The 55,706-nt window shown below is 45.2% G+C and overlaps 1 protein-coding gene across 1 annotated transcript; it reads left to right on the top strand.

Annotated features, from left to right (window-relative positions):
• Positions 1-4,479: 4,479 nt before the first annotated feature.
• Positions 4,480-23,912, top strand: RIMKLB (ribosomal modification protein rimK like family member B). Its single transcript, XM_075257631.1, has 7 exons — positions 4,480-4,730; positions 9,186-9,257; positions 18,130-18,350; positions 22,220-22,450; positions 22,538-22,624; positions 22,731-22,934; positions 23,398-23,912. Exons 3-7 carry the CDS (start codon positions 18,179-18,181, stop codon positions 23,895-23,897), a joined length of 1,194 nt encoding a protein of 397 aa, XP_075113732.1. The 5' UTR covers positions 4,480-4,730; positions 9,186-9,257; positions 18,130-18,178; the 3' UTR covers positions 23,898-23,912.
• Positions 23,913-55,706: the final 31,794 nt, after the last annotated feature.

Genomic DNA, 55,706 nt, shown 5'->3' with positions numbered 1-55,706 from the left:
AATCTACTTTCCTTGACCGCATGATCATGCGGGCAGCATCTGGCGGCAAGCACATGGACCCATTATAGTCTATGGGGTCCGATGTGCTTTCAGCTGGCACACCGCTTGCAGTTAGCGTCTTCGGTATTCCGTTCTAGGGGTCCCCGTGACGGAATACCAACGTAGATGTGAACCATCAAGAGGGTCCAAAAGGGTTCACATGGTCCATTGCAACCCTGTGAAGAGTTAAAGTGTCTTGTTTTGTAACCTTAGTGGTGGTCCAGGAGACCCCAGGTCTGGTAAAATCTAAGTGTGAAAGTTCTATTCCTGCTTCTTATTCCTTCCTTTACTCATTGGCCATCTCATACTCTATTTTCCTACTATTTCTTGTCTTGCCACTTGGGAACTAGAGACCAAAACTAAGGAACTGTTCACGATAACATGGATCTATAAAGTGTTTTTTTTTTTTCCTTACCTGCACTTGTGGAATTGCACCAGGGTGTGTCTGTCCAAACCTTATAGGGGCCAGTCTGCTGCAACTCCATTGTTTTATAGAGAAAACTGCAGAGGATTATGGGAAATGTCTATGGTATAAAAGACAGGAAGCTGGGGTGTGGTGGTGGAATAGACATGGTGGATAGAAGGTAGGATTATAATAGTGTGAGGTTGAAGGGGGTTTTTTTTGGGCTGTATACAATGTGTAAATTTTTTAAAGATTATCTTTGGGGTCAAAAATTGGACTTTCTTCTTGAAGTCTGATTGTTTTTGGAAAAATCCCATACTTTAGAAATCCTCAGTTCTGTGACCTATATATAGTCATACCTACAACATAGCTCAATAGACCTGCACCGTTATAATTGCCCTAGGTTCACGTTATCCGGGCTGATCGGCCTTAGAATGACATTTCTTTTTGGCAGACTGACAGGTTTTATAGACTCCGGGGTAGAAATATCAAAGTCGTTATTTGTGGGGAGGAAAAAGAGATATTTAGGTTTACACAACCAGAGGGCAATGGGTTCATCTGCTTGGCGTGAACCCAACGCCCTTCAACATTCCTGCCCTAAGGTAACACCTTCTACTATTCTATGGACTGTATACAACCAAGTAGCAAAACGTACTAAAAATAAAGCAGTCAGCGTACTCTCATTTCCTTACTCACATTTCCTTCGAGGCCCTACTTTGACTCCGGGAGACATTGCAGCGGGTCCTGATGGAGTCCAGGTCAATAGGTGACGTTCCTCCGATTCTGGCTGAGTTACAATTTTTCCGCTGTGGAATTGGTTCTGTCAGTTTTGGCTCCCAATATGCTAAATAGACTCTTGACGGTCAGGTAGGTGTCAGAAGCGTCAATGGTGCCGATACTTGTTCTCTGAGTGGGATCCGTGCTAAAAATTTTGTAAAATCCTGACTGTGTGAATGGAACCTAAGCAGCTTCTATAACAGCAACATTATAGCGTATGTGTAGTGGTTTTAGGTCAGGTATGTTAATGGAGGCTGTAGTTTGGCACTGACTGGTCACACAGTAGAAGATGATGGGTGCAGGCTGGTACATATAGTGGTTTTAGGTCCGGTACCTCATTGGGGGCCATAGTTTGCCACTGACTGGTCGCACAGTAGAAGACGATGGGTGCGGGCTGGTACGTATAGTGGTTTTAGGTCCGGTATTACATTGGGGGCTGTAGTTTGGCACTGACTGGTCGCACAGTAGAAGACGATGGGTGCGGGCTGGTACGTATAGTGGTTTTAGGTCCGGTATTACATTGGGGGCTGTAGTTTGGCACTGACTGGTCGCACAGTAGAAGACGATGGGTGCGGGCTGGTACGTGTAGTGGTTTTAGCTCCGGTATCACATTGTGGGGGGCGGCTACGGTTTGGCACTGACTGGTCTCACAATAGAAGACGATGGGTGCAGGCTGGTAGTGTAGTGGTTTTAGGTCCGGTACCTCATTGGGGGGCTGTAGTTTGGCACTGACTGGACGCACAGTAGAAGACGATGGGTGCAGGCTTGTAGTGTAGTGGTTTTAGGTCAGGTATCTCATTGGGGGGCTGTAGTTTGGCACTGACTGGTCGCACAGTAGAAGATGATGGGTGTGGTATGCTACGTGTAGTGGTTTTAGGTCCGGTATTACATTGGGGGCCATAGTTTGGCACTGACTGGTCACACAGTAGAAGATGATGGGTGCGGGCTGGTACATGTAGTGGTTTTACGTCAGGTATCTCATAGGGGGCTGTAGTTTGGCATTGACTGGTCACACAGTAGAAGATGATGGGTGCAGGCTGGTAGTGTAGTGGTTTTAGGTCCGGTATCACATTGGGAGGCTACGGTTTGGCACTGACTGGTCGCACAGCAGAAGGCGATGGGTGCAGGCTGGTACGTGTAGTGGTTTTAGGTCCGGTATTACATTGGGGGCCATAGTTTGGCACTGACTGGTTGCACAGCAGAAGGCGATGGGTGCGGGCTGGTACATGTAGTGGTTTTCGGTCTGGTACCTCATTGGGGGCTGTAGTTTGGCACTGACTGGTCACACAGTAGTAGACGATGAGTGCGGGCTGGTACGTGTAGTGGTTTTAGGTCCGGTATTACATTGGGGGCTGTAGTTTGGCACTGACTGGTTGCACAGTAGAAGACGATGGGTACGGGCTGGTACGTGTAGTGGTTTTAGGTCCGGTATTACATTGGGGGCCATAGTTTGGCACTGACTGGTTGCACAGCAGAAGGCGATGGGTGCAGGCTGGTACATGTAGTGGTTTTCGGTCTGGTACCTCATTGGGGGCTGTAGTTTGGCACTGACTGGTCACACAGTAGTAGACGATGAGTGCGGGCTGGTACGTGTAGTGGTTTTAGGTCCGGTATTACATTGGGGGCTGTAGTTTGGCACTGACTGGTCGCACAGTAGAAGATGATGGGTGCGGGCTGGTACGTGTAGTGGTTTTAGGTCCGGTATTACATTGGGGGCTGTAGTTTGGCACTGACTGGTCGCACAGTAGAAGACGATGGGTACGGGCTGGTACGTATAGTGGTTTTCGGTCCGGTACCTCATTGGGGGCCGTAGTTTGGCACTGACTGGTCGCACAGTAGAAGATGATGGGTGCGGGCTGGTACGTGTAGTGGTTTTAGGTCCGGTATTACATTGGGGGCTGTAGTTTGGCACTGACTGGTCACACAGTAGTAGACGATGAGTGCGGGCTGGTACGTGTAGTGGTTTTAGGTCCGGTATTACATTGGGGGCTGTAGTTTGGCACTGACTGGTCGCACAGTAGAAGATGATGGGTGCGGTCTGGTACGTGTAGTGGTTTTAGGTCCGGTATTACATTGGGGGCTGTAGTTTGGCACTGACTGGTCACACAGTAGTAGACGATGAGTGCGGGCTGGTACGTGTAGTGGTTTTAGGTCCGGTATTACATTGGGTGCTGTAGTTTGGCACTGACTGGTTGCACAGTAGAAGACGATGGGTACGGGCTGGTACGTGTAGTGGTTTTAGGTCCGGTATTACATTGGGGGCCATAGTTTGGCACTGACTGGTTGCACAGCAGAAGGCGATGGGTGCGGGCTGGTACATGTAGTGGTTTTCGGTCTGGTACCTCATTGGGGGCTGCAGTTTGGCACTGACTGGTCACACAGTAGTAGACGATGAGTGCGGGCTGGTACGTGTAGTGGTTTTAGGTCCGGTATTACATTGGGGGCTGTAGTTTGGCACTGACTGGTCACACAGTAGTAGACGATGAGTGCGGGCTGGTACGTGTAGTGGTTTTAGGTCCGGTATTACATTGGGGGCTGTAGTTTGGCACTGACTGGTCGCACAGTAGAAGACGATGGGTGCGGGCTGGTACGTGTAGTGGTTTTAGGTCCGGTACCTCATTGGGGGCCATAGTTTGGCACTGACTGGTTGCACAGCAGAAGGCGATGGGTGCGGGCTGGTACATGTAGTGGTTTTCGGTCCGGTACCTCATTGGGGGCTGTAGTTTGGCACTGGTCGCACAGTAGAAGACGATGGGTGTGGGCTGGTACCTCATTGGGGGCTGTAGTTTGGCACTGACTGGTCGCACAGTACCCCTGGCCTCAGGTTACCACACAGAGGCGCTGCTGAGCCCCTGACTATATCACCAGTATATTTTTATACCTATTTTCCTGTCACAATCCATCAGGTTTCCTCAGTCTCGTCTTCCCGCCCACCGCGCTGCTTTTCTATACGGGGAGGCCCCTGCTGACGTCGTCGGAAACCCCTGGAGGTGTACGGAGAAGATGCGGAGAACGTAGAGCGGCACGATGCGCTCTGGCCCCGCCTCTCCTTCAGCTCGGGTCCAATCAGCGCTCGCTATGCTGCCGCACCCTCCGTCACTCACGTCCCCCCCTCCCCCGCGTCCCAGCCCTGGTCTTCTTTTCTCCTCCTTTCCCGCCATCAGGTTCTAGCCAATGGGCGGCGCCCCGCTTAGCGCTCCACCAATCAGGCGTCGGCGGCTGTTGTAGGTGGGTGTGGCTGAGGGCTGCAGCGTGCTGTCTCTCAGTCGGTGTGAGTGAGGTGAGCAGTGCGGACGTGTCTGTGCGGAGCTGCGGCGTCTGTTCGGGGGATCTCTGTCATCTCGTCCTAGCTGCTCCGGCGGCGCGGGTGTCCGCCCGTATCCCAGCCCGCCAAGGCGGAGGCTCTTCCGGTACTCGCCAGCAGACGCCGTCGCCGTGCGTAGCCGAGCCGCTCCTTTGTGTTGCCGCATTGTGCTCATCCCCCCTCAGACATAACAAAGACGACGGCTGTGTGAGTATATGGCGGGGGGACGGAGAGGAGGGGGAGACGGGATGGAGGGCTCTGTAATGTGCTAGCGTTGTAGTGAGGGGCGGGGGAGGCGATGCTGACGGATGGGAGACGCTTACACGCGGTATCGTGGCGATATCGGCCGATGTGGTGACGATGATACGATTGGAGAGGTGGTGCGGGGGGAGGCGTTGTCATTGGGGTGTCTCAGATGATAAATGATGGGGTGGGGGTAGCTTTTTCCCTCCCCCCGCCTTTGTGTGCGGGTTGGGGGGTATTTAAAGGGTAATATGGTGGAGGGGCAGGGCTGAGTGGAGATGCAGCTGGTGTGGAGGGGTGTAAGGTTAGTACATACAGGGACTGGTGGTGGGCCCTAGAGATTGGGGGGTCTGGTAATGGGCACCTCATAGGGGCACGCTGGTGCTGATGTGGCGGTAGAGGTGACAGGGCGTCAGCTGGTATTTTTAGGGTCTCTCCTATGTAGGGGGCAGGATGATGCAGAGGTGATGGTGGCATTTTGTGGAGAGGAGGGGCCATCTAGGTGGGTATGATGTGCAGGGGCACAATGGGGGGTGGGTTACATGTGTGGATGAGAGCACTGACTGGCATGATAGCAGCGACTGAGCACATAAGGAGTTGTGGCGTCTTGTACAGATGGTTGGCGCGGTGCCATGTGTGATGCCAGACGGTGTAGTGTCATAATATGGTGTCGTGCACTCTTACCCAGACTGTGCACGGGTGTAATATGGTCCTGTGCACCCCTATATGTGCTATGTATGATGTCTGACTGTATACGGGTGTAATATGGTCCTGTGCACCCCTATATGTGCTATGTATGATGTCTGACTGTATACGGGTGTAATATGGTCCTGTGCACCCCTATATGTGCCATGTATGATGTCTGACTGTATACGGGTGTAATATGGTCCTGTGCACCCCTATATGTGCCATGTATGATGTCTGACTGTATACGGGTGTAATATGGTCCTGTGCACCCCTATATGTGCCATGTATGATGTCTGACAGTATACGGGTGTAATATGGTCCTGTGCACCCCTATATGTGCCATGTATGATGCTTGATTGTATATGGGTGTAATATGGTTGTGTGCACCCCTATATGTGCCATGTATGATGCCTGATTGTATATGGGTGTAATATGGTCCTGTGCACCCCTATATGTGCCATGTATGATGTCTGACAGTATACGGGTGTAATATGGTCCTGTGCACCCCTATATGTGCCATGTATGATGCTTGATTGTATATGGGTGTAATATGGTTGTGTGCACCCCTATATGTGCCATGTATGATGTCTGACAGTATACGGGTGTAATATGGTCCTGTGCACCCCTATATGTGCCACGTATGACGCCATGCTGTATACTGGTGTGACATCCTCCTATGCACTCCTATATGTGCCATGTATGATGCCTGACTGTATACGGGTGTAATATGGTCCTTTGCACCCCTATATGTGCCATGTATGACTGCAGACTGTACACAGGTGTAATATGGTTGTGTGCACCCCTATATGTGCCATGTATGATGTCTGACTCTATACAGGTGTAATATGGTCCTGTGTGCCCCTATATGTGCCATGTATGACTGCAGACTATACACCGGTGTAATATGGTCCTGTGTGCCCTTACATGTGCCATGCATGATTCCAGACTGTATACAGGTGTAAGTGGTCCTGTGCACTCCCATATGTGCCACGTATGATGCCACACTGTATACAGGTGTGACATGCTCCTATGCACCCCTATATGTGCCATGTATGATTGCAGACTGTACACAGGTGTAATATGGTCCTGTGCACCCCTGGATGTGCCATGTATGGAGGTGTAATATGGTCCTGTGTTTTAGGGACATGTGCCATACATGATTCCAGATAGTGCAGACATACAATGTCCTTCGTGCACAGTTGCATGGGCTGTATATGATGCCAGACTGTTCACAGGTGTAATACGGTCCTGGGCACCCCTATATGGGCCATATATAGTATCGGGCCAGACACAGTTGTAATACGGTCCTGGGCACCCCTCTATGGGCCATATATAGTATCGGGCCATACACAGGTGTAATACGGTCCTGGGCACCCCTATATGGGCCATATATAGTATCGGGCCATACACAGGTGTAATACGGTCCTGGGCACCCCTATATGGGCCATATATAGTATCGGGCCATACACAGGTGTAATACGGTCCTGGGCACCCCTCTATGGGCCATATATAGTATTGGGCCATACACAGGTGTAATACGGTCCTGGGCACCCCTATATGGGCCATATATAGTATCGGGCCATACACAGGTGTAATACGGTCCTGGGCACCCCTCTATGGGCCATATATAGTATTGGGCCATACACAGGTGTAATACGGTCCTGGGCACCCCTATATGGGCCATATATAGTATCGGGCCATACACAGGTGTAATACGGTCCTGGGCACCCCTATATGGGCCATATATAGTATCGGGCCATACACAGGTGTAATACGGCCCTGGGCACCCCTATATGGGCCATATATAGTATCGGGCCAGACACAGGTGTAATACGGTCCTGGGCACCCCTATATGGGCCATATATAGTATTGGGCCATACACAGGTGTAATACGGTCCTGGGCACCCCTATATGGGCCATATATAGTATCAGGCCAGACACAGGTGTAATATGGTCCTGGGCACCCCTATATCGGCCATATATAGTATCGGGCCAGACACAGGTGTAATATGGTCCTGGGCACCCCTATATGGGCCATATATAGTATCGGGCCAGACACAGGTGTAATACGGTCCTGGGCACCCCTCTATGGGCCATATATAGTATTGGGCCATACACAGGTGTAATACGGTCCTGGGCTCCTTTGCATGGACTAGATATACTTAGATGGTTATAATTTGAGTGCCCTGTGTGCTGACCCCTGTATGTGGCAGAAGTTATGCAGATATGCCACCCCCTTCCTCCCGGTTGGTTGTTGCCCGGGGTAGAATACATGGTATATGACTGGCATTTGAGGAGTGGTATGCCATATGGACGGTATGAGGGCATGTGTATGTGGTATGTTCCGTGTCAGTGTGATAATATGAATGACATGCGAGTGGCTCAGTATTGTGGTGCGATAAGGAGCAGGCAGGGCATGCTGGGAATTGTAGTTTTTCCACAGCTAGAGCGTTAGCTTGATGTCTGGAGGGGGATGGTGGGCATTGCAGGAAGGTTTAAGGCTAGCTGGTGGTGAGGGAAGAAGATGGGCCATACCACTCTTAGTGTGCGGTTCCTCTTCTAAATCACCAGGGGGCGACTCTACACAGTTGGTCACATGTGGCTTATAACTCTACATTTTTGTGGTTTAGAGCTCCTGCCTAGATTTTGGCACCTGTAGCCACTCTGACCTCACTTTGGCTCCTGCCTGAGAGTTGTCGCGGTGTTGCAGGTGAGGCCGTGTTTACCTGGATCTGCCGCAGTCTCGCGGTATTCCGTGTCTGCCACCTGGTTTTCTGTCACGAGACCTACCACGTCTGCAACGTCAAGGCCAGAAATCGGCACTGTGTATTTCCATGGATGGCAGACCAGTCAGAATATCCTCTGTGCTGCTGTGCCAGTGACTTGGTCGTACACGCTGCCAGCACTGTACATAGAGATTCCAAACTGAAAAATGAAGGGTTAAAGAAACATATTGCTTATCCTTAAGAGTCAGGTTGCATAAGCGGTGTACAAGAGCAGTGCCCGGATATTTTCATCTGCTCCTTACTGTTTGCCCCTACAGGGGGTCACTTGGGCAGCAGATGGCACCCTGAAGATCCCTACTTGCATGCCCTAGTTTAATGTAGATGCTAGAAATGAGTTAGGCGCCGCTTATCTCCAGTGGCAGGCTCAGCCCAGTTCACTTGGATGGGTCTAGACTGTTGCTGTACCATGTGATCAATGAACGTGACATCATCGGTAGAGGGAAGAAGACGCCGCCTCTTTAACAAACTGACCCGGACCCCCTTTCCCGATCACTTCCAACCTACCCTAAAATTGGAATGTCGGCATACATAGTACCCCAATACTAGGTGCACTTTATGCACCTGTGACCCTCCATATGTAAAGACTACAAGTCTCAGCATGCCGTGACCTCCTTCAGTGTGTGCAGAGAGCATCTTGAAGGTTATGTGTAAATAAGGAGCTGATCCGTGTCTTCTCAGATGTCCATGAGCATAATCTTGACATTTTGAGGAGACACAATATGCGCCTGGCGAATCTGCGCTGGAGCCAGTAACAGTCTGGAGATAAGCGGAGGCAGATAAGAGGCGGCCGCTCTGGTGATGAGCAGCGGGGTGTAAATATTTGGTGTTTGTTGGATTAATGATATATTGTATCTCTACTTGTACCGTGTTATATACAATGTGTCACATTCACAGCCCTGTGTCCTATATGTAGCCGGATTGTAATGGCCTCCTTCTTTCTCTATAGGCGCCATCGCTGCTTCTCTGAAAGATCTGCATAAAGACTCTGCGAACAACCCACCTCCGGCCGCAGCTCCCGGTAAGTGTCCTCCGCCCTATCGTCCTGTGTCCAATCTGCCTTATATAAGCTCTGCGTATGTGCGATCTCCTGGGAGAGGGCGATCTGTACTCCGCTTATCGCTTTCTCACAGGCAGTCGCGGCTGAAGCAGCTGCCTGGGATTGAGCGGAACTAATAGACTCTCCGCTGACCTCCTCTTCGGCACAGACTTCTTTCTGATGGACCGTTCACTTAACGCTTTGGTTATCCTTTAGCTTGGCTTGAAGGGGTCGTACCGGATTAGACAAACATGGCTGACGGTTTACCCCCCGGAAATACACACCACGCTTGTCCATTGGTTGTATGGGATATTGAAGCGAATGGAGTGTTACCGCCATACCACATGCAACCTGTGGACGGGTATGGCGCTGTCTTTGAAACTAAGGAGCAATTTAAGTTTTTTCTATTAGTGCATTTGTGCAAGTGTGATCTCTCTCCTCGGATGGGTCACCACTTAAGTCCTGAGAACCCCTTTAAGCCGAGTATAACTGAAGACAGGTCTGCAGGCCTCAGATGAGTATGACGGTGTCTTACACGGCCTACACGCAGCAGCAGATGGCTTTCCTGTAGAGATGGTGGTGTGTGACGTGTGCGCAGGTAGTTTTGCATATCAGCGGTAAATCCTCTGGCTGTGGTCTCGTGCTCTGACTAGTATTTGCTTACCTCCAATATCCTAAGGCCTTTCTGCTATAACCGTACAGTGACGTGTTCTTTCCTTCCAGCTGTACCGTGTAGTGCTGCAGACTCTCATCAGAATACCCAGAAGAGTCCTGCCGGTGACTGACACAGCGCCTGCTGGGGGTTAGTAGGATGGGGCAAGTCCCTGTGACCCTGAGCCTCTGACATCTGCTGCCGATAAGGGGTGGCCTGAGGTTTGGGAAGGGAAGCAGTTGTTAGATGCTCTCACAGGGGTCATATCTGGAGAGATTTAGTGAATGAATCTCATATAAGAAACCTCAACCTCTTACATCCAGCGCCCACCTCAGGAGGCAGTGGAATTACACTTTACAGAGGACAATTTCCTTCCTGCGTTTATCTCTCCACCCCAGAAATGGAGTAGGGGTCGAATGAGAATTCTTGGCTTTTTTTAAATTTTTTATAGGGGTCAGCTCTTGTGACACTAAAACTCCGAGCATGCACACCGGCTCAGCTGTTCTCAAAGATCCCATAGAAGTGTCTGAAACATGATAGGAGTCGTAGTTTCACAATGGTTGGGGAGTCAGAGGTGGCCGACATCTGGTATAGATGATCAAAGCTGCCAGGGTTAGCCTAGGGGCATATATATGTGAGTGTGTGTGTGTGACGAAGTACAGCTCTGGAGTATAATACAGGTTGTAACTCAGGATCAGTACAGGATATGTAATGTATGTACACAGTGACTGTACCAGCAGAATAGTGAGCGCAGCTCTGGAGTATAATACAGGATAAGTAATGTAATGTATGTACACAGTGACTGCACCAGCAGAATAGTGAGCGCAGCTCTGGGGTATAACACAGGATAAGTAATGTAATGTATGTACACAGTGACTGTACCAGCACAATAGTGAGCGCAGCTCTGGAGTATAATACAGGATAAGTAATGTAATGTATGTACACAGTGACTGTACCAGCAGAATAGTGAGCGCAGCTCTGGAGTATAATACAGGATAAGTAATGTAATGTATGTACACAGTGACTGCACCAGCAGAATAGTGAGCGCAGCTCTGGAGTATAATACAGGATAAGTAATGTAATGTATGTACACAGTGACTGTACCAGCACAATAGTGAGCGCAGCTCTGGAGTATAACACAGGATAAGTAATGTAATATATGTACACAGTGACTGCACCAGCAGAATAGTGAGCGCAGCTCTGGAGTATAATACAGGATAAGTAATGTAATGTATGTACAAAGTGACTGTACCAGCAGAATAGTGAGTGCAGCTCTGGAGTATAATACAGGATAAGTAATGTAATGTATGTACACAGTGACTGTACCAGCAGAATAGTGAGCGCAGCTCTGGAGTATAATACAGGATAAGTAATGTAATGTATGTACACAGTGACTGCACCAGCAGAATAGTGAGCGCAGCTCTGAAGGATAAAACAGGGATTTCTATAGAATACAAGTGTATATATAGATCTGAATCGTTCTTTATTACAGCGTTTGTTATACGCAGTATATTTGCAGTATATTGTGCTTTGCAGAGGATCATAAAGGCAGATTGTGGCCATTATTGGGTGTATTTGGGTGGGTGGGGGTCTCTGTCCAATATGAACACCTTTTGTTCAGCCATTGAGCGCTCGGCTTCATGAGCAGGATGTCATGTGACGGCAGAGGATTCATTGTAGATGTTGTAATGGTCTGTGTAGTAAATACTGGGTGTAATCTTATTGCCTTGTAATTCAGGTTCATTGATGTGTGCGACGCTTTGTGTAGTTTTTTTTTTCAGTAACACTTCCCTATGTCGCCTCGGGCTCAGAGGTGTGTCCTTGTATAAAGCACTGACACATCACTTGGTGGTTTGCCTGAGCTGACACACTAATGTGACTTCCTGACAGTCCACACAGGAGCGCTGCAGTGAACACATGGTGGTGTGAGATCCGGTAATCTGAGTGCATGTGATGGCGGTGTCTTAGGGCAGCCTCTGTAGACTGCAGCCTTGTCTTATTGTACCTTGTTAACTCTTATTGATGTCTGCACTAAGCCTTCATACTTCTGACCTGTTATATGCTTCCTGAACATGAGTAGAATCCAAGAATATGCAGTGGAGACTGACGCACATGGAAAACCTCTAACAATTTTAGGCTGTTGAGCTGTTTTGCTCCTTTGGTAGAGTTGGGTGACGATACCAGTGAACGCTGTGGTTATATAGTCTCCGTTCTTGAGTGTCATTGTTCAATGACGTTACATGTCAGCTAAGAAACCATTACATAAGCGGCCATAATTGCAGTCTGGACCTCATGTTGGGGCCGGGGGCTACATTCCATCCCAGTAGAAGGGGGGGGGGGGGGCGCCTTGTATGTGGCTCCTATCCACACCACGGTGTTGGCGGCTTTGCTGATCTATTTCCTGCTGACTTGCACATGTTTTTCAGATTTGATGCTAAACTTAGGCGGTCGGTGCCTTAATATTCCATTAGAGCGGCGTCCTGTTCCTCTCTTCGCTTCGCTCTCTTGTTGGATTATTTTTGTACCCCCTCTGTAGGTGGATGGCGAGCCACTCCGAGACCCTGCCGGTCAATGGAAATGCCATTCTGCCCATAGACAAATACTGCAGGGGGCTCGCAGGGGGAACAGGAAACCAAGAATTCCTCTAGCAGGGCCTGGGCCCCCCCCCCAGGTTTTCAGCACTTGACCTTTTTTAGGCTTGGAATGACTGATAACAGGAAGCAATAGCTCTCATTTTAAAGGGACACCAAACGTTAAAAAAAAAATGCACAAATATATTCTAGCACTTTCCTCCACTTTCCTAGGCTGTCCCATGTCTTCCTCCTCGCTGTCTTATGTCTGACTGCAGCAGGTTATTGAACGACTTGCAAAATGTGGAAATAGTCTTGGTTTTTTTTTTTCTTATGCCAGATGGCTGATCCCTCCGCCCGCAGTAGCGTGCCCTTTAACATGTGGCCTTCCTTCCTATGTACATCTCATGACTTGTGGGATGGAAGAAGTTTGTCCTATATACCGTAGCTGAGCAATTCAGGATTAAAAAAAACCCGCTGCTGCTTTTTTCCAGAAACTGCTCCACTCCCGTCTGCAGGTCGTATGTGGTATTGCATCTCGTTCTCAATCACTTTAACAGGGCTGAGCTGCAGTCCCAAATACAAGCCATGGACAGGTGTGGCACTGTTTGTAGATGACGGCAACCAGGTTTCTTCATGAAGGGGCCATTTATGGTCTGATCAATACTGAGGACCTTTCTGTTATCAACATCAGATCGGTCGGGGTCCGACACATGGACCCTCCACCCATTAGTGGAAGTGGCTGCCAGAAGCCGTATATAAGGTATACAGCCAAGAGTAGCGCTGCTCCTATTCAAGTAGGATCAGGGCTGCAGTTCCTGTGATATTGCTACTGTACGGTGCTCTGTATACTATATACATTGCAGTAATGACATCACTATAACATACAGAGCTCTGTATACTATATGTACTGCTGTAATCACATCACTATATTGTATGGAGCTCTGTATACTATATACACTACAGTAATGACATCACTATAATGTACAGAACTCTGTATACTATATACACTGCAGTAATGACATCACCATATTGTATGGAGCTCTGTATACTATATACACTGCAGTAATGACATCACTATAATGTAGAGAGCTCTGTATACTATATATACTGCTGTAATCACATCACTATATTGTACAGAGCTCTGTATACTATATACACTGCAGTAATGACATTACTATATTGTACAGAGCTCTGTATACTATATACACTGCAGTAATGATATCACCATATTGTATGGAGCTCTGTATACTATATACACTGCAGTGACATCACTATAACGTACAGAGCTCTGTATACTATATACACTGCAGTAATGACATCACTATAATGTAGAGAGCTCTGTATACTATATACACTGCAGTAATGACATCACTATATTGTACAGAGCTCTGTATACTATATACACTGCAGTAATGACATCACTATAATGTACAGAGCTCTGTATACTATATATACTGCTGTAATCACATCACTATATTGTATGGAGCTCTGTATACTATATACACTGCAGTAATGACCTCACTATAATGTACAGAGCTCTGTATACTATATACACTGCAGTAATGACATCACTATAACGTACAGAGCTCTGTATACTATATATACTGCTGTAATCACATCACTATATTGTATGGAGCTCTGTATACTATATACACTGCAGTAATGACATCACTATAATGTACAGAACTCTGTATACTATATACACTGCAGTAATGACATCACTATAACGTACAGAGCTCTGTATACTATATACACTGCAGTGACATCACTATAATGTACAGAGCTCTGTATACTATATACACTGCAGTAATGACATCACTATAACGTACAGAGCTCTGTATACTATATACACTGCAGTGACATCACTATAACGTACAGAGCTGTGTATACTATATACACTGCAGTGACATCACTATAACGTACAGAGCTGTGTATACTATATACACTGCAGTGACATCACTATAATGTACAGAGCTCTGTATACTATATACACTGCAGTGACATCACTATAACGTACAGAGCTCTGTATACTATATACACTGCAGTGACATCACTATAACGTACAGAGCTCTGTATACTATATACACTGCAGTGACATCACTATAACGTACAGAGCTCTGTATACTATGCACACTAGTGGTAGTGTCTTGAACTGCAGTCCAGACGTGTACACCCAATCCTATGGATAGCAGAGCTGTCTGTTCTTCTTGGGCAGCTCCTTTTTGGCGGTCTTGCTCATCAGTCTCTGTCTAATGTATATAGCAGTTATAGGAACAGGGCACTTTGGAGGATGGAGCTCAGATCCTGCAAACCTTAGAAGGACGCCTCCCCTGGTGTTCATATGACATTGGGGGTCTCTGCAGCGGGGTCCTCCAGTGAGGTGGTCACATTGAGCCCCGTCCTGTAATATAGGGCTTGTCTATACTCGGACTAGTCTTGTGAATGCTGGAAATGTCATCAGACAATGTGTTACCATGTTCCATTAATTTTAGCGAGTGATGGCGCCTCCTACAGGTCTCACTGTGAACAAGGCAGATGTGCAATGGCAGTGAAACCGGGGCCTAGATGTGACTGCTGGAGGTTATAGGGGTCCTAGTGTGTACCGCTAGACCCAGCATATCACCCGCAGATGGCTAGGTTAGAGTCCCATGAACTAATCTGTGTATGGCTGCCTCTGTCTGAGATTTTGCTGTCTGTATGTGAACGGGTCCATTGCCATAGCTCCAATAGGTAAGTGGCCACGTCCTCATTGCTCCAAAAAGCTCACTGATTAAAAAAAAACAAAAAACCTCTGTGCAATGGAGGCAGCCATGCCTTAGGGGGAAATACATTGGATTCATGTGACCCGATCTGTTTGCAGGGGTCCTGCTGACTGACACACACCCTTTATACTGTCATTGGACACGTGCAGTACTTGCTTTTCCCCTGTAGGGGCCGCTGCAGGGAATATGTCTAGCTGCCTCTTTACCTGGTCATATGGTTGTCTTGGGGTCTGGAGAGTATTCCCTCCCCCTAAGGGGGTGCAATTAGCCTATCTGTGATTTCTGTGAGCCCAGACTGCAAAATGGACGGGTATAGGACCCGCCCTGAGTATTACCCCCAGCTCCCTGCTGTATACGGGGCCCCTGATATTACACAGGTGCATATACGGCCATAGAGATGGATGGGTCAGCCTGTGTATAAGTTATCTGATAACACAATATGTGCAACGTTACAAACTTCACATATAGATGTTCACTCTAAATATCTTTCCTGGTCCGTCACTTGGGTCCAAGGAAGGTGCTACAGTCTAATAGCGGCAGTATATGTAGTGCATCTATATGGGACTGACTACAGCGCCATGACAAGGGGGGTGACTCTGCAGTGTCTATACAATCTGTGTGACCCCCTATAACCCCCTGGAGCATACGCCTGCCGATGTCTAGCCCCTTATCCTGCTCTATGGCCGTAGCTCTCTCCATTGCCGCCTTATTGTCCGAGCCCTGCTTGTCCGTCTCTCACTGGCACACCCTGTCCGCATCGCTGCAAAAACCCCTTTGGCTGGTTTTGTGCTGCAGCTTCCAGTAGAGCCGGTGACGTCGCTGTTCTCCGGTATCCGGCGTGTGGCACGACTGACCCTTTAATTCCAAATGCGGCACAAAGTCCTGCTGCATGTAGTCGCGTGTAGGATTAGAAGCCGCCATAGGTGTAGGTGTAACAGCGTGTAGTCTGCCTGTCTGCGTAGGAACGGCAAGGAGCTAACATATGGTGTGGGAGGGGGCTGGGTTGCAAGGGGTTAAAGTAAAGTATCCGGCCCGGTGGGCGAGACTCCTCGCTAGTGCAGACAACATGGACGATTGTTACAGGTTTAACCACTTAGTAAAGGGTCAACACTGCGCACATTAACCCCTTCTGTTCAGTTTTTCCTTGCCTTGGCCGTTGAGACACAGAAAGGGGCCGACTGTAGTGTCTCCCCCTTTGTATGAGGAGATGTGCCATCGGATAGCAAATCTCTGCCCCCTCCCCGTATACTGAGCTGAGACATCTGATTAATGGTGCACCCTGCGCCCAGAGGGTGGTTAGAGCCGTGTCTTGCAGTGGGGTGGGGCGTCTCTGAGTATTTGGGCAGGAGGGGGGTTGGATTGAGCTTTTCTCCCCTGCATTTCTTTTGTGCAGTGCTCTCCAGGTTGCAGAATGGATGGGGGGAGGGCGGCATGTGGCTGCTTCTAACATTACACAGAGTCTATTGTCTGCCGCCTGCGTCTCTGCAGCTGGGGGGGGGGGGGGGATGTGGAGCTTAGCTGCGTCAGCAATGCCAGCCTGCGTCGCAAGGAGGGTGGCGCTGAGTGCCCAGTAAAGTTAATAAGCTTCCCTTCTCCCAAAAAAGATGGACGCGGAGTCTTTGTGCCCCTCACGGTGGTGATTAACACATGAGACGCCGGGAACACGTGACTTGTCAGCCTGTATTGTGTGTTGTGTGCCATATGGTTGGTGCTTTGTCATCCGCCTAAAAGGTTCTCTTTTCTCCAGTATAATTGTGGTAATTACACGGCGCGGTGCGACACAGTACAGCCCTGAGGATGACACTGATGGGGAGGAGGCGGCCATATTTTATGTGCTGCAGATAGGGACTCGCTCCTTTGTCGTGCAGTAGTCTGGGCTCGGCAGTGCTGCTGGGTACGTGATGTAAGACTGTCAGGTTTATACACGTGCTAGGTTCATTTTACTACTGGGTGTCAGGTGTCTGTAAAATAGAGTCCGAGAGACCCTATTGACTATAACGGGGTCTGTTCTCTTAAACTGAAAAGGTTTGGGCTTGCAGAATTTTTTTTATCTTACGATTGGTACTCTGACCCTGCAACGGACTCCATGCATGTGGCGGTATGCTCAAAACAGCTATAGGCCTGCGTGCCAACCTTGGACCCACAACACAGATAAGAATAGGATCAATTCCCTATCTCACCCCCCCCTACAGTCCTATAGAGACGGCCGTAGCGGTCAATGAGTCTGTATATTGTAAGTACAGACCCCTCTATCCATAGCTAATCTAATGCACGAGCTAGGGATCCGGCATCCCCCATCGGGAGGCCCCAATATGCATTAGGTTGTCCGATCCTGCCAGTATGGCCGCCTGTAGGCATGCGTTAAGTAGATGTGCGTAGCTTTACTGACTTATTTCTGTTGGAGTCGTCTTGTAAGTCACATGAAGTTGTAGGCCTGAGCCTGGGGGTGTGCTTGGGTGCACAAATGGGCAGGTTGGTTTTCAGTGGGTCACCAGGATCTCCAAATCTGCAGGAGGAGTTAATATCGGGCCTTGTTGTCAGTCATTCAGACTTCTTAGGGGTCGACTATTCTTAAAGGTAAATTGACTTTGGCTTTAGTTGTGACTTGTACACAGAAGATCTAGGGAAGCCCGAGAGCCTTCAGCGGTGACCTCTGGGCACAAGCGGGGATTATATGGAGCCGGATGTCAGGGTGTACAAGTCACGACTGGCCTAGTGTACTTCCTTCAGCTGTAATTGCTGCTCAAACCTGTAGGCAAGAGCAAGGCCCTAAATCATTGGGGGAGGGGGAGGCACCACACGTATTCTCTGCCCATGTTCGTCTATGGCCCGTGTTTTCAATGAACGTCTCCCATTTTGTATTCCAGATCACTTACTCAGGGTGCGCGTCCGTCTCTACCCTCTAGGCCTGTGAAAATGTGCAGCTCCAATGGCCGCCTCTGGTTTCTGACTGATCGAAGGATAAAGGACGACTACCCGCAGCAGGAGATCCACCGAGCCCTCAAGACAAAATGTTGCGAAGAAGACCTCGATTATCGGTACTTGCTCATGGATGAGGTGGTCCTGACCATCGAGCAAGGAAACCTAGGTAAGTTATCCTATACCTGTTAGTAGGTGACAGTATTCTCCAGGGTATTGCCCTTAATCCTGGGATAGGTGGTTATAGGGATTGTACTGGATTAGAAAAACATGGCTGCTTTGTTCTAAAACACAGCGCCACGCTTGTCCGTAGGTTGTGTGCAGTATTGCAGCTCAAGCCAATTCTCTTGACTGGGCCTCAGCTGCAGTACTGCCTACAGCCCAGGGTCAGGTAGAGGGTTGGTTTTGGTAATAAGCTCTGTTTTTCTACCCCTGAGATCGGATCTGTCCCATGTTCAGTTTGTGTAGTTCCTGGGATCTGACCCAATGTATGTAGTAAGTGCGAGCGTGCCATTGTCCATGGTGGCTCTAAGAGGGAGAACCTGCCGCACTGGGCTTACGTGGGGTATTGTCCGGTGACTTAGCCATAGGATCGGTCATCCATTAGGGCTTCTTGGGATCTGTAGTGGCCTTTACTTCATGGGGTTTGCAGCTCAGTCTCATTCGAATGAATGTGCTTAAGCTTCAATACCAAGCTTGGCCACTATACATTGTATGGCGCTGTACTTAATTTAGTGTGAAGACGCTGCAACGCTCTCCTGAACACCGCAACCTCTACACACATTGGTACGCAAATACCGCCATACTGAACTCAAATGCAACATGCAGTGACCAAACGTCAGCCCAAAGTCAGCGAATAGGTCTGCCATGCAACTTCCAATGAAGGCTTATGGCGCTGACGGGCCGGCCCTGGTATGTGAACAACCAGTCAGCACGTCCCGTTCCAACACTGTCACATTACCTGCTTCCCTGATATTTTGTATTGCGGTGACTTATTCACCTTCTGACTTGCGGCTGTTTTTGGTCATGAGTCCAGCTGTCTGAGCAGGTTTTGGTGCAATAATACCGCCATGTTACAACAGTCTTAAAGTAATTGCCGCTCATGCAGTTGTGTCTCCGCTTCAGTAGCAGCACCCAGATGAGATCTTGGGTCGTTGTCTTCAGTCTGCCGCCATAAGGCTGGTTTATTGTGGTATTTTCCCACTTGGCAGTATATGCAATAGCAACATGGAAAATGCGGGGGGAGCGTCACGAGACCGATGAGTGCAGCAGCCCCCTCCTGCTCATGTAAACTTCCCAGCAGCTGATGTCGCAGGAAGGATCGCAGAGTCTTATTGTAGGTTGTCTTAAGTGCTGGGATGAGGCCATACTGCCATAATAAGGCCATGTGTTTATGGACCTGCCACATCCAGCCTTATGGAAGGGGTCGGGCAAGGTTTGTCGCTGTTTGTATTTCATACATTGGGTTCACTTCCATATTAACTGAGGCATGAAATGGGCACGTGGAAGGAGAAGCCGAGGTCACGCAGAGAACAGGGCGCTAGTGTGTACGTCTAGGTTATAGGGGTTTCCAGGTATAACTGATGACATCCTTGGCTTGTCTTGTAAAGTAGTGACACCCCCGCTTAGGATCCATCCTCTGGGGCCCCTGTTCATTCGGGTGGGGCCACACTGCAGTTCCCTGTACAGCGGATTGCCATGGGGCTACTGTGCATGGAAAATCTGGGGGCAACTAAGGTTAGTTTGGGTGGGTCCTTCACCCATGATAGTGGTGGCATAACCTGGAAACACACGACACGGAGAGGTGTTTCGGAGTTCAGCCCTTTTCTGGCAGAGTCCACCTTTACTGTGTACACACTTGAAAAAGGGGTTAACTCCTTCCATACCTCTCTTAGGGTCATATGTTTTTGGGGTCTATAATACTAATAATTGAAATTGGCTTTGTTTGGTTAGGCTGCTATTCGGTGACCTTATCCGATGACCCTCGTCCGTTCGTGATCAGATATTGAGATCCAGGGGGGTGTTGGTCTTTTCTTCAATTTTATGGAGCCAGTCATGTGTCCTAGTGTCAGAGTGAGAGTAATAAAGGGGACAGCGGGGGGTTAGGGGTATATTAGTAATGCTTAACCAGCACAGGAAGGGTATGGTGGTGCATTTCCCCTTTAAGGCGGCTCTTGGTGCAGAATGGTTCTGTTTTAGGGAATATTCACATGCTGGGGAGGAATTTGAGTCTTCCAAAACCTGCCCTGCGTAGCCTGAGCGAGAGAGCCCAGGACATGTATAGGATGAGGGCTCGGGGGCCACAGCGAGACTGAGCCGGGCTCCTCTGTAAAGTCTCACTGCAGTATGGAGCATTTTCGGGGGAGGCTTATGTGGATTCCATCATGTGAACATGCTCTTAGCAGCGTCAGCGTCGCCTCCTAGAACCTCTCGCTCCTCATTCGACATTCTGAGCACTTCCCTGTGTCTGCTTCCCTCGGCTCCTGCAATGCGGCAGTTGTAAGTGTAGAAGCCGGTCCGAGCCGCGTCTGTTCACACTCGGGCCTGTCCTCGTATCAGGAGAGATTAACAAAACTAAAACCTTCTCGCTGACCGGGTGCAGATGACATCAGCGCTGCGTGAGAGGCTCGTGTGGTGAAATGGGAAAGGTCACTGAGCCACAATGAGTGACCTCTAGGAATGGGGCTGGGGGGGCTTACGCTCGTTGCCCTCTCCTTTATGAAAGGTTGATGTTTTCCTGTTGCATTGCTGACCAAGCAGTCGCTTTCTGACTGCCTTTTCCATGAATGAGATAATATATATTGTCATGTGACATCCTCTGTAAACACGCACATGTCAGACCCCGGCGGCGGCGCATCCTGGATTCCTCAAAGAAGCAGTTTAGCAAATATTTATGGCGGTTTCTAACTCCATGGAGTCGCTGCCTGATGGTTAGGGTGGTCTGGGATTGGCTTCATCTTAAAGGGGGTGTCCTGCTTTACATTGATAGTCTAGACCAGGGGCAGGGAACCTTTGGCTCTCCAGCTGCTGTGAAACTACAACTCCCATCATGCTCCATTCACTTCCATGGGAGTTCCCAGAACAGCAGAGCCAGTATGCATGCTGGGAGTTGTAGTTTTGCAACAGCTGGAGAGCCGTACGTTCCCTAGCCCTGGTCTAGACAGATCACCCTATCCATATCTGATCAGTGGGCATCGGGCGCTGGTTCTCCTGCAGCAGTTTGCAGCACTTATCCTTAGAGGCCACGGCACTCACAAGAACCTCAACACCTTCCCTGTGCTGATCACATCCTGCTCATTGATACTATGGTATAGCAGCAGCTCAGTCATTCAAGTGAATGGGGCTTTGCTGAAATACCAAGTACTGTCGTCAATGTGCAAGTCCTGGAAAACCCTTTTGGGGTCCTCCTTGCTTAGGCTATCACTGTGCTGTATATAGTTTACCCTGCACGCCATATACATAGCAATAGCATCATCCTACATGCTTCATTACTATATTATGGATGGGCCACACACACGATATCCAGACACAACCTCACTGTGTCCTATTGGGTGTGTTGGATCTTAATGTGCCCGTACGGTTTTCCCATACATGATCTCTGGGATTTCCAGCCGTCCTTGTCGTCTCACCCCCCCCGTTAGTGGGTTATTACAGGGCACGCTAAGTTATTATGGTATGTTTACTATCGTCACTTCCCGACATACAAGTGTATCGTGGGAAATGTCTATTTGTGTCTTTCCCGACAACCTTTCCATGAAATCCAGACACAACTTTCTGGAGAGAGTCTCTGCCGCTGCAGGTTTAGTAGGTGACCTTTGGTATTGGTTCCTTTGCACACTGGTTTCCGGTCATGGGTATTCTTCCTTTTTTTTTGCAGGCTCGGCATCTTTTCCCTTGTGATTATTTATCATCGGGGGTCCCCTTTGTGATCCTGTTGACAGCGGTAGTTGCTTGTATCCCTTGCTGTGAAGGGGTTAATGTAACTTCGGTTCCTGATTGTACAGACCTATAGTAATGTGCTTTACTTTGTCATTTCAGGTCTCCGTGTGAACGGCGAGCTCATCACCTCCTACCCCCAGGTGGTCGTTGTCCGCGTGCCCACTCCATGGGTGCAAAGTGACAGCGATATCACTGTCCTCAGGCACTTGGAAAAGATGGGTTGTCGCCTGATGAACAGACCACAGGCCATTCTTAACTGCGTCAACAAGTTTTGGACCTTTCAGGAGCTTGCTGGTCATGGCGTGCCCCTGCCAGATACTTTTTCCTATGGTGAGCCCCCCCGACTTGTCTATAAAGGGAATTTTAATGACTTCTTATTGGTTTCCACTGTTGACATGAATGTGTTTATTTTCACAGGGGGTCACGAAAACTTCTCCAAAATGATCGATGAGGCCGAAGTCCTGGAATTTCCCATGGTGGTGAAGAACACCCGGGGACATAGAGGTGAGTATTGGCCAGCAGTTTGGCTCGGTCTGTGATGTCCCCTGTACTGTGCGTTACTGCAGCCTCGGCCTATACAAGGCTCACACCTATGCTTTATGTTTTGTAGGTAAGGCTGTGTTCTTAGCGCGGGACAAGCACCACCTGTCCGACCTGACTCATCTCATCCGGCACGAAGCCCCCTACCTGTTCCAGAAATACGTGGAGGAGTCCCATGGACGGGACGTGAGGGTCATTGTGGTCGGCGGACGTGTAATCGGCACTATGCTGCGGTGCTCTACCGATGGCCGAATGCAAAGCAACTGCTCTCTAGGTATACAAAAAATTGTCAAACTATTCATTTTTGTCACACTTGCTGCAGATCTTTGCATTGGTTTACAGTATATGAAAAGTGGATCCATTCTTGTCAATGTCTCCTCCGCCTACTGTGGTGTTGCGATCTCTGCTGAAGACTGACACTGGATTTCATGATTTTTAATGTAACTGGAGGGAATTCAGTGCCACAATCTGCAGGTCAAGCCGCCATTCCTGTATAGCATGGACCGTATTCCTCGCCAACCACAGATTTAATAACCCAAACCTTGTGGCCTTGTAGGTTCCTATGAGGATGCTAGTCTGGGTCCTTAGAATATCTTTTGGGCCTGGACTCTCCAATCATTGCACTGGGGCTTTGTGTATATTTAGGTTTGGAATGGGTCTACAGAAATATCTTTAATGGGTTGGTATTGACGGCCTCTTTAGTCCTAATCTTACACCCCTGCCTTCTTCTTATACAGGAGGCATCGGGATGATGTGCACGCTGAGCGAACAAGGCAAGCAACTCGCCATTCAAGTCTCCAACATCTTGGGAATGGATGTGTGTGGCATTGATTTGCTCACCAAAGAAGATGGCTCTTTTTGCGTCTGCGAAGCCAACGCCAACGTGGGATTCATCGCCTTCGACAAAGCCTGCAACATGGATGTAGCCTCCATGGTGGCCGATTACGCCCTATCGCTTCTGCCAAGTCGACTGACCAGAAGAATGTCCCTCCTTTCCGTCGTGTCCAGCGCCAGCGAGACGAGCGAGCCCGAGCTGCCTGGCGTTACCTCCAGCACGGGCGTTGACGTGCCCGCTCCTCTACTCCATCACCATGAAGCTGGAGACAGCATGAGCGCCAGCTCCAGCTCTGTGGACAGTGACCCCGACACTGCCACGGAGAGGGAGCTCCTCACCAAGAGTTCCATCTTTAACATGAACCAGCTTCTTGCCAGCGAAATCAAGCTTTTGGTGGAATAGAAAATTGGAAGGGGGAGGGGGTTGTGAAAAGTGGGTGGGCGGGGTCTTGGGCTGGGGGAGGGGGGGGTGGGATACATGGGAGGGAGGAGATCTAGCACGTGTAAATATTGTAGGGTCCATTACTGCTGGTGTTGGGGTATGGGATTTGGGAGGGTGGGGGTGGGTTCTACGCAGAATCCCTGTTGTAAATGAGGCTGCACCACTGAGCTATAAGTTGGGGAGTGGGGAAGGTAGTAGCTAGGAGATTTCTTCCGTATTACATTGGACGTGTGTGAAGGAGAAGTATACGCAGCATTTATTTTTGTATCTGATTTGCATCTTTCTTCCTAGGAGGCGCGCCATGTTGGCCTTCTGCCGTTATAGTCATGTGGCCGCTGCAAAGTTTTCTATGACCCATCTTCTTATCTTAAACTTCTCTCCCACCAATGAGCTAATAATGGTTCTCCTTACGGTCCTTGTATGGACCGCGCCTGTTGGGCTGGATGTAGTCGCCGGAGTGGGTAGCTGGCATGACTTGGCATATGTCTGTCCATCTCTTATCCCCAACTGGAGGCCGTCATTGCTCATTAGCACGAGGTGGTTTATAGGTGGTAAAGGTAGCCCTATACTTCACCTTTAGATGGCGTAGGTAAGGGAGCAGGGTCAGTTCACATGGCGGTTCAGACATGTTATGGGGCAGATTCCACTGTTTGCCCTCCGGGGTCCGTGTGCGCCCCGTCACCAGGGACACGGCGACCCGACTCTGCTTGACTTGCCTTACCCATCTTGTTCTTTGTAATACGGAACCGTGAAGGGGGCTTCTTCTGTTAAAGGGAATGGTCAGCATTGAGGCGTATGGGTCTGGTCACATCTGGGGGGGGATTGGGCGTTCCTCCTCCATATCGTCCTGCTGTCCTGGAGCCGGGGTGACTTCTATCTCCATCCTGTATCTTCCGCAGATTGCATGTGCATGAACAGGTATTCCCTCCAGCAACCTATGGGGCACGCGAGAACTACGAAGTGATATTCTTATTCCTAAGACGTCTTAAGATGTCCATGCTTTTAGTCTTACTTGGTCGCACCACTTTCTTTCTTATTTTTTTTTGTTTTAATAGAAGGTCTTAAGTAAAACCTAGCCAAGGTCCCCTTAAGTATCTGTATTTTCTCCTGTGGAGCCCTGAATATCGCTTGACCCGTGGCGGCCATCGCAGCTGCCTGCTTTCTCTTCCATCGTGCCTCATATCCTGCCACTCCCCTCTTATTTAGATCTACCTGTGGGACCCGTCTTGTCCCCGTGGTCGGCGGCCGTTACCCGGCTCCACCCGAAGGACGCCGATCTAGTCACCGGCCTTGTTCCAAAAATCTGAACCGCTCTGTAACGGCCGCCTCCACAACGGGAGCACGACTGCTCAATCTACAAAAACTGGCATAGGCCCCCAAATTTCCCCCCGCCCCATACTGTTCATTTTGGCACATTGTCCGGACGCCCCCTGTAAGATCTCCTATATATATATATATATATATATATATATGTATGCACAAACTATATGGTTTACTGTTATGCAACCCCTTTACTACTGGAATATTCTTGCAAGCGCATTGCCGACGGTCGCAGCTGCGCCTCTAGCAGTCAAGGGGTTTTGCTCCTTCCCCACTTTCCTTCGTTAACCCTGTCACGGCTGCGCTCCGGCAGCACATGGGTTAATAGCAGTGTTATGATACTGGTTTTTTTTTTTTTTTTTTATTGCATTTGGAAAGTGTACACTTTTTTTTTTTTTTTTAACCCAGGTTGCTGCTTTCATTTTTTATGTTGTGCTGGATGAAGGGTGTCCGTGGGATAAGGGAGCTTTATAGAATATTTTTTTTTTTTTTTTGTTTTGTAGGGCTTAACCCACATTGTACCGGTCTCCCTCTGGCTGCAGGGTTTTAAGGGTTAATAAACTGCCCCTCGCTCCTAGTCCCAGCAGGCTTTCCTTTTATTTTGGGTCCTATAGATACAAGCGACTTGGCTTTTTGTACGTTACAATGCCAAGTCTAATATGAGACTCATTAGACATGGGTCCTTTGAGTTAAGGGGGTTGTGCATAGGACGGGGCAAAACTTGCAGATTGGTAGGGGGTCCTAATCGAGGGGAGTCGCAACCCGGGCTGTACCGTCAAGAGGCCACAGCCAGATTCCTTCATCAATGGCCACCATGTTCAGACAAATACGGTGAAGATCCTCCGTTCCTAAGACAAACCGTACACCCGATAATAGAAGATCACAAATCATAGAATAACTTCTTACTCCATATCCTGACTCCGAGCGGTCCGACCCCTACAGATCTGCAAGCTTTACCTTGTTCCATCCTTTAAGTAAAACTGAATTGTTTTGCAGGTATTTTTCTATTCCAATGCCACATCTTCATGGTCTTGCATGAACACCCCCTTATGCATTAGGAAGATGCCTGTGACCTCCCATCCTATCTCCCTTTACAAGATGGCCGCAGACCCATAGAGAGATCTTGGCCCTAAAATTAACGCGCCACTCCTCCATTAGCATGCGGGTTTGGTTCAGCTCGACGTGCATATTAATGGCTTTGCCTACGGGAGGGGTCGGTGGTGCCCAGACAGACGTCTCTGCCGCATCTCATGAAGGGGGAGGACAATGGGACAATCGTGCGGGTTTTTTTTTTCCTGTGGGAAGCCTTTATTCCTATTCAGCCAGACCTAGGCATGGATCAGTATTGTCTTAAGGGGTGCGGGGCGGACAGACCTGCAGCCATAGCTTCTTACATTCCTACCTCCTTCCCTGTCCCTTTCTGGTCAGTAATTTCTCGAGCCCTTAGAAAAACATCCAGACACTACAGAGGGCAGCAGGGGCCTCTCCCTTGTCCCACTCCTTCATTGCAGTGCTATATTTTTCTTTTTTATATATATATATATATATATATGTTTGTTTTGGTTTTTGTTGTATTTTTTTTTTTTGAATTTTTATTTAAGCCAACAGCCAAAAAAAACAGTTAAATAAAAAGCTGGAATGTAATAAATTGTCAACTATGAAACCGTATTTCGCCTTTTTTGATTTCATGTGCTCTTAGGCTGTGGCTTTGTACTCTCGACGAATGGTCGGGAGAATATAAGGATAGGTTTTGGCTTCTGTCCCTGAATAAAGTATGTAAATGTATAAAACCAGAAGCCAATGGCAAGTATCAGACCGCTTCCTAATTGTGGCGGATCGCAAAGATGGTGCGAGAAAACTCCAGTTTGGGTGCATTAAATTTGTAGAAGTCATAGGGTACTGTGTGGTGGAAGATGCTATGGCGGAAGCTTCACGTCTTCGGGAGACTTGCTTGTGGCCTTTGGTCTTCTCAAGGAAGCTTTGATAGGAATGAATTGATGTATTCCCCCCGTCCAGCCTGAACTTAACCAGACACCTGAACTTCTATCATCTTGGTGGTCTGACACCCGGAGCCTTGCTCGCTTGTGGCTCTGTCCCATATCTATGGGGCACTGGGGCTACTTGGAGGCAGGGACTCCTTCCATCATAGTGTAATGGGTTCACATTGTTCAGAAGTGCTTTATATAGTCTATAGTTTCTGAACCAGATTTCCCTTGTCCATGGGGCCTGTTGGACCTTGTTCAGATGGCTTATCGACCAAATCGACCAGGTTGCACCTGTAAAGGATGTTTTTTCATGGTGTTTTCAGTCTGAGACCGCTGAACGGTCTCCTGGTCCGTCTCCGTCCTCGGAGATGGACTATAGTGAATAACCATGTGCGTTAGAGAGTCCGTTGTGCGCATGGACCAAAGAGGTGACTGTCTGAGGCCTTAGGCGGCAAGGTGGACTCTACAGGGTTCAAGTCAGCAGAACTTCTCATCGTATGGTGAACCCATAGTAGTCGGTTATTATATGGATGACAAAATTTCTGGGTGAGAAGACATCACTAACGTAATTTTACAATCCTAGGTACACATAATGGTGGCTTCTGGCTTTCTTAGTCATGGGGACACCCAGACAGAAGTGACTGTACATGGTGCATGACGTACAACATTGGTTTCATGGCGTTCTCCTCTTTCCCACAGCTAATAATCCTCTGACTCATTGGGGTCATCCGCCCGCTTCTAGATGTCGGCTCCATGCTGACGGTGGAACGGGCGATGCAAAACTTAGTCTTGCGGTGAGGTTCTCCTAGAAAGTGGAAGCTCCCAAGATGTTCTAAAGATTGTCCTTGAGAACCAAAGACCACATTCGAGGTCCTGAAGATGTGCTAGTTTGCTCCAATCTTGTGTAGGGGTTTTATTTTATTTTTCATGGCTCTCCACGTTTGCTGCCTAGATGTTTCTCCTCGCAGCTTCCTACGAGTAACGTGATATTATAAACGCTTTCTATAGGATGTCTCTACCCTTAAAGTCTTAACATTGTGTAGTCTCTTGACGCTGAACAATATGGGGTTAAGTTCTGTACAGAAGACTCTTGCGTGTGTTTTTTTTAATTTTATTTGATCCTTTCTAAATTTTAGCTTTTCTTGTGACTTTATAGTACCTTCCTGCCCATGTTCGTGGATGATGACGTTGCTGCTTTCCATCAGAAATCCTTATCCAATGGGGAAAAAAAACACGCACTGGTTGGAGTCGTAGCATTGTGTACAGAATCACAGCCATGTTGTATGGGTCTTGGAGAAATTTGACCAGAGGATGAGGAACCAGAAAAAAAACCGTGAGCAGTTAGCGTGGGGGCTCTTCAGATTCAGGACGCTGGAAACTGGAGCCAAACGGGCATAGACCTCACCGGAGAGGAAATGTATACATGTGATGTGACGGGGGAGGTGTATATAGACGTCCCGAGATGTGATTTGTGACTATCACTGATTGGGGTACCAGAAAGACATGGAAGGCTTTTTTTGCAGAGAGACGTTTACTTGTAATTGGTGCAGAGGAAATTATCGCTGCATAAATTATCAGTTCACGGCTCCGAGTGCTTAGTATTCATCTGCCGGGAGCCAGATTGGCGCGGTTATGCGTTCAGTCATGTCTGGTCTCTCACTCAGTGATCATCATGCTTCAAGGTGTTTAGGATTTGCATATGTATACCCTGTAAAGGTGACCTGTGCAAATCCTTACCGTAAACATGTCAGCAGATGGTATTGGTGGGGGTGGGCTGCGGAGATTCCCACCCATCTCTAGAACAATGGGGTTGTAGCATTTCAATGCCAATTATCCCGATTTGAAGAGAAGTGATTGAGCTTTTCTGAAGATCTGCAGGGGTCTCTGCATCTGGACTCCCACCGATGGGGTCTTCTGACATGTTTGCACAAAGGATGTCTATGGGATGCCCCACCAAATGGTTGTAGCCACCAAGACCATAATGAAGCTCCATTTCCAATGGTGGAAAGAGAACTTTCTCTGCACAATGACTTATTACGGCGGCACCGCGCCACAGGGGTCGGATGCTGTGTGACGTGTCGTTGTGTTGGCAGCGTTGGACACCAGTGTTGGGGAAGTGCTATTACATATGAATGCTTTATAAAGCTTGGGGTCTGTTCTATCGTAGTGGTGGCCACCAATGATCATGTGATTATACCGACGTCTGGCCATATTGTGTGATCATCGGCAGCCGCATGCGAACAGGGTTTCATCCTCTTGCAGCTACTGCTACGTTGAACAGGACCCTTCAAGTGTTTTGCCTCTCCCCGCTTCTGGTTTCCTGTTAATCTCTAATGAGTCCTCCCTAAATGAGTTTCATTATGTTTAGTCAGGTGTTAATAGTCTGTAAGCTCTAGTTCAGACTGGCAATATCTGCTCTTGTTTGGCCACTTTCTCCAGACCTGGGTACATGAAGCTCCACAAACCATTGTACGTTTGACGTACTCTTGGATATTTGGTCAAGTTGTGACCTTAATGTTTCCCTCTCCGAAACAAATTCAGGAAGTCTTAACAACTTTTCCAAAAAATTGGACTCTTGAAGGTTACATGGCAGTCAGCCATCTTGTAACAAGACCGTAAGCCTAAATACTGATCGTATTGTCAAGTAGTCTATAAGTCATGTGCACCAGACCTCCATTTACCTATTCGGGGGAGGTTTTAGATCCCTGTTCTCCTGATCATTGGGGTTCCCAGTTGTCAGACCCCTGGTGATCTGACTCCTACCCTGTAGGATGGGGTATAAGTTTCAGTAATGGTTGGATTGGTCAGACTAATAGATGATTTCTAACATGGGGAACCTCGCCATCAATGTTGTAATAGTTAAAAGGTCCGATGGCTAGATGTGGCCCTAACACGGCAACTCCCCAGGCCCTAAGATCCTTCTAGTGACCGTAGATTTTTTACAAGATAAATCGAAGACCAAATCCTGTTCTACCTATTGACCAGATCACCAGGTTGACCCCTCCTAATGTTGGGCTGAATATTTGTCATTAGACCACTAGTAGCCAACCTGATTGTTTCAAGACATTGTCCCGCAACGTAGCTCTTCTCCAAACGTGAAGTCAGCGAGTTGCAAAATTAAACCTCTTAACCACCGGGTAAGAAGGCCACGCAATAGCGGATATTTGCCACTTTGATCTTTGAGTTAATATAGAACATCTAAAGCCAGAAATTGATGGTAACAAGCCCTTGGTCTACAACTCATTCAATGCTGTCAACAAAACGGAACCTGTTTTTCCACTGTAATTCAGCCATTAGCCAGCCCTGTAGCGCTACACACATCCTCAATAATTTACTTAAACTTGGATGCTACTTTCCGAGACTACTTGGTCGTCTTTTGCCCACAGCTGAAGCCTGTGCTGACCCGGACAAGTCGGCATATGCCCCTTGGTAGTCATCAAGGGTATGGCAATGCCAAGGGGCTGTGGCAAGTTGTAGGATTTCCCATGCCGCATGCTGGATGGCTTATGGCCTTAGTGCTCAGTTGCCAGGGTCGGTATAGGCTTCGACTGTGACTTATTGGAACTTTCAGAAAAGTAAAGGTATTTAGGAAATGTTGTGGTATACGGGTGAGCTAAAGCTGAATTTTGCACTGTAAGAACGAGTGTCTCCGATATCTGTTGTCATTAGGACAGTCCCTTTCCCTACGGTCATTGTACTTATATTTTTGTGAGCACTCATAGCAGACATCTTGCTTTAGTCGTTAGATCTGTTACTGACAAAGACCACCACTACAGCCGAATCTGTTTAAACCATCAGAATTTGATGTTGCGTTGAGGTGAAATCTTTCCTTGTTTCTTCCAGTTGATGCAACTACTGCAGTAATGTTATTAGGGTTTTCCAACTAACACTTAACATAGTCAGGATAGGAAATCAGTGTATTACTAGGGGCTGACCAATGAGAAATCACAAAAACAGGGGTGTTTGAGTCCCCCGTGGTGAAGTCATCACCACCACCCCATTAACTCTTTTATGGGACTGACCACTGTCCTATAGAAGTGATAGCGACAAGTTACTCATACGCACTACTGCTCCGTTCACATAGATGGGAACCCCTGTATGATCGTAGGGGCTTCGTGCAGTTCGACAAACAGCGACTGGTTACTTCTCATGTCTATAGGCGATAAGTGTTGGTCGGAGAACCTTTTCGTATAACTACTTGCTCTGGTTTGCCCGGGTTTGATGAGACGTCTACATAATATGAAAGTTTAATCTTTATGCTTTTGTGAGTGGAAGTTACATGAAGACGACCCTACAGGACGGTCTGGGAAGCCATTGGGTGAGTTAAGGCACAATTACAGGGGGCCTTAACTCACCCGTTACCAACCATGACACGATGAATGAGTGATGGCTCAACCTGGGGTGAGGAGAATGACAGACACGTGTCCCACGATATAATGATTTGAAAGGACATTTGTGTTACCGGAAACCTCATTCTTTTTCAGTGTTACAAAGACTGAACCTTGTTGAAGGGTTTGTCAACTCAAAAAGTTGCACAAATAGTAAAAACAAACCCCAAAGCTTGCAGTTTTCAGGTCCCTCTGCTCCAGTGGTGGCGACCCGTTCAATGCTGCAACCAATACCTAATTACATTCTTATGACACTCTGTTCCTGTCTAGCCAATGACTGTCCTCTGAGGACAGTGACCTACTGCGTTGGTGGTCTTGAAGGGATCCTATCAGTCAGACAATTTTTTTGGAGGTACCACGTTGGAATAGCCTTAAAGGCTATTCTTCTCTTACCTTTCGGCGTCGTCTCTGCGCCGCTGTTCGCCTACAATCTCGGTTTTTCTCGGTATGTAAATTAGCTCTCACAACACTGGGGGCGGGCCCCAGCGCTCAGACAGCACTGTAGGTGTCCCCAATACTGCGAGAGAACTCTCTCCAGCGCCGCCTCCTCTTCTTCAGCAGTGTCATCTTCAGCCTCTTCTTTCGGCGGTGCTTGTAACTTCTAACGCCTTGGGCAGAGCAGACTGTGCATGCCCATAGGCCACGAGAACATGGCTGCTTGCACAGAATTGTAAGCGGCCATTTTCTTGTGGCCTGTGGGCATGCGCAACGAAAGGAGACAAATAGCCTTTCTTAAGGCTATTTTGACGTGGTACCCACAAAAAATCGCGAGAGTGATGGGATCCCTTTCACAGAATCGGACTGTCATATGACGACTTCCTCAAATTTGGGCACCTATGCTGACCCCTGGAGCGGATAGTGTAAAAAATGGTAACTTTTAACTTTCCCTTTTAGAATTCAAAAATTTCCAAATATCGGTAACATTTTGCACCAAACAACCTCTCTTAATGTAAACTCTACACTCCGAAAAGCAAAGGGTGAGGAATTGAAACAAACAAAGCTTTATTTAGATGCAGGAAGTTACATCTTTAGAATACCTTGGCAAACCTAGAGAAAGTAGAAATGTAAGTAATATCTCCTATTACTGCAGCAGTTTCTCGATTTTTATTTAAATTTTTTTTTTCCCGTTTTGTTATTAATGAAGGTCAATACCCCTTAAAGTGTTATGTTACTTCTGAAAGAACCAATGTACACTGGTCACATGGAATAAAAAAAAAAAAAAAGAACCCTCCGCTCGGGGGTAACCATGAATTGTATGGAGTCTAGTGTGATGTCACTTGGCGTGGATTGTAAACATGCGGTAGCGTAATACATTGTACTGTGTATATATGACTACTGATGGGTTACTTTCTAATCGTACCCACATATGAGAAACGATTTGTAATATCCTTTCAGCCTTCTGGCTCATACATTTTTGTTTTGTTTTTTATTAAAACATCTTGTGTTAAATGCAATGTACCTACAATAAACAGGTGAAAAAAAGATTTGGAGATGTCTGTTTTATTGTATGTAGACACCTTGCACCATAAGTCATAGTAGATGAAACAATCCTACTCATCCAGCTCGTGTGCTGGGCAAATAATTGGAGAATATTCAAAGATGTCAAGACTGGTGGAAGAGAACACTGTAGCCTTCGATATGTCATGTGCGTGACTTCCAAGAATGAAGATGAAGACTTGAAGGTCTTTATAAACCTACAAATGAAACGATGGGAATGTGGTAAGTTATGACCACAAGATTCATGACTTCATATGGCGGTTTTCTGAAGGATTTGTCACTCGTGGTTGGTTTGTGAACGTTGTCGGCTTCGAGCAATGATGATCTGTCTGCCACGATCTGAAGCCTTGTCTAGGTGCCCATTGATGGTACGGGACAGGTCAGCTTTTCATGCCTATTTTTGATGCGATTGTGTCTTGTCATTGAAAAGCATAGTCAACAGAAAGTGGTAGTCCTGTTATTTTTGGCTGACCAATGACCAGACTATTCCAACAAGGTCTATTTGACACCTACAACTTGGATGCAATGAATGGAACGGGCAGTACTCTCTCGTAGCTGTAATCTTAATCTATGGCCAACTTTATTCTGCAACTAGGTAGAACCACAGATGATGCCTTCTAGATTAGCTAAAGTTGAGACAAAAGATATGATTGTTCGGGTAGTTTTAGAAGCTCTTTAGGATCAGAAATTTTTGACATCCTTGAACTTTGGTGTTCTCGAAGACTTAGGAAAAAACTCACCGTTGGAGAAGGAAAACAAACAAGATCTTTCTGCAAATGACTCCAGAAACTCCACGTGTACTACAAATGACCAGACAGAAGTCCTCTTATTCCTGACCTAAGGGCCCCTTTGCACGGCGGAAGCGCTCGGCTCGCTCCCATTGAAGTGAATGGGAAGTGTTTAGAAGCGCTCGCGTGTACGGCTTGGAATGAGCCGAGCGCTTACGCTGTGTGAAGGGGCCCTAAGATGTCTTGGTTCAGTGGAAAATACAACTAGAAGAGTTGCGGGGAATGAAGATCACTTGAAACCAGATGGATTGACGCAACAAACCATCCAAAAGCTCTACAACCCAAACAGAAGCCGGAGCAGTCTGGCTCCTATTGCATTTACCAGAAGATTATATTTAACCCAACGCTGTACACCAATAAGGGCCTTTTTTTTTTTTTTTTTTTTTTTTTTTTTACGGCCCTGTTTTCACAAAATTCCAAAAAGGACATTCAGCTGGCTGAGGAGACGGAGAGTAATGGAAAATTCTCCTTTGGAAGCACTTGTCTGAAAATATTTGTGTTTATGGATGGTGCTCAACGTATTAACTCGTAATTCAGGTTATTTTTGTTCTTCATATTGTAGAACTACTGCAGACCATTAATGATTCTGTCCAATAGCCGATAACGCAGCAAAGCTGTTGTAGCTTCATCGTGAAATTTGGCTGAAGGAACTAACAATTGAGAAGAAGTCCTGCTAACAATTTATGAGGAAATGGTGTATGTAAACATGTTAGTACGGATAACCAAGCCCCATATCTATGGAATACAGATAACAAGTTCTGAGGAATTATTATATGGAAGGCTGTAAACAAAGAGAAGAGAACGTCACAAACGCGATAGTCCAGTCTAGCACAATGTGTTTCAGGGCCCGCTGTAAACTGGTTATGGGGTATTAACCGGATTCATGGAAATTCAACATGCCGGATGTCAATGGAAAGAAGAATCGACTGTTGTGGACCATATACATAAGGCTTCGAGAACACAACCACTTCATTTTTTCATTAGTGGAAAAATATCAGAGCACTCGATTTAAAGGGATCCTATCAGTCAGACACAATTTTGTTTGTAGGTACCACGTCGGAATAACCTTAAGAAAAGCTATTCGTCTCCTACCTTTCGTCGTCTTCTCCGTGCCGCCGTTCACACTATCCCGGTTTTTCTTGGAATGTAAATTAGCTCTCTCGTAGCACTGGGGGTGTGCCCCAGCGCTCAGACAGCACTGGGGGCGTCCACAATGCTGCAAGAGAACTCTCTCCAGCGCAGTCTCCTCTTCAGCAGCGTCATCTTCAGCCTCTTCTTCCGGCAATGGTTTGTAACTTCTAAGGCCTTGGGAAAAGCAGACTGCGCATGCCCACAGGCCATTAGAAAATGGCCGCTTGCACAGTATTGTAAGTGGCCACAGCTGGAAGAGGCTGAAGATGATGCTGCTGGAGAGAGTTCTCTCGCAGCATTGGGGCTGCCTCGAGTGCTGTCTGAGCACTGGGGCCCACCCCCAGTGCTGCGAAAGCTAATTTACATACCGAGAAAAACCAGGATTGTAGGCGATCGGCGGCGTGGAGAAGATGGCAAAAGGTAGGAGATGAATAGCTTTTCTTAAGGCTATTCCAACGTGGTACCTACAAAAAATTGTCTGGCTGATAGGATCCCTTTAACACTAGAGTTTCAGCTTTTTATTTTTTATTTTTTTTATTCGATTGGTGTGGCCATGAAAACCGGATGGTTATATAGACTTTGATAGTCTTAAGTGAAAACCTGGCAAGAATAGGGCATGCCTTACACAAAAAAGTGAACATAAGTGCATAGACTTGGATAGGTCCATGTTCAGTTTGTATTTTTTGGAGCGATATTGGCATTGTCAGGAGATGACTATCTAACGAGTAGGGCTAGATTTAGATAAGCTGGAGCAAGGGGTGTTTCGGCAGCTATTGGCTTCTTCCCCGCTTCAAAATATGCATATGGATCTTGACGAAATACACAGTCGCTGACTATTGAAGGCCTATACCTGCCTTCTATTGTAAGGTAGCGAATCTAATCGGCCCATCTAATCTTCAAGAGATCCACCAATCTGGATGCACAGACTGGAGATCCAAGGAACAAAACATCCAGCGCAGGAGGGATCCGTAAAACTTCTATCGTCCAGGTATTTCCATATCTGCAATCCATGCAGCAAAATAATTCTATATCTATGCTACTAGTGAGAAGTAGACCACTGCTACAATAAGAGATGACCTTGAAGTTATGGACAGGACTGGACAGCTTCTAGAAGGATGCTATATTCTATGCAGAACAAAACCCGAGCCATATGGTTGACACGGGGTTACATACGGACAGCGCTTCCTGCTGTGCTTGCTTTTAGACAGGACAAACATTACATCCACTTCCTCATCATGCCTAATAGGCCATGCAACAAAAAAATATGCCTGTCCTCTGTGCTACTTGGTTTGGTTGGAGTTTGTGGTTAGGGATTTGTATCAATAGGAGCGAAGGGTCTCCGTGGGTGATACAACTACAGAATGGCTTTCGTACATATTTTTTTAAAGCTTTCTCTGAAGGTCATGGGATTTGTTTGGAAAGACTCAATTAGTAACACCATATCGTAGCGGGAGCGAAGGTCAATGGAGCTGTGTTCTGTGGGGTCTTGAAATAGACACAATGGAAAACGCCTAGTTAATTCGTCCAGCTGAAAAATGCCAATTTCAGATAGGCTGAGCGTTTATAGGGCTATGGTATGATCCCCGATGTGGATCATACGCGTTTGTTGCCAGCCCAAAATTGGTTGCTTTTTAAGCTCTACCATGAGAGGTTACACCTAACTCTATGGACACCTTGGTTACATTCGGCTTCCTTAGGCTTGAATCTTTGCTAGGAATTGCTTGAAATTGGGCCAGGGGGTTTCACCCTATGGGTGTCTACTCTGTCTTATGAGACCTCACTCTTATTCTTGCACTAGAACTAATTTTGCATTGGTGCCCAGGAACTTTAAACTTAGCATCGGATCTGAGTGTTGCAGGCACATATCACTGGGTCGCATTCATGTTCTGCCAACAATTCATCTGATGCCAAGAAAACTTAAGCACCATAGATTTCCGGATCAAATTTACCCATGGTTACTTGTCAAGAAACCTTACTAGTAGGCAATGACTCTTATTAGATATCTTAATAAGAAATTAGTCTGTGGACATGGACCCTAGGATCACACTGCAAAGATGTAGACGCGCAATCCATAGGCAGTGATACACAGCTGCCGCCCGGTTATCTTTGCATAGTAATCTCCTCTGACCTAATCGGATCACACTTAATCTTCTTTCAGACGAATCCCGCCTTGACCAGCACTAAATATGAAGAATCAGACGTGTCTCATTGACTCATCGAGTAACTTTAATGTGTGGCCTGGTTCTTCGAGTCGTCTTATGGGCGAGGCCCTAGTGCCAGGGTTTACCGATCATCAGGTCATTATAGGATTAGTAGTTTCAAACCACTGGATGGCACAAGGATAATGATCACCAGTATTGTGCAATAGTCGCCAGTGTTTCCATGACCCTGGTGTATAAGGTGTGTCTAGGAAAACAATGCCTGTGACCTGTAGATGTAAGAAAGCAATAGTATGTTATTATTGGGATAATTGGTATGTAACAAACTCCATACTGTAACACAATGGAACTAACACAATTCTAAAGGTTATTACAGTATGGATATAGATATAATTACTATAATACTACCTCCTATGTACAAGAATATAACTACTATAATACTACCCCTATGTACAAGAATATAACTACTATAATACTGCTCCTATGTACAAGAATATAACTACTATAATACTACTCCTATGTACAAGAATATAACTACTATAATACTGATCCTATGTACAAGAATATAACTACTATAATACTACCCCTATGTACAAGAATATAACTACTGTAATACTGCTCCTATGTACAAGAATATAACTACTATAATACAACCTCCTATGTACAAGAATATAACTACTATAATACTACCTCCTATGTACAAGAATATAACTACTATAATACTACTACTATGTACAAGAATATAACTACTATAATACTACTCCTATGTACAAGAATATAACTACTATAATACTACCTCCTATGTACAAGAATATAACTACTATAATACTACTCCTATGTACAAGAATATAACTACTATAATACTACCTCCTATGTACAAGAATATAACTACTATAATACTACTCCTATGTACAAGAATATAACTACTATAATACTACCTCCTATATACAATAATATAACTACTATAATACTACTACTATGTACAAGAATATAACTACTATAATACTACTCCTATGTACAAGAATATAACTACTATAATACTACCCCTATGTACAAGAATATAACTACTATAATACTACCCCTATGTACAATAATATAACTACTATAATACTACTACTATGTACAAGAATATAACTACTATAATACTACTCCTATGTACAAGAATATAACTACTATAATACTACCTCCTATATACAATAATATAACTACTATAATACTACTACTATGTACAAGAATATAACTACTATAATACTACTCCTATGTACAAGAATATAACTACCATAATACTACCTCCTATGTACAAGAATATAACTACTGTAATACTACCTCCTATGTACAAGAATATAACTACTATAATACTACTCCTATGTACAAGAATATAACTACTATAATACTACCTCTATGTACAAGAATATAACTACTATAATACTGCTCCTATGTACAAGAATATAACTACTATAATACTACTCCTATGTACAAGAATATAACTACTATAATACTGCTCCTATGTACAAGAATATAACTACTATAATACTATGATGTATAACATGCAGATGGACATAGACATGCACATGGTTTTATTACATTGTGGGTTACTAGATAGGTGAGGTGCACACTCAGTCTTTCCTTATAGAATCTGCTTTCTGCTGAGTTTCCTTAAGAGCAGACTGGAGGAATATTCTGTGTCTTCTGGGACCCGCCGTCTCTGGGGCAGTTCTTACCATACGGCTCAGGTGTGAGGGCAAGGTGCCAGAAGATGTGAGGTAAGAGCTGATCATGATTGAAGTCTCCTACTACACGACGCCTCCTCTGAGACTTCATTGTTGAGAATACTCCATTGCAGAAGGGTTGAGGGCTTGGAAGGATATGTATAGCTATAGTACTTGTGTTCCTGGGATAGCAGCGGGTTCACACATGTGCAGTAATAGCTATAGGAGGTGGCAGATGAGTCTCCCATATACTGGCTTAGTATCTTATGTGCATGGGGGCCTTTTGACTGTACCCCTACAAGTGTCAGGAGAACGAAGGATTGGACATGGCAAATTTTTTCATACCCAATGCTGTTTCCTCATGTGTGCTGCTGAAGTTAGAGGTGCATTGTGTGCTCGGCCATGATGAGTCTCCCCGTCTGTACTTTATGGTAACCGTGTTTGTAGCTTTTATAGATCTAATAAAGCTATTATTGTAATGGAATGAACTTGTAGCAGTGACTTGCTCTCCTTTTAAACAACGTGCATGCTCTGCCAAGTCTACTGGGGGACAAGGGCGGAACAGCTGTTGGCTAAATGAATGTTTGACCTCAGGCGTTGAAGGTGTACGAGCGCCCTCAAAGGGTTGTCCAGGAACTATAGCAAACTCAAGCGTGAGTGTAAAACCTAAAACCAGTCATATTAATATATATATTTAGTTAGTCCTGGTTCCCTTTCCTTAATGTACCTGGACTCTCCAGGCTGGAAGGTTGACCAGACCCAGAGCCATCACTGGCCTCATTCGTTGCTAGCATATGCTCCCAGTGACCGCTGAGTCCGGTGAATGTGACTGTCTTCCATGGATGTAGATGATATACGTTCTGTGGGGGAGGATTGCTCAGTGCTACTGTTCTGTGCTGGCGAAGATTGCTCAGTACTACTCCTCAGTGTTGGTGAGGATTGCTCAGTACTACTCCTCAGTGCTGGGGAGGATTGCTCAGTACTAACTCAGTTCTGGCGAGGATTGCTCAGTACTACTCCTTAGTGTTGGTGAGGATTGCTCAGTACTACTCCTTAGTGTTGGTGAGGATTGCTCAGTACTACTCAGTTCTGGCGAGGATTGCTCAGTACTACTCCTCAGTGTTGGTGAGGATTGCTCAGTACTACTCCTCAGTGTTGGTGAGGATTGCTCAGTACTACTCCTCAGTGTTGGTGAGGATTGCTCAGTACTACTCCTCAGTGTTGGTGAGGATTGCTCAGTACTACTCCTCAGTGCTGGTGAGGATTGCTCAGTACTACTCCTCAGTGTTGGTGAGGATTGCTCAGTACTACTCCTCAGTGTTGGTGAGGATTGCTCAGTACTACTCCTCAGTGTTGGTGAGGATTGCTCAGTACTACTCCTCAGTGCTGGTGAGGATTGCTCAGTACTACTCCTCAGTGCTGGTGAGGATTGCTCAGTACTACTCCTCTGTGCTAGGGAAGATTGCTCAGTACTACTCCTCAGTGCTGGTGAGGATTGCACAGTACTACTCCTCAGTGCTGGGGAGGATTGCTCAGTACTACTCCTCAGTGCTGGGGAGGATTGCTCAGTACTACTCCTCAGTGCTGGTGAGGATTGCTCAGTACTACTCAGTGCTGGGGAGGATTGCTCAGTACTACTCCTCAGTGCTGGGGAGGATTGCTCAGTACTACTCCTCAGTGCTGGTGAGGATTGCTCAGTACTACTCCTCAGTGCTGGTGAGGATTGCTCAGTACTACTCCTCTGTGTTGGTGAGAATTGCTCAGTACTACTCCTCAGTGCTGGTGAGGATTGCTCAGTACTACTCCTCTGTGCTGGGGAAGATTGCTCAGTACTACTCCTCAGTGCTGGTGAGGATTGCTCAGTACTACTCCTCAGTGCTGGTGAGGATTGCTCAGTACTACTCCTCTGTGCTGGGGAAGATTGCTCAGTACTACTCCTCAGTGCTGGTGAGGATTGCTCAGTACTACTCCTCTGTGCTGGGGAAGATTGCTCAGTACTACTCCTCAGTGCTGGTGAGGATTGCTCAGTACTACTCCTCAGTGCTGGTGAGGATTGCTCAGTACTACTCCTCAGTGCTGGGGAAGATTGCTCAGTACTACTCCTCAGTGCTGGGGAGGATTGCTCAGTACTACTCCTCAGTGCTGGGGAGGATTGCTCAGTACTACTCCTCAGTGCTGGGGAGGATTGCTCAGTACTACTCCTCAGTGCTGGTGAGGATTGCTCAGTACTACTCCTCAGTGCTGGTGAGGATTGCTCAGTACTACTCCTCAGTGCTGGTGAGGATTGCTCAGTACTACTCCTCAGTGCTGGTGAGGATTGCTCAGTACTACTCCTCAGTGCTGGTGAGGATTGCTCAGTACTACTCCTCTGTGCTGGGGAGGATTGCTCAGTACTACTCCTCAGTGCTGGGGAGGATTGCTCAGTACTACTCCTCAGTGCTGGGGAGGATTGCTCAGTACTACTCCTCAGTGCTGGGGAGGATTGCTCAGTACTACTCCTCTGTGCTGGGGAGGATTGCTCAGTACTACTCCTCAGTGCTGGGGAGGATTGCTCAGTACTACTCCTCAGTGCTGGTGAGGATTGCTCAGTACTACTCCTCAGTGCTGGTGAGGATTGCTCAGTACTACTCCTCAGAGTTGGTGAGGATTGCTCAGTACTACTCCTCAGTGCTGGTGAGGATTGCTCAGTACTACTCCTCAGTGCTGGTGAGGATTGCTCAGTACTACTCCTCAGTGCTGGGGAGGATTGCTCAGTACTACTCCTCAGTGCTGGGGAGGATTGCTCAGTACTACTCCTCAGTGCTGGGGAGGATTGCTCAGTACTACTCCTCAGTGTTGGTGAGATTTGCTCAGTACTACTCCTCAGTGTTGGTGAAGATTGCTCAGTACAACTACTCAGTGTTGGTGAGGATTGCTCAGTACTACTCCTGTGCTCTGTGAGGGGGGGGGTGCTAATGCTCAGTACTACTTTTCTGTCCCCTGAGGATTGCTCAGTACTACTTCTCAGTGCTGATGAGGATTGCTCAGTACTACTCCTCAGTGTTGGTGAGGATTGCTCAGTACTACTCCTCAGTGCTGGTGAGGATTGCTCAGTACTACTCCTCAGTGTTGGTGAGGATTGCTCAGTACTACTCCTCAGTGCTGGCGAGGATTGCTCAGTACTACTCCTGTGCTCTGTGAGGGGGGGGGGGGTGCTAATGCTCAGTACTACTTTTCTGTCCCCTGAGGATTGCTCAGTACTACTCCTTAGTGTTGGTGAGGATTGCTCAGTACTACTCCTCAGTGCTGGTGAGGATTGCTCAGTACTACTCCTCAGTGTTGGTGAGGATTGCTCAGTACTACTCCTCAGTGCTGGGGAGGATTGCTCAGTACTACTCCTCAGTGTTGGTGAGATTTGCTCAGTACAACTACTCAGTGTTGGTGAGGATTGCTCAGTACTACTCCTCAGTTTTGGCGAGGATTGCTCAGTACTACTCCTCAGTGTTGGCGAGGATTGCTCAGTACTACTCCTCAGTTTTGGCGAGGATTGCTCAGTACTACTCAGTTCTGGTGAGGATTGCTCAGTACTACTCCTCAGTGTTGGCGAGGATTGCTCAGTACTACTCCTCAGTGTTGGCGAGGATTGCTCAGTACTACTCCTCAGTGTTGGCGAGGATTGCTCAGTACTACTCCTGTGCTCTGTGAGGGGGGGGGGTGCTAATGCTCAGTACTACTTTTCTGTCCCCTGAGGATTGCTCAGTAATTCTTCTGGTCAATGCTCACCAGCAACAAGAACTTCAATCTATCTAGACATGAGTAACTTGGGTAACTTTGCCCCTCCAATGAGTCTTGGGGGCCCTAGCTCAGTCTGACAGCTGCACACCTTGCTGGGATTTGTAGTGTGTCTGTATATTCTTCTGTTCTGGGGTCAGGGTGAGATTTGATGCCACAGGAGAGCTGGTGAAGGCCGTCACTTTTCCTCCTTACACCTGCTCTACAGACAGGTCGTCTTTCTACATGCCCGGGCTGCTCCGCCATGCGGTGTGACAGCCGTGTCTATCTGCTCTGAGCCAAGGCTGGTGACGGACATGCTGAAACATGAAACTAGTACGAGGTAGTATTCTGCTCCGAGGTCTCTGGGTAATGCTACTGCTTCACCTGCAACAGGTATGAATGGCGGTTCCAGACTATACACACAACACGTCATTATATGATAGTCGTAGTTTTCCCCTTTGCACGATCTTTGCTTCTCGATTATCCTTGGGCTGCTGGGTGGAGACGACAGCTATGATGTCACCTATAGGCAACAGCCAGAGATTCTGCTCCCACATGTTCTCGCACAAGAGCAGCATGGAGGACACTGTACAGCAGCAATGAATAGTACTGATGTGACCAAAGCTCTGGAGTAAGCAAGAAGACCTACTGCTAGCTTCAGCAGAATGTAATAGAGATGGGAGAGGCTCATGAGATTCCTTTCGAGATGGAATTTGTTCAGTCCGAAGCCCAAGTACTAGTATTCTACTCTGCAGGGGTCTTCACTAATATCTTAGGACACACTAATGTCTTGGGGCACACTACAATTTTTTTTATAATGGGCATACTCACCTCTCCTGCGCTGCCTCAAGCATTACAAGTGTCTCCTGTCCTCTCTTGGCCTCCTATGTCACGTCAGGGGTCTCCAATGGGCCAATGAGATCCGTGATTGGACCTCTTAACGCACTTGGGTGCTCTGATGTCACTCAGAGGGCTGGAAGAGGAGGGGGAGCCTTACCTTGATACATTATTGAAATGACAATCTGTATTGGAAGCACAAGATGGATTCCGCAGAGACGGGGTGAAGACTTTAGGATTGGGAAGGATCAGGGATTTTCCTCTAAGATGTTACAAACTTTCACTATGGATTTATGAAAACTTAATAGAATTGTAATTGAGGTTGTAAAGAGTCAGACGTAACACCAGGCCGGTTATACCGTTATGTGGTGTCTGGCAGGTCCCGTGCGCTCATATGATAGGAAGTGTCACAAACAAATTATTACTCAGGAACGGTAAACTCGCAAAATAGTTGTGGTATCTGCAGATAAGACGGCAGGCAGCCGGCCAATGTCATCTACAGCCCGCGCCCTCACATCAGCCACGGGATTTGTTTAATAAAAGTAAACTTGACTTTTACAAACTTACCGTTCTATTTATCAACTCCTTGTGTGCAAGAGCAGATAACGGCGCGATATCAGATTCCCCAGAAGTAATAGCTTACCAATACAGTGTTGGACAAAAGTATCGCCCCCCTGCAGTCCTGTCAGATAATTCTCGGTGTCCCCCAGATAATAATTACAAGCACAAACTCTTTGGTAATATCTTCAGTTATTTTGCTTGCAATGAAAAAAACACAAAAGAGAATGAAAAAAAGTCACATCATTGATCATTTTACACAAAACTCCAGAACTGGTGCGGACAGAAGTATTGGCGCCCTCAGCCTAATACTTGGTAGCACAACCTTTAGACACAATAACTGCGCACAACCGCTTCCGCTAACCAGCAATGAGTTTCTTACAAGGCTCTGCTGGAATCTTAGACCCTTCTTCTTTGGCAAACTGCTCGCGGTCCCCCCTGAGATGTGAAGGGGGCCTTCTCCAAATTGCCACCAAGAGATCTCTCCCCCGCCCCCACAGGTGTTCTATGGGATTCAGGGCTGGACTCATTGCTGCCACTTTACAAGTCTCCAGGGCTTTCTCTCACCACCATTTTCTAGTGCTGACCTGAAGTGTGTTTTGGGTCATTGTCTTGCTGGAAGAGCCCTGACCTCTGAGGGAGACCCGGCTTTCTCACACTGGGCCCTACATTATGCTGCACAATGTGTTGGTCGTCTTCAGACTTCATAATGCCATGCACACGGTCAAGCAGTCCAGTGCCAGAGGCAGCAAAGCAACCCCAAACATCAGGGACCTCTGCCATGTCTGACTGTAGGGGGCGTTGTCTTCCCTTTGAAGGCCTCTTTTTTTTTTTTTTTTTTTTTCCTGTAATCTCTGATGAGGCCTTTTCCTACTTTTGTCTCATCTGACCAGAGAACATTCTTCCAGAACAGTTTTGGCTTTCTCAGGTAAGTTTTGGAAAACTCCAGCCTGGCTTTTTTTGGTCTCTGGGTAAGAACACTGCGCACGGTAGACACAGGAACATTCAGGTCTTTGGAGATGGACTTGTAGCCTTGAGATTGCTCATGCTTCCTCACAGTTTTGCTTCTCAAGTCCTCAGACAGTTCTTTGGTCTTTTTTCTTTTCTCCATGGTCAATGTGGTCACACAGGGACACAGGACAGAGGAGGAGTCAACTTTAATCCATTTCAACTGACTGCAAGTGTGATTGTTATTGCCACCACCTGTTAGGTGCCTCAGGTAAGTAACAGGTGCTGTTAATTACACAAATTAGAGACGAATCACATGATTTTTCAAAGAGTGCCAATACTTTTGTCCACCCCCTTTTTCATGTTTGGTGAATTTGACAATTTTGACAATTCTTTTTGTGGTTTTCCATTGAAGACAAATTAAATGAAGAAAATACCAAAGAGTTTGTGATTGCAATCATTTTCTGGAAGAAACTGAGTATTATCTCACAGAATTGCAGGGGGGCCAATACTTTTGGCCAACACTGTATCTCATTACTATATTACACGTGTGCATAGTCATAAAATACAAAGCAAATGTGTCCCAGGGCCAAGTATGTTAGAGACAGTATTATAGTAGTTATATTCTTGTATATAGGAGTATTATTATAGTAGTTATATTCTTGTATATAGGAGTATTATTATAGTAGTTATATTCTTGTACATAGGGGGTAGTATTATAGTAGTTATATTCTTGTACATAGGAGCAGTATTATAGTAGTTATATTCTTGTACATAGGAGTAGTATTATAGTAGTTATATTCTTGTACATAGGAGTAGTATTATAGTAGTTATATTCTTGTACATAGGAGTAGTATTATAGTAGTTATATTCTTGTACATAGGAGGTAGTATTATAGTAGTTATATTCTTGTACATAGGAGTAGTATTATAGTAGTTATATTCTTGTACATAGGAGTAGTATTATAGTAGTTATATTCTTGTACATAGGGGTAGTATTATAGTAGTTATATCTTGTACATAGGAGTAGTATTATAGTAGTTATATTCTTGTACATAGGAGGTAGTATTATAGTAGTTATATTCTTGTACATAGGAGTAGTATTATAGTAGTTATATCTTGTACATAGGAGTAGTATTATAGTAGTTATATTCTTGTACATAGGGGTAGTATTATAGTAGTTATATCTTGTACATAGGAGTAGTATTATAGTAGTTATATTCTTGTACATAGGGGTAGTATTATAGTAGTTATATCTTGTACATAGGAGTAGTATTATAGTAGTTATATTCTTGTACATAGGAGGTAGTATTATAGTAGTTATATTCTTGTACATAGTAGTATTATAGTAGTTATATTCTTGTACATAGGAGGTAGTATTGTAGTTATATTCTTGTACATAGGAGCAGTATTATAGTAGTTATATTCTTGTACATAGGAGCAGTATTATAGTAGTTATATTCTTGTACATAGGAGCAGTATTATAGTAGTTATATTCTTGTACATAGGAGGTAGTATTATAGTAGTTATATTCTTGTACATAGGAGTAGTATTATAGTAGTTATATTCTTGTACATAGGAGGTAGTATTATAGTAGTTATATCCTTGTACATAGGAGCAGTATTATAGTAGTTATATTCTTGTACATAGCAGTAGTATTATAGTAGTTATATTCTTGTACATAGGAGCAGTATTATAGTAGTTATATTCTTGTACATAGGAGCAGTATTATAGTAGTTATATTCTTGTACATAGGAGTAGTATTATAGTAGTTATATTCTTGTATATAGGAGGTAGTATTATAGTAGTTATATTCTTGTACATAGTAGTAGTATTATAGTAGTTATATTCTTGTACATAGGAGCAGTATTATAGTAGTTATATTCTTGTACATAGCAGTAGTATTATAGTAGTTATATTCTTGTACATAGGAGCAGTATTATAGTAGTTATATTCTTGTACATAGGAGCAGTATTATAGTAGTTATATTCTTGTACATAGGGGCAGTATTATAGTAGTTATATTCTTATACATAGGAGTAGTATTATAGTAGTTATATTCTTGTACATAGGAGTAGTATTATAGTAGTTATATTCTTGTACATAGGAGGTAGTATTATAGTAGTTATATCCTTGTACATAGGAGCAGTATTATAGTAGTTATATTCTTGTACATAGGAGGTAGTATTATAGTAGTTATATTCTTGTACATAGGAGTAGTATTATAGTAGTTATATTCTTGTACATAGGAGGTAGTATTATAGTAGTTATATTCTTGTACATAGGAGCAGTATTATAGTAGTTATATTCTTGTACATAGGAGTAGTATTATAGTAGTTATATTCTTGTACATAGGAGTAGTATTATAGTAGTTATATTCTTGTACATAAGAGCAGTATTATAGTAGTTATATTCTTGTACATAGGAGTAGTATTATAGTAGTTATATTCTTGTACATAGGAGTAGTATTATAGTAGTTATATTCTTGTACATAGGAGCAGTATTATAGTAGTTATATTCTTGTACATAGTAGTATTATAGTAGTTATATTCTTGTACATAGGAGCAGTATTATAGTAGTTATATTCTTGTACATAGGAGGTAGTATTATAGTAGTTATATTCTTGTACATAGGAGGTAGTATTATAGTAGTTATATTCTTGTACATAGGAGGTAGTATTATAGTAGTTGTATTCTTGTGCATAGTGGTTAGTATTATAGTAGTTTTGTTACATTTACCAGATTTATTTCTGCTTCTAGAGAATCTCTTTTATTGGAAGCAAAGACAGTTATCCAGAATTTTTTGAGGACGTCGCCCCTCCTCCTCCTCCCTCTCTTACATCCTTTGTAACAATTGTATAATATTTCTTACTATGTATCTATTTCCATGCTATACAGTGGTCACACTACCGCCACCTGGTGGCTGATGCGGAGACTTGTTATTTGTTCTAGGGTCTGCAGAATCTCTGTGCTCGGAGGAATGTTCCAGCGCTTTCCTCCTTCCTCCTAAAATGTCACTAGTTATATGTGAAAACAAAGAGAGCGAAGGTTTAGGATACAAAGGCAGAAAGAGAACCTTGAATTTTTAGTCTCTGTTGTCTGAGGCTCCCTGTAATAGATTGTGTATAGAATATTCTTACTGTATTCAGGAGAATGGGGTTATGACGTCTCCTTTATAATGTCTCTATCTCCTGTGCCCCGATACAGGATCCAGAACATCCCCCTCCTCCATCCTCCTTACCCCCTATATTATTGCAGTCTTTATGTGGCAGAGGAGACTTTGTGGCATCTAAATTACTTTGTGATACACGTGCCCTTTATTTAGTCATCGGTGTACCAGTGCCCATATAATATGCCCAGTCCATACTGCCCATATGATTACCTATGCCGATTACTCTTATAATACTGACACGTACTGCCCGGTATGTATACACAAGCTTAGAGGGCAGTATACATATTGGCATACCCCTCGTACTTATCCCCTTCCCCATTTCCAGACCCTTCACCTCCTCCTTAGTCTTGCATTCATTTAATGTATTCCTATCTACGCATTACAAACTAAAGAACAGGAAAGCGTCCAGGAGGCGCGTGCCTTTAGTCATGTGACTTTTACCGCTCCTGTGTTAGGCAATAGCTCCCTCTGCAGGCTGATTTTCAGACATGAGCTAATACGTGACTTAAAAACAGATGTAAATGAGTAATCTACACTGATAATATTATAATGTACATGACATATTCCTGATCTCCCCATATCCAGTCTGTCTTGGATGACTTGAAGGGACAGACGGATTGGAGCAAGCCTGCGAGTACCGAGAACAACTGATGAAAGGCAAAAGTTGGAGGTCACTTTAAGAATGTACAATGATTCCATTTGTATAATTGGATCACATCACTGATACTAGTCTTCTGGTGCCCAACTAATACACACCCTCTCCTTCTAGGACAGTGGTTCTCAACCTTTCTAATGCCGTCACCCCGCAATACAGTTCCTCATGTTGCGGTGACCCCAAACCAAAAATTAATTTTAGTGGGTAACTGTAATTTTGCTGCAGTTATGATTTGGAATGAAAATACCTGATATGCAATATGTATTCTCATTGCTACAAATCAAACCTAATTTAAACATAGGCATACCTCCCAACTTTTGAAGATCAGAAAGGGGGAAAAAATTTGGCTGTGGCAAATTTAGCTCTGCCCATTTTATGTTGACTCCACCCATTCTCATTTATTTTTCATGTGCTCCCACACAGTATAATCCTCCTGGTCACCCGTAAATTATATGTCTCCACTCCATCTCTCCCCCAGTTTCATATGCACCCTTCATCTGCCCCCAGATTCACGTTCCCCCCCCCCCCCTACATCTCGGTCCCCAGTTTCATGTCCCCCCATCTCTGCCCCCAGTTTCATATCCCCTGACTCTGCCCCAGTGTCTTGCCGTTCTTCCCCCTTCATCTGCCCCAGTGTCATGCCGTCCCCCCCTTCATCTGCCCCAGTGTCATGCCGTTCCCCCTTCATCTGCCCCAGTGTCACGCCGTCCCCTCCTTCATCTGCCCCAATGTCATGCCGTTCCCCCCCTTCAACTGCCCCAGCGTCGTGCTGTTTCCCCCTCCTTCATCTGCCCCAGTGTCATGCAGTTCCCCCTTCATCTGCCCCAGTGTCATGCAGTTCCCCCTTCATCTGCCCCAGTGTCATGCCATTCTCCCCCTTCATCTGCCCCAGTGTCATGCTGTTTCCCCCCTCCTTCATCTGCCCCAGTGCCATGTCATTCTCCCCCCCTTCATCTGCCCCAGTGTCATGCAGTTCCCCCTTCATCTGCCCCAGTGTCATGCCATTCTCCCCCTCCCCCCTTCATCTGCCCCAGTGTCATGTTGTTTCCCCCCTCCTTCATCTGCCCCAGTGCCATGTCATTCTCCCCCCCCTTCATCTGCCCCAGTGTCATGCCATTCTCCCCCTCCCCCCTTCATCTGCCCCAGTGTCATGCCATTCTCGGCCCTTCATCTGCCCCAGTGCCATGTAATTCTCCCCCCCTTCATCTGCCCCAGTATCATGCCATTCTCCCCCCCTTCATCTGCCCCAGTGTCATGCCGTTCCCCCCTTCATCTGCCCCAGTATCATGCCATTCTCCCCCCCTTCATCTGCCCCAGTGTCATGCCGTTCTCCCCACCTTCATCTGCCCCAGTGGCACTCCATTCCCCCCCCCCCTTATCTGCCCGAGTGTCATGCCATTTACCCCCCCATTCATCTGCCCCAGTGTCATGCTGTCCCCCCCCCCCCTTCATCTGCCCCAGTGTCATGTCATTCTCCCCTCAGTTTCATGGGCCCCCTTCATTATGTTCCAAGTTAATGTTTAACACACAAAAAAAACCCACTTATACTCTCTTTCCAACGCTCCCCCGCAGCTCTCTCCGCAGTCACCAGACGGATGAAGCTATCACGTCTGCGCATGCACACAGGCATTCAGTTTGGAACTCGCGTCCATAACTTCATGCGTTCCAGCTGAATAGCGCTGCTGAAACCGTAGCGCAGCTTCTCAGTGGCTAAAGCCATCGGAAATATGTATTTTCCTATGTCTTTAGGCGACCCCTGTGTTTTGATTGTTTGACCCAGCCGGGGTCGCGACCCACAAGTTGAGAACCGCTGTTCTAGGATATTGCACAACATAGGAAGTTTAGAACCCTGACTTTTAAGTGGTTTGGGGTCCAAGTAATGTGTATTTATGTCACCACCTTTAAAACTTTGTAACAAGCAGCAATCCATGGAAAGCCTCCAAATCCTGAACATGGAGATGATTTATGTAACTCTCAGACAATGGTTATGGTCAGATGTCCCTAAAGAAACAATATCTCAAGGTCACGATGTGCAAGACAGAAGCTGAACAAACACCCCAACCCCTACTGTACAAATCATCAAGTCTAGATCACCTGAAGGAAACTGATTAAGACCAGGCAGAAGTAACCTTTCAGAAATAGAAGTATTACAACTGTGGGACAGGAATTTACAAAATATTTCTCATAGAACTAATTCTGATCCAATATTTCATAGTTTTCTTAGTAATACATTTTAAAATTAGTTTGTAACTAACGTTTTATTTTATTTTGCAACAATGACATCCATAACCAAATAGGATACAACAGACACTGAAAATATGTGCTGTACAAGTGTAAAACTCAAATCTTGCACAAAAATATAACTACTATAATACTGCTCCTATGTACAAGAATATAACTACTATAATACTGCTCCTATGTACAAGAATATAACTACTATAATACTGCTCCTATGTACAAGAATATAACTACTATAATACTACTCCTATGTACAAGAATATAACTACTATAATACTGCTCCTATGTACAAGAATATAACTACTATAATACTACTATGTACAAGAATATAACTACTATAATACTACCTCCTATGTACAAGAATATAGCTACTATAATACTACCTCCTATGTACAAGAATATAGCTACTATAATACTACTCCTATGTACAACAATATAACTACTATAATACTACTCCTATGTACAAGAATATAACTACTATAATACTACCTCCGATGTACAAGAATATAACTACTATAATACTACTCCTATGTACAAGAATATAACTACTATAATACTACCTCCTATGTACAAGAATATAGCTACTATAATACTACCTCCTATGTACAAGAATATAACTACTATAATACTACTCCTATGTACAAGAATATAACTACTATAATACTGCTCCTATGTACAAGAATATAACTACTATAATACTACTCCTATGTACAAGAATATAACTACTATAATACTACTCCTATGTACAAGAATATAACTACTATAATACTACTCCTATATACAAGAATATAACTACTATAATACTGCTCCTATGTACAAGAATATAACTACTATAATACTACTCCTATGTACAAGAATATAACTACTATAATACTGCTCCTATGTACAAGAATATAACTACTATAATACTACTCCTATGTACAAGAATATAACTACTATAATACTACCTCCTATGTACAAGAATATAACTACTATAATACTACTCCTATGTACAAGAATATAACTACTATAATACTGCTCCTATGTACAAGAATATAACTACTATAATACTACCTCCTATGTACAAGAATATAACTACTATAATACTACCTCCTATGTACAAGAATATAACTACTATAATACTGCTCCTATGTACAAGAATATAACTACTATAATACTGCTCCTATGTACAAGAATATAACTACTATAATACTGCTCCTATGTACAAGAATATAACTACTATAATACTACTCCTATGTACAAGAATATAACTACTATAATACTACCTCCTATGTACAAGAATATAACTACTATAATACTACCTCCTATGTACAAGAATATAACTACTATAATACTGCTCCTATGTACAAGAATATAACTACTATAATACTGCTCCTATGTACAAGAATATAACTACTATAATACTACCCCTATGTACAAGAATATAACTACTATAATACTACTCCTATGTACAAGAATATAACTACTATAATACTGCTCCTATGTACAAGAATATACCTACTATAATACTACTCCTATGTACAAGAATATAACTACTATAATACTACTCCTATGTACAAGAATATAACTACTATAATACTGCTCCTATGTACAAGAATATAACTACTATAATACTACCCCTATGTACAAGAATATAACTACTATAATACTACTCCTATGTACAAGAATATAACTACTATAATACTGCTCCTATGTACAAGAATATAGCTACTATAATACTACCTCCTATGTACAAGAATATAACTACTATAATACTACTCCTATGTACAAGAATATACCTACTATAATACTACTCCTATGTACAAGAATATAACTACTATAATACTACTCCTATGTACAAGAATATAACTACTATAATACTGCTCCTATGTACAAGAATATAACTACTATAATACTACCTCCTATATACAAGAATATAACTACTATAATACTACTCCTATGTACAAGAATATAACTACTATAATACTACCTCCTATATACAATAATATAACTACTATAATACTACTACTATGTACAAGAATATAACTACTATAATACTACCTCCTATATACAAGAATATAACTACTATAATACTACTCCTATGTACAAGAATATAACTACTATAATACTGCTCATTCTAAATAATATTTCTGCGTTTTGAAGACAAGACTATAATTAGAATTTTTCTTGTATGTTGTATTACTTATTCTATCTTCACACTCTTGGTGTCTTGAATAATTTGGGTTCTTGCCCATGTCGCAGTCTACAGATCACATTGTGAACATTGTTTGACCAAAGAAGCCATAAATCTATGAATCCATGATGATGTAATAACAATAGCCTGATGGCGGTGTTACTGATCACTTGTCTTGATTGTGATATTGGATTGGCTTTGGGTCGCCTTGTAGAATGACATAAATAGTGAGTGTGGAGCAGCAGGTTACCGAGAAGTCCGGAGCAGAGAAGATTGAGGAGGAATAAAGGGACGATGGGCCGACGATCGGGGACTCAGAAGGAACTGTCCGGTTACTTGGCATATCCGAGCCTCAGAGCTTATTTTCTGGGTCTTGCCTTTCTATCTCTTGTTCATGGACAATACAGCAGCACTCCAGAACAGTAAGTAAATGCCCGGGAGGACTATGGGTGTCTCACCGGCCTCCTCAGGGGAGTATTATGGAGGTTCTCTTATTTTGGAAAAACTATGTGTTTCCTGGTTCCCCACCAATGATGATAAGATTCATATCCCTCTGAGACTGACGTTCTGTATGAGACTGGAGTGTTCAGCCCTCAGATAACTTTTTAGACTGCATGCAGTTGTAGCAAACCCTCAGCTGTAACACATCGTACCGACATATCCAAGGGAAATTGTTCATTAGAAAGTTGGAGAAAAATGTAATTATCTGTTTGTACAATTTTTATTTACCTCCTCTATTCTAGATACTATGTAGTGCTAATCTCAGCTGAGATCCACTATCCATCTACAGAGAGGGCCTGCCTGCTGCTGTCCGGGGACGTGTCCAATATGCAATATACTGTAACCTTGGAAGCTACAGGGACAAATCTGCCATTGTTTCAAAATCAAACCAGAAATGGTTTTCAGTGTGTTACCTTTACGGTGAGAGGGAGTGGAACATATTACTTATCCTGTATTATACTCCAGAGCTGCGCTCACTATTCTGCTGGTACAGTCACTGTGTACATACATTACATTACTTATCCTGTATTATACTCCAGAGCTGCGCTCACTATTCTGCTGGTACAGTCACTGTGTACATACATTACATTACTTATCCTGTATTATACTCCAGAGCTGCGCTCACTATTCTGCTGGTGCAGTCACTGTGTACATACATTACATTACTTATCCTGTATTATACTCCAGAGCTGTGCTCACTATTCTGCTGGTGCAGTCACTGTGTACATACATTACATTACTTATCCTGTATTCTACTCCAGAGCTGCGCTCACTATTCTGCTGGTACAGTCACTGTGTACATACATTACATTACTTATCCTGTATTATACTCCAGAGCTGCGCTCACTATTCTGCTGGTACAGTCACTGTGTACATACATTACATTACTTATCCTGTATTATACTCCAGAGCTGCGCTCACTATTCTGCTGGTGCAGTCACTGTGTACATACATTACATTACTTATCCTGTATTATACTCCAGAGCTGTGCTCACTATTCTGCTGGTGCAGTCACTGTGTACATACATTACATTACTTATCCTGTATTATTCTCCAGAGCTGCGCTCACTATTCTGCTGGTGCAGTCCCTGAGTACATACATTACATTACTTATCCTGTATTATACTCCAGAGCTGCGCTCACTATTCTGCTGGTACAGTCACTGTGTACATACATTACATTACTTATCCTGTTTTATACTCCAGAGCTGCGCTCACTATTCTGCTGGTACAGTCACTGTGTACATACATTCCATTACTTATCCTGTATTATACTCCAGAGCTGCACTCACTATTCTGCTGGAGCAGTCACTGTGTACATACATTACATTACTTATCCTGTATTATACTCCAGAGCTGCACTCACTATTCTGCTGGTGCAGTCACTGTGTACATACATTACATTACTTATCCTGTATTATACTCCAGAGCTGCACTCACTATTCTGCTGGTACAGTCACTGTGTACATACATTCCATTACTTATCCTGTATTATACTCCAGAGCTGCGCTCACTATTCTGCTGGTACAGTCACTGTGTAGATATATTACATTACTTATCCTGTATTATACTTCAGAGCTGCGCTCACTATTCTGCTGGTACAGTCACTGTGTACATACATTACATTACTTATCCTGTATTATACCCCAGAGCTGCGCTCACTATTCTGCTGGTACAGTCACTGTGTACATACATTCCATTACTTATCCTGTATTATACTCCAGAGCTGCGCTCACTATTCTGCTGGTACAGTCACTGTGTAGATATATTACATTACTTATCCTGTATTATACTTCAGAGCTGCGCTCACTATTCTGCTGGTACAGTCACTGTGTACATACATTACATTACTTATCCTGTATTATACTCCAGAGCTGCGCTCACTATTCTGCTGGTACAGTCACTGTGTACATACATTACATTACTTATCCTGTATTATACTCCAGAGCTGTGCTCACTATT

This window comes from Leptodactylus fuscus, chromosome 10, assembly GCF_031893055.1.
Source record: "Leptodactylus fuscus isolate aLepFus1 chromosome 10, aLepFus1.hap2, whole genome shotgun sequence".
Classification (NCBI taxonomy): domain Eukaryota; kingdom Metazoa; phylum Chordata; class Amphibia; order Anura; family Leptodactylidae; genus Leptodactylus; species Leptodactylus fuscus.
Note: the sequence above shows the minus strand (reverse complement) of the source record. Positions and strands in the feature narration are given on the sequence as shown.

Coding starts and splice junctions, on each gene's coding strand:
- RIMKLB (XM_075257631.1), top strand. CDS start 18,179: ATGTGCAGCTCCAATGGCCGCCTCTGGTTTCTGACTGATCGAAGGATA. Junction 18,351..22,219: donor CATCGAGCAAGGAAACCTAG/GTAAGTTATCCT, acceptor TTGTCATTTCAG/GTCTCCGTGTGAACGGCGAG. Junction 22,935..23,397: donor GCAAAGCAACTGCTCTCTAG/GTATACAAAAAA, acceptor CTTCTTATACAG/GAGGCATCGGGATGATGTGC.